The sequence below is a fragment of the Micropterus salmoides genome, unplaced genomic scaffold (genome assembly GCF_014851395.1).
Source record: "Micropterus salmoides isolate LMB-PRFRI ecotype aquatic unplaced genomic scaffold, ASM1485139v1 Ms_hic_scaffold_17, whole genome shotgun sequence".
Classification (NCBI taxonomy): domain Eukaryota; kingdom Metazoa; phylum Chordata; class Actinopteri; order Centrarchiformes; family Centrarchidae; genus Micropterus; species Micropterus salmoides.
This window is the reverse complement of record NW_024040817.1, coordinates 25,998,608-26,070,696: the sequence shown is the minus strand read 5'-3', so window position 1 is coordinate 26,070,696 and position 72,089 is coordinate 25,998,608. Positions and strand designations below refer to the sequence as shown.

The 72,089-nt window shown below is 41.7% G+C and overlaps 1 protein-coding gene across 1 annotated transcript; it reads left to right on the top strand.

The window, feature by feature from the left end:
• The first annotated feature begins 35,632 nt into the window (after positions 1 to 35,632).
• sox4a (SRY-box transcription factor 4a) lies at positions 35,633 to 39,175 on the top strand. Its single transcript, XM_038725027.1, has one exon. The coding sequence runs from the start codon at positions 36,086 to 36,088 to the stop codon at positions 37,199 to 37,201; it is 1,116 nt and encodes a 371-aa protein (XP_038580955.1). The 5' UTR covers positions 35,633 to 36,085; the 3' UTR covers positions 37,202 to 39,175.
• The last annotated feature ends 32,914 nt before the right edge of the window (positions 39,176 to 72,089 follow it).

The window sequence follows — 72,089 nt, the reverse complement described above, 5'->3', positions numbered from 1 at the left end:
GTGAACTTTACTTCCTGTTTTATTTTGGTAATCTTCTGTACCTGGTGTCTCTGTCTAGCTTTGTTTGATTACCTGATATATCTCAGCTGTGCTTCTCTTCCTGCTCGTTTACCAATGTATATATTGTCCTCAGTTGTCTTCAGTCTTTGTCATGTCCTTGCGTCTATGTTGAGTGTTCTGCCTTGTGTTCTGGATTATTCCCTGTGTTTTTGGATTGCCTTGTGTTTGATGGATTTACCTCAGTTTGGACTTACCCTTGTGCTTCCACGTAAGCTTGTTTCCGATGAACCGCATCCTCGCTTTTTGTCTGCATTTCGGTCCACACCTCAGTCTTCACTCAGCCAACCCATGACACAACAAAACATTACATTTTCCTCAAAAGTTTAGTTTAGAGTATTCTTGACCGCATTAGTGCTCGGTATTGTCTCGGACATTGAGGACTTGGGATTTTATTTCAAGACCAGTCACGACCATAACTTTGGGAATATCAATAAATTGCTTTTGCATCGTCTGATTTATTTATTACCATCTGAACTTTGATTGGATGTAAAACGTCTTGCTTCAAATGCAACCAATGACCCTAATTAAAAATGTGTTGTTACCATTAACGACGGTCACCCCTCCCCGTGATGGCGATGCTTACGCATCAGCTCTTAGTGTTTGTATGTGGGTGTTTTAATGGGAATGTGGATCTTTCAGATCAGTTTGAGAAGTACCTATGATGTCGTTCCACATTTTATTGTGTGTCATGTAATGTGGGGAACTTGTCTTGGTCTTGACTCGGTCTCGCCCTCCCTCGGTCTTGGTCTCGACTTGGTCTCAACCCCTAAAAGTCTTGGTCTTGTCTCAGTCTTGATAAACTCTGGTCTTGACTTGGTCTCGGTTTGGGCGGTCTTGACTACAACACTAGTTATCAGGCCCAGCAGCTTTACTCATATACACTCTCTGCAGGATAACAGCTGACTCTTTGTTGAGGAAATGAAAGCAAGCATAATTTGTGATTTGCTCATCTGGTATGCGCCCTCACACTCGATGGGGACACACTTGCTTTTGTAGCCACTGTTGTATTTGATCGCCTGCCACATATCTTTGGCGTTATTGGTGGTCTCTCTTCAGTCTCTGATGATTCGCCTCCTTGATGCCAGCTTTCAGTCTCGCTGTGGCAGTTTTTCCTTCATCCAGGCCTTCTGGTTGTCTGAACATGTGCCAGTCTGTGCACACAAAACAGTCCTGTAGAGCTGCTGTAGCCTCATCTGTCCACACTTTGACTGTTTTTACTGTTTGTTTGACCCTTTAAATCAGCTGGGTTTAAGTAGGCAGGAGAAGCAGGGAATTATGGTCTTATAGACAACGGGAAGGGAAAGGACTTTGTAGCTGCCAGAAATGTTTGTGTAAAAATGGTCCAGGTAAACATGGTCCGGGGTAATTCTTCCCCTGGTGGGGATGTGGACATGCTGGAATGTGATTAAAATAACCAGCTACAATAAAAACACCATGTGGTTGTTTTTGTCATGTGACTGCCGATGACCTCATATAGTTCCTGCAGTGCATTTTTTGAATTTGTATCTGGAGGAATGTAAAAAGACTGGTGAATCCAGGGCAGATGATAATGGTCGACATCTGGTAAACACTGTCCATCCACTGACTGTGTTTGAGTCCAGCTCCTCTGGTCTTTCCAGGTTCTTACGTTCATCTGTTTAATTTTTCTGCAACTGGACATTAGCCTGATTAGACTGGGTTACCATAGCTCTTATCCCTGCTTGCGTTCTTCTCTTCTTAGTTCGATTGCACCACTTGCAGAGACTTTTGGTCCGACTGGTCTGGTTGTTCTTTTTTGATGACTGTATGACTGTCTGCTGCATCTGCATGCACCACCTTTGCCATCAAGTTTGCCTTGACAACATGAACATTTCTTAGACACCATTGTCCTAAAAAAACACAATATGGGTACATGGGAACCTGTTTATCCTGCTACACTATATTAGCTGTATTGCACAATCCACTTTTTTTAAACTGTCCTCTGTCAGTGTATAACTGTTCCACAGCGGTGGCATTTTAAGGTATAAGATTGATGATATGTAAATGATCTTGAATAAACTGTGAAAACTGTAAACACTCACAGACTCCCAGCTGGCTAGCATGATAGCGGTTAGCGCTGTAGCTTTACTAGCTAGCCCTAGAACCACATATTTTGTGAAGAGGCGCTGATTTATTCGCTGTGAAACTTTCTAATGTGACTGGGCGTCAAAACAAAGCAAAGTGAGCAATACTGTCGAATTATTCAACTGCTGTTGAACAATCATTCTTAGCAGAGTACCTTAACTCTCCCCACAGTCATTAAACATTATTATTCAACTGTGCATCTATAAACATGTGCCATGTAAGCAATGTTAGTCATTATTTGAAGCCTGTTGACCATCAATGTGTTCAGTAGTTAAATATTTCCATTTTTCTAAGAAGAGATCATTAACAACCCACTGACCAGTTCTTTCCAAAGGCTCATTGACATCTCTGTAAGTGACTGCATTTTGCCCTCATTTGAAGCATGGAAAGGGTGAAAGTGGTCCACCACCATCATTCTCTGACTGATCTAAATCAAAAATTTATACCAAATGAAATTTGATCTCAGGTAGGTTAGTCTATTCTGTAAATACAAAGATTTGACATTTCCATAAAATCTATTAAGGCTTTATCTCCCTTGAGGTATAGCGTAGAAGCCATTTGTCCCTCACATAGGCCTATATCCTTATCACATCATTGTAAGTCCTGTAGGAATTGTGCAAGGCAACGTGCTTTGTGCATTTTTAAATGTAGCCTTGCAGTTTATGATCAGGAAGAATACTTTTTATGTTCTAGGAACTTACAAATATTGTAAAGTGTGACGGTGATGCAGAACCTGCTCCGGGAATGTGATAAAGAGGCTCAGGTTACGGCAATCACTACGTCCTTAGCCGGACTCATAACCTTTATTCCACCTGACAGACAGAGGACTGTATGCGCATACTTTCATCACACTCTCAGCCACATCCATAACTTTTTATTTCCACCAGTCTGCACTTGTCCCTATTGGCATAATTTATTGCTGTTTTATGCACCGTGTCCTGCAGGTCGTCCAAAGTTTAACACCTCTGTTAGATTTTAATGCCTCAGTGACGGGAGCTGGGTGAACCTTTACCCACTCTAACAGTTAGCCGGGCTCAGGAAACTCTAAATTTTTTCAGAACATCTCTGTTAAAATGATTTCCTTTTGAATTGTAATAGATTAAGGAACACATTCAGGTGAATATCACAGTGAAGAAAACTGTCTCTTTCCTGTATGTTGTGTTTAATCATCACTTCATCTGTGCAATCTAGAGACATTACTTTGTATATATTTTTTAATTTCCACCCTTTGGCACACAACTGAGATCATTAGAAACGATAACGTCAATAACTGGGGTTTCCCCCAAGTATTTTATGAGGTATTGAATTAGACAGACGGAGTGGAAACAGTAGAGCTCCCATAAAAAGGTTTTATACTTGCTTAAGGCAAACGCATGAATATATCATGCAATCAGTTGGATTAGAAATGCAAGGAGGCTTGATCCAGCACAAAGAAATATCTGTTGATTTGTCCCCCAGAAATGTGTTGTAGCGTGCATGAAATTCCCACTGTGGTTTTTCCCATGGTGCATAGCTTTGTTTTAGTCTAATATAGCAAGTGTTAGAAGACAACAGAAAATAATGAGACTTTTCCATTCTTAGAAAAAGATTTCATTGGTGGATGGTGTATTCTGACAAACAAGCAAAAGCATTAGATCATTAGTAGCATTAGAAATTGCCAGACATTTCACTGAAGTAAGTCAAGTACATGTGTGATTGTGAAATTGTTATCAGCTCATCAAAAATTAAGTAATATAGTCAATTTCAACTAAGCTGATGAAAGTCTCCTAATTTGTAATCCTTCTTAAAAGGTCTTTCTTCATGACTACTGGTGAAGAGAGATTATAATTTATCTTAAACTTGTATTACTTTTTAAATTTTTTTTTGCCCACTTGGAGCCAGGCCAACAAACTGTAACACCACACTGACATATTATGGTACATTTAGAGATAGCAGTACTTTTCCTCCTTAAAAGATTTACTGTGGAGTTGCTTTTGATAATAATGACACAATTTTTAAATTACATTTTTGTTGTATAAATCAGATATATCAGATAATATATGAGATGCTTGAGGAATGATGCATCAAAGACAAGATTTTGACTTAAACGGAAAGAAACTGGGTAATTTAATCACAAAAGAAAACAAGAGGCGTCAGAGTTGCTACTGTTTAGCCTAATGTGGGTGCTGCATGGGAACATATTTATACTTCCCTGTTTCTTCTTTCTTATGATCTTACCTTCATTTACACCTGAATACCTAGAAAAGGGTGTCACCACAATAACAGAGAGTGTATCTAATGTCGTGTTGTGTTATGTGCAAAAGCTCTAACTGGAGCTTTATTTACTAGTCGTAGCTGAGAGCTGCATGTGCCATCTTTGCTCTCCTCTGCATGCAGCAGCTGCCTGGCTGCACATGTCAGCCAGACTTGACATAACTTTTCTCTGTTCTACCTTTCATTCTTTCACTCTCTGCCTCTCCTTGCCACCCCAAGGCAGAGCAAGGCGATGAGGGTTCCCAGTAAAAGCAATGATCAAAAGTAGCAGATGCCTACAGGTTTCCCTGACATGAGAGAAGATTGTGTGGTGGGAAGAATGATGGTGGAGTGGAGTTTGGAGGATAGAAGGAGGATGCGAGAAAAAGAGGAGAGACACACCCATTAGTTGTCAAGCCAGAGTGGAGATGGGATACCTCAAGATTGGGAGAGATGTAAAAGAGGGTGGGATGACGATGGGTGAGGTTTGGTGGTGGTGGTGGTGTTGCATGAGAGGATGAAAGGTTTGAGGCATGAAAGGAAGGCAGACGTGGGGTGAAAAGAGGCGGAAAAGAGAAGTGAAGGGGAAAAGAGGACGAGAGAGAAAGTTGGGCTGAGCAAGCGCGACATAAGGGCGTAAAGAGAGAGCCGGGGGATCGTCTTGAGTTGAAAAGCCGTCATAGGTGAATAATTGAAGACAGGCTCGGCTGCCTACGCACACACACACACACTTACAGTAAAGTCAAAGGCAGAGATGTGCAAGGCTGAGCAAGACTGAAGCAGAAAATCTTTCCGTAATGAGGAAATTCTTGACTCAGTATAATAATATTTTCCCAATTCGGAGAAAAAGTCATTCCACAGCACTCATTCACACCCAGAGCCTCTATTTCACTTTCCTCAGAGTGGATCTGATGGCGCCGCATAGCAGCGCTGTGTTAACGTAATAACAAACCGATAACTCCTGGACTCTGTGATATGCGGTGTAGCATGACAGTGACAACAGTGCGTGAGTGCAGCTTTCTGTTTCAATATTGTGTACTAGGTTTTGTCTAGGCCGCTTGGAAATGATCTTACACTTTCTCAAAGTCAATGTTAAGTAAATGATTTACGTCCTTGCTATTGTTTAGTTTCTGCAAGTGTGGGTGTGACTACATTTTCTGCCAGTGTGCGTCAGTACATGCCTTGTGCTCCTATGTGACAGGATTTCTTGCTCACACAGCATGTATAACGTATATCCCAAATTATATGTTACATGTTTGTCTGCTTTTGTTTCCTCCATTGCAACCAAGGGTGAGCAGACATCCTAATGCACAGGCCCTGGTGCCAGAATGCTTTATCTGGCCACATATAATACCAATTTCACCCAGATTTATGACTTCTGGAGTCGGGTTATTTCACCAAATCCCCAGACAGGACACAATTCACGGCTATTGTGTGTGACACCTGCTCTGTTTTCAAATCTGAGAGCTGCTGCATTGCAGGCGTGCCAGGGGAGTTGTAAGGAGAAACTCTCTATCTTTTCAGCAGCCCACCTCTTATTTAGCTCCTTCTACATTCACCAGCTGAAAAAGAAAAAAAGCCCCGGGCAACTTTTATTACACCCTCCCTCAATTACACCATTGTCATAAAACAACACACATTTAATCACGGCCTCTGTGAACATGATGAAGTAGTTCATCACAAAGACACGCCAGGTCTTAACAATGGAAACATACATTTCAGAGCAGAGAAATATTAGATACATGTCAATAAAAAAGACAGAAGCCTCGCCAGTGCAAATGCAGCCCATGAATTCTTATCAAGGAAGGGGATGGCACATTTCATAACTTATCCAACTCCAGGGGAGACAAGTCCCACAGTCCCTAGGGAGAGAGCAGCAGTGTGGTGACAGGGGATGGCGGGTCAGGCGGATGCTCCCCCCGCAAGGGGATTCATGTGCTTTAAGGAAACAGTGACAATCCATGTTGGGAATAAAGAGTATTAGAACAATCCCTGCGGTGGGGAGAATCTCCAGACAAAGAGATGAGTCTATTGTATGTACAGAGGGATTCACACTCACTGGTTTCCCCACTGGGGAGATGGATGTGACACAGTTGTGGCTTGACATATAGACCAAAGATAACAACCAACATACATTACTTACTAGAGCTACATACATTACTTTTAGAGCTCTTTTTATTAACGGATTACTGCACTCTCCCTTGTTTAAATGGTGACTTTAATCCTACTTAATGAAGCAGTGTCAATAAAGAAACAGACACTCGACAAAAGATATGTATTCAAATCTTTGAATTCTGATTTGCTGTATTCATTTAGAATTTAATTTAGTCCGTAGACTGCATTCTTCTTCATGTGGTGGGATGGCAGTAGCTCAGTCTGTGGGGACTTGGCTTGGGAACCATTATTGTTTAGGTATGAGAACTTATTCAAACAGGTACAAACAGGTAAAACTGATGATATGTTGTCATAAGTCCCTTTTCCACTGGATGGTTCCAGCTCGCCTCGCCTCGCCTCGCCTTGCCTCGCTTCGCCTCGCTACGCCTCGCTTTGGTGCTCCATCCTCTGTTTTTCTTTGCAGATAGTACCCACTCAATGTAGCCAGTCGTCAAAGTGATGCCGTACAAAACTGCCACGATGTAGTCTTGTGTTAGTATAATGAAGAGACACACGATTCATAACAAAGCTTATAACAAATGTAAAAGTTCAGTGTGTAATATTTAGGAGACAGAAATGCAATATAATATACATGTCTTCAGTGGTGTATAAAGACCTTACATAATGAACCATTATGTTTTTATTACCTTACAATGAGCCATTTCTATCTGCATACCCCGCTGGTCGGCGCTACAGAGCATGTTTCGTCACTACGTTGAATATGTAAGAAGGAGGAAGCAAAAGTAGTAGTAGCAATTTTAGTAGTGTTTATTATAATTGGTTTATTAGAATTAAGAAAAGGAGAAATTTGGGTAAATGGAGGCCCATACGTATTATTTATCAAAAGAAGTAAGAAAAAGTTTACATGGTACATAAAGAAGTATACAGAACTATGATTTGTGCAAAATCACGTATTGCACATATTTTGCAAACATTCATTTGCTGTCCCTGTAGAGGGAACTAGATGTCTGCATGTTTTTATACTCTGATAATGCTAACCCAACACACCTTTCTATTCTTGTCCATGTTGATTCCACATTCCAACTTCCAAGAGAAGTTGGAGTTGAAAGAACAACTTTACAACTCAGGAAATGGGACCATCTGAGGAACACGTAAATGCACCGTGAACCACTGGTTGCAATTCACAACCCTCACCAGTAGATGCTACTAAAACGTACACACTGAACCTTTAATGACAAACCGGAGAAATCATCAACTTCCTAAAAGTACTCCAGCACAGAGAAAAGAACAAAATATCCCACAAACATAAAAATACAAAGTCCTTTTGTGTCTACATGGGATTCCCCCCTCCATCATTAGGTTTCTTCAGTCAGTGCCATCGACCAGACACTGACACAGATCTGGAGTTGGTCCCTGGGTGCTGCAAAGTGGCTGCCCACTGCTCCCTTGAGGGATGGGCTCTGATGTGAAAATAAAGCCTTTTCTTTTACCTTACATAAGCGCGACTGACATTAAAACATTCCCAGCCAACAGCTCTTACTGTCCTCCCTGTCAAAAGGTCGGCTTGCTGACGGTCATTGTCAGCCAAAGACACAACATTTTAGGATGAAATTGCTTCATAAATTGTTTTTAATGTTTTAATGACTGGGTCTGTTTGTTTTGGAGAGGAGACTGCTGCAGTGGTAATTCGGCTCCCAGTAGAAAACTCCTCCAACACCGAAGAAATCCTAAACTAAATACAAACTGAGCACTTAAACTCAGCTAACATTAGCAGCTGCACGTATTTCTGTGAGATCAGGTTGGTAAGCACACAGCAGAGCTAGCTGCATACCAGCTGCTAGCTAGGTTATTTCCGAAACAGATTTGTTGTCGATTCTCTCTGACCAATCAGTAGTCTGCAGTGTTTTCACGTCACCTTTTGGTGTCGCCTCAGGTCACTTGGAACTTCGACAGAGGGGATACCAAAAAAAGTACCAGGTACTACATAAGTACCCGGTACCATTTTCCCCAATGGAAAAGCAAAAAAGGCGAGTAGAGTCGAGACAAGTTGAACTGGTACCATAGGGTGAAAAAGGGAATAGTAAACAACAGAGCTATTTTTAACCATGTCAAAGATGCTGTTCCTATTTTTCTTATTTTTATATCAAGCACTCAATTTCCCAGAAATCCTCATGGTATGTGGTCATGTTTACATTCCTGGCCAGTCTGTGGGTTACTTCACAGATAAGACTACCTGCAGGGTGAGGGAACAAAAAAAAGACCTGTTTTCCAAGGTAACTTTGTATTTGCTCATGAAACATACATTTTCCAGTTTTGATTTGTCTCTTCCTTTGGGGCTATAATGATTTCCTATCTGTGGCAGTTACTGACTGTATCAACATGTCAGAAAACCCGGGAAGTCTTATGGGTGGATAGTCCCATGTTTCTCTCAAACACTTCACTTGTATGGAGAGCAGGGCTATGTTTTTCATTTTAGATCTCTAGTAAATAACAATAACCTGACTCAGATAAAAGATAGACAGTAAAACATATAATTGTGAAAAAAATTATGACATCACATTAAAGACGCAAACTCTGTTTTTAGCTTCAATGAATGATTTACAAGGTGATGTAGAACTCTAGACAGCACAAAACAAAAGGAGAAATACTTTGTTACAGGAAAAGGAGGAGGAAAAAAACAGAAACAAAGATTGGATGGCACCCCAAGACAGTGATTTTGATTGAGAGAAAGAGAAGGAGAAAAGGAGATTTTCAGTGGGGAATTGGAACGATAGAGAGAGAAAGAGTATGTCCAGGGGGCGAGGAAGAAGAACTGCAGTAGAAGTGCAGGTAGCGAGTAAGTGGGCGAGAGAGCTAGAGGAAGGCTGGGGGAGAGAGAGAGGGAGGGAGAGGGAGTTTGTATTGCATTCCTGTTGCATCAGTTCAGAGTAACAAGATTTGGAGATGCAGGCTCAGACATACTAATAGGTTTTGCAGTGACGTCCAATACCCCCCCCCCCCACACACACACACACACACACACACACACACACACACACACACAAACACAGATTTCCTCCTCACACACCCTACCTAATAGACAGTTCTGCTCAGCAACACGGTTTGCTCGCCACTTACATTTAACCCCTGTCGAAACCTTTGTAACTGTGTTTGTGTGAGAGAGACAGAAAATGAATAAATGAGTGACCAGCCTACACACACACACACACACACACACTGTCAAGAAGAAATACCAAATAATCCCCTACAAGACAGGCAGATAAAGACAATGACCTTGAGCTGCAGTGAATAGAGGAAATAAACACAAGCAAGGCCACCATATCTCTGCCCGACTAAATCTAATTTAGACTTCTTCTTTTTGTAGAGGCAGGACAGTTTTGTAGCGTTGTTAAAGCCTCCTAAGAATGTGGGCTCACCATTGTTCATGTGACAATCAGAGAGGATATTTCGTATTTTTCATGGCGATGATGAAAAACCTGTCTTGCACAAATGAAAATGTATTTTAATCTCGGCATTAAAAATAAGCAGGGCATTGGGGAGCATTTACTTGTTTTCAAGTGTTTTTTTTTTTGTTGTTTTAGTTTTATCGAACGGGCACTCTCCAGCACTTTAATCTCCCCTTCCCGACTGCTTTCACAACAAACAATTGAAGGGGATATACACAGAGACACTGATATCTGGACAGTTTTAAATTTCAGCTCCTCCAGAGGTTTGGAATGTTTGTTTTTAGGGGGAAAGCTGATCCCAGGCCTGTACTTGAGAGCAGCTTATACCGACAATCAAAAACAGCAAGTGTTGCCGTTATGTTGCAACATCCTGGGTATTTTTAGCCATAAAAACAGTTAATTTTTCTCATCTTCTGGCATAACATATTATGTAAATGCACAAACATAGCATCAGAAAACCAGAGACCATTACCACCTCTTCAAAGACATAATAAATTAAGGAGAGATGCACTGTTTCACACTCTCATATAAAATTGCCCTGCATATACCCTGTGCTTCAGAGTGAGTATGTTGGCTAATTTAAATGAATGAATGAACATCTCTGCTTACAGCAATAAATCAACATCAACATCACGTTAATCTGTTGTATTTTCTGGGTCTTTTTTCATTCTATACTCCACCAAACTGTTACATTTATGATATAGCTTGGTTCTAATTCCCCTGATGTGTGTTTCCCTCGAAGGACTCACCCCCTTTCTTTTATTCTCTCTCTTCTTTTTTAAGCTTGCGAGTTCTTTCAGGTCGAAATGGTACCTTATGTGTAAAGAAGAGAGACAGTGAATCAATAATCAAAGCTCACCGTCTTTATGCCCAAAGGCGAATGGTTTCTCCCTTCTCAGTCTGTGCCGAGGATCATTCATAGTGTATAAAAGGCATTGCTAATGCCTTGCTGTATGAGCAATAAGAGAAGCCTGTACAGACTGCTTTTTTTCTCAGTGAGCTTTTGAGCTGATCCTTGTTGTTTCAGTGTCTTTTGATGGGAAATCCAACACCACAAGAAAGGAGATCTCTTAGCTAGATGACAGAACGTTGTGGGTTTTGTTAATTTGCTTTATAGATAAAGGTGAGGGACTGCCCCAGGTGAAACAGGTAACACTTCAGATCTCTTTACAACGTAATCTGATGCATTATACTGCTTTGCAATGATAACAGTGTTGAGCGCTTGGAAGTGTTCACTATGGGTGGATGTCACTCAAACCCCGGCTGAACACACACAAAGCAAACGAGGCCTTGAATATATCACTAATTAAAGAGTGATTAGCACTAATGGTACATATTGATTGTTTGAGGCTGACGTAATGGCAGAAGGTAATCTGTTTAGGATCATGGCGCTGAGGGAGAGAAGGCCTGTAAATTGAACTCTGCTGGACCTAAAGTGGTTAAAGGCTCTCTTGGTTGTTTGTTTGGCATGGTTTTTAAGCAGGAATCAATTGACCTTACACTAAAGCCCTCCCTCGAACAGCAACTGTCCAATCATAGCTATGCAATCATAACTAGACAAGGCAGGCCTTATGGTTTCTTTTTTTGACTTTGCAAAACCAAAATCAGAAGAGCAAAAGTGTGAATAATAGATTAAACAGCGTGTTTGTCTGCTCTAATGTCTTATATGTACAGAAGTAACCTAAACCAGCATTATTTCCAAGGTCATACTACATTAGAATAGGACTAACAGACTAAGAGCTAAGAGACCGTAGGACTACCTAGCTCTACACTGTGTTCTACATAGATCGTCAACTGGTAAGGATGACAATGTTTTGGCTGGGACAAGCGGCTTTAGCCTCTGTCTTTTAACGTACAGCCATCAAATGGATATGTAAGTGCCCATTTACACTATTCTCATTTTAAAATGAGTCAGCTGGAAACATTAAAAAGTCAGCCAGAGACAGTGTTCTCAACCAAGACATAAAGCTGGTGTTAGATTAACTATAGCTAACTACAGGTGTTCAAATCTGCTAGTAACAGTTGGCAAAACGGATGGTCACTGGCAAAAAATGAAAAGCTTATTTGTCTAAAACTGTTTGTAATCAATGACCCATTGTTTTGAAAATTACTTTTGAGTGGTAAATCCTAGCAGTATCACTGCAAGGACAGAATGTTTGGCAGGGAGCCAGGCTTTGTGAACAGTCAATTGCCGTGCATACATACAATCTCATTTCGAAGAACAAAATCTGCTCTGAAATGTTGATGTTGGCAAACTTTCCTGTATATTCTTATTTGGCTCGGTTACCTTCTATTTCGTGATCTGAAAGCACATCAGCTCACAGACGGTTGAGTGAGCTGTGACCTTTCAGAAGTTCCAGGTCGGAGGTCAGTCATAATCTGCCTATCACCATTCCTGTCATAACCTGTCTGACATTTCACTGGCTCTGACTCCAAATGTCAAGCCATAATCTGTAAGGGTGAGCGTTGCCAGGCTAAGGCTCCGCTGCCTCTCACCCATACATTTATGGCTTACTCTAGTACTTTCTCTCTGTTTCAACTTTTTTTCCCGAGGATTTGGTTTCATAAACAAACTGGATGTGTTTATGATATCAAATTCTGTCTGAAATGAAATTGGAAACTGTCCACTGGGTTCAAGTGAGTTATCTTTTATTTTGCTCAGTATCTGAGTGAGTTACACATTTGTGCAGGGGGTCAACGGTGGCCTGCATCTTTGTTTGGATGAGATAGACTGAAAGTAAATGAGTATTGTTGCTGGTGTCTGCTTGTATTCTGAGCCACTGGAAAGATGGAAGGAAATCATTTGGTGCCTGGCTCCCCCTTCGTAACGGGGAAGTGGATTGTGAGAGAAAGGAGTGTCAAGCCTCATTTATGCCTTGATTCCTCAATCTCTTTATTTTTATCCCCTCCACATGGTCAGGGCGCCCTGCCAAATTCATGCACAGGTGTGTGTGTGTGGGTCTGTTTGATATCTGGATGCATTGCAAACTGGTAATGCATGCTCATTAAAATTTAATATATACAGTGTAGCATAAATGTATAAAGGTGCAGTAGTGGTCATTGCCTTTCCAATGAGATTCAGATTTAGAAGAAGTTATTTGGCCATTGTAGAGGTGATATTGAATGAGAATTTGGGTTAGAGCAGTTATTTATGGGATATTACTTTTTATTATTTTTGACCTTTTGTATCTGCTGCTCTCATTCACCCTTGCAGAAGTGCTAGTAAATATTTTCCCAATTGCCACATAGTGTAGAGTCATTTCACCCATTAACATGTTATTTTTCATCCAAACTTTCTACCAAAGAAATAGTCCCAATGAAAACTATTGCGAGCTAGGTATGTGGATTATCTGAATCATTGTTTCTGGAAAAATGTTTCACAAATGTTTTTATGCAGTACTTTGAGCACAGACTCCATTGTAATTGGGTGGTGACAATAGCCTAGGGTATGACTAAAATGAACTACCGTAGAGGCCCCGAATCTGTTTTTTGAAAAAGACCTTATGAAAATGCATTTCAATCAATAAATCAATCTTTTTTTTGTCCCCGTAGGGAAATTAGTTTAGCAGCACAATCAAGTAGGCATTGCATCATTTGGCACACAGATAACCAACAGACATATTGATAAACATACTAATACACACACAATACAAACGTCTTTTTTAAAAGTAAAAACAATTGTACAGAACTCACAGTCTCCTCTCGAAGTTCTCTTGAAATTATTTTCTCTGCCATTAAGTATAAGTATATAATTATATCCCAGGTCTGTATTTTCTTCATGTGTCAGAAGACATTCTAGTAGCTTAAACTGGTGCTATCTAAACACATTTAGGGCTGACTAAGTCTAAAAAAATGCAGTAAAACCTACTGGCCTAGCGACAGAAAAGCTAAAAAACAAACCACAATGCAACATAGGAGCCGCTGTTACATACTTCATTCAAAAAGAGAGTCTGAGAGAGAAGTTGAAACTCTGTCTACTTTCTCACCTTCACACACCTTGCCAATCAACGGCTGAAGTGTGCTTGCTTGTTGAATTGTCAACATCCTGCTTCCACATTGGAAAGCTGTGGGAGAGCGTGTTTTACAACCCAACAAGCATTTCCTTGACAAACTAACCCGATTAGAGACATATTTCTCAAAACCTGCAGATCTAGATACCACAAGGTGTATACTGTATATTTTTGTGATTTAGGTGAACCGAACCTAAAAATATAAAGTGAGTGAACTGTAACCTCCATTCAACTTTCATAATATAGATACAAATCAGCTATCCATTTAAAAAACAATTAATTTATGCCCCCGAAGACAGCCTGTCTTCACACAACGTGCATCAGATATTGATACCACTTTCCGTTACTGTTAAGGACTCTTACTTTGATGTATTGCGCGAATTTAGGTCATGAGATTTTATGACAGGTTGGTAAAATATATTCCTGCAAACAAAAAGCTAAGTAAACCCAGTTCTTTCTGGGTCTGTCATCCCATATATCCCCTGTTCCCATTCCTTCATCAGTCAACCAACACCCACTTCTTGTCACGTACATGTCATGGCAGTTTTTTGCGGAGTCTGACGTATTCAGGTACCTGAAGCGCTGTAAGAAATGTCAGATCTCTCCCACAGCCCCTTCGACAAGTGTGATGAAACGTTGAGGAACTTTGCCACTAGGCCAGAGTGTCACCCCATCTTCCAGGCCTAAGGCTAAGACATTATCTCCAGCTCCCCAGCAAGAGGCCCCGGCGTCTTGGCTTGGAGCTAGAGCCAATCCGCAGCATCTCTGTACGTATAGATGCCAAACCCATCACACCCCCTGCGACGACTCCTTCGCTTTATGTTCCACCTTGCTTTTTTCCTGTGTATATGATGAAGGTGTAGCGTGAGTGCTCAATCGTTGTGACATATATAGGTCCTGTGTGTTTAATGGTGTGTGTGTGTGTGTGTGTGTGAGAGGAAGTAAGAAATGGTATGGGGTTGGAGTGGGGTTAAATGCGTTTGTGTCAATCATGGAGACACCCATAGATTACCATCACTTCCCCTCAATTACACTTTATAAAAAGCGAGGAGGAGAATTGTGGAAGAAGAAAGGGAAAAGGGTAGAAAGAGGAGGATGGAAGGAAAGATGTCAATTATAAAAATGGAACTCTTCTCCCGAGCTTCAAAGGCTAATCGCATTTCTCCCATTTCACTTTTCAGATTTTGTTCAAGATTACTGTACACATATATCATATGTGTTCCGCAGCTGCTAACACTTTTGCTGTGTGTTTCACACAGTAGTAGCAGAGAAATCAGCCTGGATGGCCTATATTTATTACTCTGATCCATAATATGACATTATTGCATCATCTGTCCACCCAACATTTCTCAAGCCCTAAAGCACTCGTAACGGAAGTGACAGACGGCGACTGTGTGTGTATGTGTTTTTATGCGTTTGTTTGTGCGCATATGTGTGTGTAGGCCTTTGTGTACAAGCTTGAAGCGTAGCACAGGTTGTGTTTGAATTGATGTCCAATTGTTGCGAGTTTGCACGTCCATATGTTTCAACCCGCAGCTACATCCACCATCTGTCCCAGTATGATGCTAATTTAGCTCTCCTGTCATAATCAACTGTCTTTGTATTCCCCACTGTCTAGAATTGCCTGCATTGTTGCCGGGGATTGCTGTAGTGGCATTACACACTTGTTACCAGGCCACTTCCTGGCTCCCGGAAGCAGTGCTGGTGGTTATAAGTGAGAGTTCTGAGGGTGGCGTGTGTTTGTTATGGAGGGAAGATAAAGGCTATGAGTTCAGCGGCTCTATAGTATGTCTCAAGCGTTATTTGGGAAAGCATGTCATGATATTCTCTGGATAATCACTCAAAGTTTGGGTGTTTACCCATTACTCAGAGCGGGGGAAGGTTGGTAAACCTGAGGAGTAGTTTGCTCATGAAGGTCAACAGGGTGAAGGTGAGAAAATGTGTGTGTGGGGGTGCAAGTTTGTACTACATGTGGCAGACACATTCTTACTATACCTTAAGTCTGCAGGGTAATGTAAGACAAAATTTCTGAATCATGAATACACGTATACAAAAATGTATGAGCTGTATTCTGTTGCAAATGTATGAGTAAAACTAAAGTTGTTTTGTTTGAGACAGTACAGGTGTCTTGATATACTGAAAACAAAACAGACAAGGTGACGACAACACATTGAAGTTTAAAACAGTGTAAAGAAGATGTGTTTCCTTCTTTGAGTGTGTTACTTTCTATAGCAGCATTGAGCGCATTGTTTTGGCTACGGGCAAAAACAGAAGCTATGTTGAAATGTGTCATCCATTTTGATCAAATTTGTTTGTAGTCAATTTAACAAGTGGTATGGAATGTTTTCACTAGTGACAGTTTACTGGTATGGTAGCCGGAAGGAGATTTTTTTCATTTTTACTTGCACTTCAATAGGCTTGGGTACCTATGTGGAATGGGAGCTAAAGCAAGCTTATGTAAAAGTGGCCACTGTGTCAACAAGAGGCAATGACACAATTATGATAAATGCTAAAATATAATTAACAGTAGCAGAATAACAGAGGGGAGTCATAAAGTGAATGAACTGACTCAGCAATGTCAGTTGTACAGCAATATATGTCTAAAGTTTGCTGACAATAACCACCAAAAGCTACTGGTCTTACGAGACCAAGTTAAGCTGCATCAGCAAACCCCTGAGTGTAGTGAATTGGGGAAGGATGCGTTTGAATCAGCTTTTAATTTTAAAGACAAATATTTTGTTATGTCTCCTTGTATAGTCCAACTTTAAAGAATACTTACTCTAAATGCTGACTTGAATCAGTATAAATTCATATTAATATTGGCTGTATAAGTTTGCTTCATCATCACTATATGCGTCCACCGATACGACACTCTTGTGTTTGCAAAATCTGCAACACAAACTTGCCTCCAAAAGCCACAAAGACCCTCTAACCACTATGAAACAATTAAGTTTTGAGTTTTGGTGCCTCAGTAATGTTTTAGATTTGAGCTTGAAATAATGAAGCTTTCTGGAAAAAACAGAAATGGTCAGCTTGCAAAAAAACGAAAAACTAAACAATATTTTGCTTGATGAGTGGGGTTCAGCAACATTCCTCAGCCAGCAAAGCCATAATCTTTACTGTATTTCTTACTACAAGTCAACCATCTGTGTTAGACAACTATGAGGACTTTGTGACTTACCTTAGGGGACAGAAATTGGCGCGACGCATCAAAAAGGGCCGATAATTAACGCAGCGCACCGTGTTGTTATTGCAGTCCTGGCTTCCTCTCAGAGCTCTGCAAAGCTGTCATGCAACCAAACCTACATCTGACGGTTGCACGCGTATATGTGACGTTTGTGTTTGAACGTAAAGATGGAGATATTCCTGTGGGGAGATGGTTACCAGAGGGGAAGATTGAAAGAGAGACATTGTGTGTGGTATGCTGTGACAGAGAGGCCGACGCTTGTAGAGAAAGAAAGATAGAGACAGAAGAAAGAGGAATTGGCGATTGAGACAAAAGCAGATGAGGGGAGAGTTGAGTGTGTCCTGCCTGATAAACAGGAACATGGCTCATCATTACAGGGAGCACCAGGGGAGCACTGAAGCCCATCTGCCAGCTAATACATACTAATGCTCTCACTGCACTGTATAGCCACCATCAAAGCCACAGGACACGGAAGTGGCATGTGCACTAGGTAGCACAGTTTATTGAAACACAGGACTGGGGTAAATCAAAGCAGGGTTTCAAAGAAGGACTACAGTGTGAAACCTAATTCTACATGTTGATGTGCCAGTGAACAGCAAAACCAACCAGTCAAAATTAAAGTTGAGGCAGCGTCTGTAGGTGTCCATAGCTACTGCCTGCATCATTTTCTCCAATCAAGATGGAAATGTCCTGGTGATATGAATTTAAAATAGTTTTCAAATCGGTTTCAATTGTGTGAACATCATACGCACCTAATGGATTGGACTTGGACCACCTCCCTGTACAGTATGATGCCATCCATCAAATGCTTGCTGGGAGTTTGTTCTTTTTCTTCTTTTTTCCTCTTGCCATAATGTGTACACTTTGTTGGCACCCTGAATAACATTTTGGCTCTGCTGGCGGCTGCCCTATTTTCCTATCTCTTTTTCCTCATTAACCGAAAACACAAGTGTAAAAGATGGTCCGTCACACAGCGCAGTTTACTGTGTCAGGATGATTTCAAACAGGTTTAACTCCCCGAGCGGTTAGGTTTGACACCCACTCAGGCGTGCTATTGCCTTTGATTTTGTGTTGTGTTGTGTTTTATTTTTTTACACTTGTGTGTGCGTGTGAGTGGGGTGTCAGTGGTGTAAACAGTGAATGTCCCTGGTGTCTGGAGGTATTACACTGAAGGGCAGCCATGCATACAGGCCTAGAAGGGCCTTTCTGAATCAGTGGACAGGACTGGCGAGACCTTTTCAACACACATTAAAGCAGGGTCACCTCACTGAGATACAGGTTTGTGGGAGAGCGACACGGAGAGGGGAGGAGGAGGAGTAAGGAGACGCAGATGGGGGTAAGGGTTGCATGTGAGTGCCCTCTTCACTATACCTTGTGAAAATGTGCCCTTTCATCGCTGTATTCCCATGTGCATCTGTCCATATGTATTTGTGTTCCCTGGCTCTGGAGAAAACTCGTATACTGTACATGGTCACGATATGATGTCAGATATATTGGGTTGATTTGTTTGGAGAGGTTTCAAACTTACATTAGTTAAGTTAACGGAAATCAGAACTGACTACACACGGTAAAGGCAATGTACATACAAAATAGGCTATGCATTGATCAGAGTAGTTCTAAAGCTGTCCATGTTGTCATTCTTGATATCATAAGTTGCGTATCCAAACTCAGCGCAGGGCCCTACATTCCCTTATAGGCTTAAATAAAACACGTGCATGGGTGCGCTTCTCCTACCTCAGCAACAATCTGTACAAAAATGTCTCCACTTATCAAACTCGTGTGTGTGTGTGTGTGTGTGTGTGTGTGTGTGTCTGCACGGTGCACGTGTGTCTCAGTGCATCAGACCGGTGAAGAGAAGAATAACCCAATTATAGAGACAGTCTGCCTCACAGACATATAGTATGTGCATGGGTACAAAGAGGTGTGTGTGTGTGTGTGTGTGTGTGTGAGAGAGAGACAAACAAAGGCGAGCACAGTGAAGGAGAGTGATTTTTGATGAAAAGAACACAGCAGAAAAGGGGGAGAACAAGAGGAGAAATCGCAAGGCTCCAATGAATGAATGCAGAATGAACAGGATGCGCTGAACAAAAGTGAGCTGGTAAAAATGAAATAAAAATGATAATTCTAATGTGTGAGCGGAACTCAAATATTGAATATTGGGATTTATTTAAATGAGGAATCCTGCGGATGGTGCTGCACCATATACGCCTCAGTTCATGTACAAAGTACCTTTCCCTCTGCAGTTTTTTTTAGGAAAGGGGGAGGATAAGGAGGGGAATGTGGCCCTGAACCTGACAATTTGGAGGATGCGGTTGCATAGCAACAGACAGCAGCCGAGTACCTAAAAAGCAAAAAAAGCAAGGCTATTTGGCTTGTTAAATATTCTCTGCCTGCCAGGACAGCACTCACAGCCAAATGTGTTTCCGTACAACCAGAATTAGAAATGCAGCTTTAAACAGCACATAAGGTCGAAGCTGTACACAAACCAACAGTCATTCAGTTCATCTGTTTATTTTCTCCAAACTGGACTTTATTGATATTTTTATCTGCAGAATATCAAACATGGACATGAGCACATCCTTTATTTATAAAAAAAAGTGATTGCATCTATAGAAGATGGCCAGTTACTTATGATAAAATATTTAATATAGCAAAAAGAGGACTTTGTCGGCATCAAGTCACATATTTCATTGTCCACATGGAAGGAACATATTGCATTCACATATTATCTAATATGCCAATATACAATGGGGAATTAGCATTTAAAATGCCATTTGTGTGTTTGTGAGCTTATAACATGCGCCAGGGGTCGAAGTCATGGCATTTTGTCATATTACAGATAAACACAAAGCAATTTCCCCTTGAATTTATTAAGATTTCAAATGTAAATCCTCAGTCTGTGGACACTCGTGTATGTCTTGTGCATGCTTCTGTGTGTCCGGAAGGTTGGGAGATTTCAATAAAGCAATATGCAGCAGAAGTTGTTTGTTGTCTCTAAAGTCAGCTGTAGATTAAAATAAACAACAAAACAAAACATGACAAACAAGGTTCCCTTTATTGAACTTCTCCTTTATACGATGCCCATACATTATCTGCTGTTGAATAATACATCAAAAATGCATGATTTTTTTTGCTTAATCTAGTTTGCGTTGAATCCATACGAGCCCTGAAAATCAAAGCCCTAGTCTTCCACAAGCTTTTGCCAACTTTGCAGCCTCTCCACTATCTCCAGCCGTGGTTATTAAGGTTTCTTTTGCACATGAATAGGACGCCGTTGCTCGGGGATATATTGTAAGTGACTGCTGTTGATCTCGCCACCAGTGTTTCTCACAGAGCTGTGAATAATAGATAGGAAAGCTGACCAGAGATAATATGTCTCTCATTGAGGACGTAGCTCCTAGCGCAAGCAGCGTGGGCAAGAATGCTAACAAGGAGCAATTTTTTTTATTTTTGCGAAGCCACAGAATGTTCCTTTTTCTGTTGGCTCTCATGCATTTATTAATAACAGAGTTCCTTTCAAAACATCTCCTCTGGATAAGATGGATAACACATTCTTTTTATCGTACTCTCTCCTTCACACACACACATCCAGCTCATCACTGTCAGTACGATACACTGGATGTGTATCGTACTGACAGTGATGAGCTGTGAAATCGGATGGGAGGGCTGGAGTGCAGTTTTATCAACATATAAATTTGGGTCACAGAATAGATTATCACCCCTCACACGTCACTCTAACACTGATAGATACACACAATCATAAATTACACGTCTCTTGAAAATTAATGCACTGTTTAAATTGGTAAATGATCATTCTGTAGATTGATAGTGCTGTGTTTCTCTTTCTGCCAGATGAATATTCAAATTTCACTAATGTATGTTTTCACATCTTAAGGAATTCTGTAAAAGTTGTTGCCTGAATACAGTGTAGGCATTAATATAATTGCACTGGCATTGGCTGTGTATTAAAAGAAAGGACACTACACTTCTAGATTCTCCATTCATTTGAGATGAATTGAAAGAGCCCTGGTTTACCTTATAGAGCGGAGGGACTGGACTGCAGAGGCCATATCAAAAGGATCCCTATAGAAATATAAAGACAGACAGCTCTGTCGCTCAGCAGAAGCACTCCACTGTGAAGAATTCACAGTGTTTGAAGTCAATGACAGCTTTTAGGGATTTGGTGCAGACTCAAGCCTTCTCTTTTCCCAATCTCACACATAAAGATGAGTGTGTGTGTGTGTGTGTGTGTGTGTGTGTGTGTGTGTGAGTGCAGATGTGTCTGAAGGTGACAAAGACATGAAATACAATTTCAGCTACCCTTGCAAGCCAGTAGTGCTGGTGCTTCTAAAGGTTTAAATGAACGTAATGCCTAAATAACCCATTTGTAATTTGCAAGTAAATTGCAAATAACCCACTGAATGTTTTGCTGATCTGGCGACCCGGTTTTTAAGACAACAACACCACAGAAGCCCATTTTCTTCAAGTTAAGACAAGAAAAACTACTTAAGATTTGGGAAGGCCCATGGTCATAGTTAAGATTTGGGAAAGATGTATGAAGGATACCAACATACACCCTGACCTCATCCCTCTCCTGAATGTAAAAACAGCTCATTTTAAGCCGTAAAACAAAAAAGCCTTTTCAATTCATCATGTTTCCGAACAGAAACCAAATGCACTTGTTTGAAAAAAATTGTTCCAGGTACTAAATCAAAGAACTGGAGTTCCTTTTGCAGATTCCTGATTGCAGTTCCAAAGAAAAGTAAAGATTATGCAAACTAGTTCTTTCTTTAGCTGCGATGGACTGGCGACCTGTCCAGGGTGTACCCCGCCTTTCGCCCAATGTCAGCTGGGATTGGCTCCAGCCCCCCATGACCCTGTACACAGGATAAGCGGTTGACGATGGATGGATGGATGGATGGATGGATGGTTCTTTCTTTAGGTTGGCTTACATTGTGTACAGCGGTGTTAGTCTCTACATGCGTGTTGGCCTTTTTCTAGGGTCAGGAACTATGGCCAAAGAACAATTTTAACCCAGGTTCCTCTCTTTGACATTCAGGTAAGCAATGATATGTAACATAGTGTACATAACATGCAGTGTAAGGGGTCATAGAGGCTGCTAATGCTCTTAGTGATGCTCTTGTTTGCTTAAAGCAGCAGTGCCAAGAATTCCGTACCATAATTCATATGTCAATAAGGATGTTTAACAGCTGTGTTGAGGTTTTTTATAAATATGTTGGCTTTCTGAAAGAGATGTTTTTTCTGTTCGGGAGATCTACTGGCATCGCTTTTCTAGTTAATGCCGCTTGGCTGGGAGGCAAAGCAGAGACAGCTTTGTTTGTTGTATGTGAAGGTGACAGACAAGAGGTCCGCCCCTCTCGCCCCTGCAGATATCACCTCCTCTCCGTTTGGTTCACATCAGGGGGATTAGCGTCTTATTTCTCAGGTAAAACAAGCAACATCAATGGAGTCCTCTGAAAGATTTGCCTTCTGTTCTGCATAAACCACAGCCTCCTGAGCCGTTTATGCAGCCCAACATCAATCGATCGGCTGGGGAATAGGCAAAGCCTTTATAGATTCACCTTCCCCTCCTACGAAAAGAGGAGATGAAGCCTCATCTTGATGGGTTTAATTCTGGGGAGAAAAGATGGAGGAAAGGTGAAAGAGAGGAAGGACAAAGGAGGGAAAGTGAAGATGATGGCCTCCTCCCACTGGATTTGGCTCCAGCTGGTAGGAGGAAGAAAAAGAGGACAAATCTGTGAAGGAACTGAGAATCTGTTGCCTGTTGAGTGACTTTTTCTTTCTTTTTTCCTTCCTTACTTTGCTACTTTCCTATTTTGTCCCTCTCTTCTTTTCCTACTTCCTTCCTTCCTTCCTTTCATACTTGATAATTTACTTTGTTTTCCTCCCAGTCATCCATCTTCCCCTGTCTTTCTCCTTAGATTGCTCATTCTTCCTTTCCTTCCTCCCTTCTTTTCCCTCCTACCCACTCCCTTTCTTTTCATTTTCATTCTTTGCTACCCCTTCCTTCCTTTATTTGTTTGTTTCCATTCTGCCTCCTGTTTGTGCCTTTTGTCTTTCCTTTCTTCACTGTCCTTCCCTCCTTTTTTTCTTTCTTTCTTTTTATTTCCCCTCCTTATTCTCTCCTTCCTTTAATATAGCTGTTTTTTTGTTCTTTCTTTCTTTTTCCTCCGCCCTCCTTATTCCCTCCTTCATTCCTCTTTGCTTTCTGTAAACAAGATTTCACAATAAACATCAGCCCTGATCACTAACTAACTAACTAACCGCCATGGCCATTAGAAATGCAGATCTGAAAAAGCCTTATCAGTGTTTTCTCCTATTCCTGCTGATATCAGCTGCCCTCACCCCCCTCCACAACACACATAAACCTACACACACACACTACACACACAAACACTGTTATCTCTGCTATCTGGTGTTTAGCCAACTCAGAGTTAATCCAGTGTGAACCCACTCCCTGGCTTGTACTCAGCAGTTTGCAAACAGATTTGGAGAACAGTCACACACACACACACACACACACACAGGGAGTCAGAGAGTTTGGCCTTGGAGCAGGGAACATCACGCTCCAGTAATGTGATGCTGAGGCAACACTGTGGTACAGTAGTGTAGCATTAACATAAATGTGCATCTCAGCGTGAGGAGGAGGAGGAAACGTGGATATTTAGAGTGTCTGATTAATCCTGCAGTGCACTCACTGTGCCTATAGCACACACTGTAAGGCTGTGTCCTTACATTGCCAAAACAAGGCTGTGTTGCTAAAGGTGACATATGAACCACTGAGGGCTTATCAGACACCAAAAACAGCCACAGCAGTAAAACTGTGTAGCAGTATTATCAGGGAACTTCCTACTTCCAACATAAATGAAGAAGTGAAAAATAATTATTTTTCATTCTTTGCTTTGTTCTTGACCACTGCACGGTGTTAGACCTGATTTGTGTACTTGCATGTTTCTCATTGACTAGTGCAGTGAATTGCAACATCACGCTTTTCACTGTGCTGTGTCAAGAGTTAAGCCAGCTTTATAGAAACTCTGTGAAATTTTACTGCTGGAGAACCTGACTCTCAGCTGCAGATCAATCATTCTGAACCACCTTATGTATATGTGAATTTTAAGTTCAGTGTTGCTAAAAAACTAGCCAGGATAGATAATGTTTTTTTGTTTAGTTTCATTATTTTTAGTAAAGTAGAAATGCATTGGGTAAAAACACAATCTCATTACAGTATCGAACTTTGAAAAAGCACTGGTCACCGTTCATCAGTAAATGTTTGGAGCAGTGGTTCCCAAACTCTGGTTCGGGACCCATAAGGGTGTCCCAAAGTAAATATGTGGGGTCACAAGATGATTAAAGGGATGACAAATGATGTGGACATGAAAATTATCATTGGATTTAATGCCATAACCCTATGTCATACTGGATTAGAGGATTACCAATCAAATCACACGTTCATGGTAATAAGATCTGTCTAATTTGCATGTCAATACTTATTATATGTTAAATGAATATTGCTGACCAGCATTATCCAGAGTAGAAAGATTGATTTAGTGCTGGCCTTAGACAATAGATTTAACAGCATCTTCATCTGTAGTAAAGTCTGACTCACCAGGATACAAGGACTGCCCCAGGGCTCCATTCTCACCTGTTTTTGAACAGGCTGTTTTTCAAATGCAGCTTTTTTTGAAGCTACTGCTGTGATTTCAGCCACACAGGTGAAGAGTTAGCTTAGAGCTGATTGGTCAGATTCCAACAAAAACACATAAACACATCAATTCACTCTTTAAGTATTTTAAGAAATGGCCACATCCTAGAATTCCCTTCTTTTAAAATGTCTGAGTAACTTGGCTCATTTTTCCCTATCGACCTGTTTCTACTTGTCATAAAAGCAGTTTTGCTTCTTCCAGCAATTTCCTACAAACAAGAACCACTAGTTTGAGAGAAAAAAGAAAATGACCTTTGTGTCAGCCAATCAGATTCTACACTAGACTTGCTCAGTTGTCAAGATTGCTTTTTCTAAGAATAAAATAATATTTTAAGACTCAGGAAAGACTATGTGACTCATTAGGATGGATGTTTTTGCGTTCTCGAGCAGCACTGTTGCAATGACTTTCAATTCCTATACTTCCCTTGCATGCTCTCTTCAGTCTACCGACTCTCTGCTCCTCTCTCTCTCTCTCTCTGGCTTTCTCAGGAGACCTGGTTGGATAAGACCGCCTGGGCTATAAAAGCAACAAAGAGCCTGGGGAGAAGAGTCTGACACTCAGAAACATTCAGCAAGTTTAAAGTACGGAGGCAAGAACCAGAATGTGCTGTTCTGAAGCAATGAACACACACACACATTACATAGATATGTGAGTGAAAAACACAGACAACCCATTTTCTTTCTCTTGTCTGATCCTTTTTTCCCTGTCTTCTCCTCTTCCCTTCTTGAAAGTTTCCATTTCTGGAATCCCTCGAGGCCTCTTTTTTTGGTATTATTGTTCGGTCAGTCTGGGACAACGCGAACTGGTTGGCTCCTTCTCCTTCAAGCACACACACTCATTTATGTAAATTGTCATCAGAAACGTGATTATTCCACCTGTTCTCTTTGTGTGCCAGCAGTCTGCTATTACTGTACATATACTGCTCCACACCGTTGACTCAGTGTTGTATAACAAACAAACTCACTCCCCACTGCTTGGCTCATGTTGGCAATTGCTTGATTTCAGCACCTCACATACAGCACTGCAGTGGTCAAATTAATGAGCAAGAATCCACCCTTCCCTCAGCGCTTTAGAGGAGAGCTTTTCATAATAAGCCAAAAGCAGAGCAAGAAATATTCATTTTAACAAGCTGTTTGTGTTTGTATATAAAACTTTCTTTGTAAAAAACATATTGGTCTTAAAATTATTCAGGGATATTTTTCCTGTTATTGCTGTAAATGCTGAATAGGTAGTATATTACTTGACTGAACAAAATGAGTTGATTTAAAAGCATTAACAAGCATTTATTTTCATGTTTTAGGAAAACAGTGGTATCATTACTAGAATAAAAGGTAGAATGGATATTTGGAAAGTCATCCCAATACCTTCAAGGATATAATATGGTGTATACCATCCTTATTTTTGAAATGTTGGCCGTCATTCTTCCTATCTGTAATAACAACATTGTACTCACCAAGTTTTGAGCTCAGATCTTAGCAGCATCGCTAACATTTCCACTAGTAGCAGGGTAGCACGACCAAATGCTATATTGCTCACCACCACAAGGTCTGCACCTGCATCTTCCTGTTGATTTTAACAATCATAGTGTGAGAAAGAGGGTGGGACGATGGAATTTTGGGATGGCTCACTTTGAGATTTGCTCCATATAAAGTAGTTTAGATATTGTGGCTGAACTGCTGACTTGTTTACAACCTGTCTTATTGTCTTACTACAGTTGCTAAAGGTATTACTGCATTTCCCAGTAGCTTTTGGCTAGCCATTGTAATAACATAATTTTTAGCATGTAGCATGACTAAACACTACAGTGCTGCACTTTTTTTTCTCTTTAACAAAAAAAAATGCTCTATTATTGTATTATATTGTATGACCATAGACGTTCCTTAATGCGATAGCTTCAATGTGTTTAGCTACTTTTTCTGAATAGGTTGTAGTGTTGCCCACAAGCTACAAATGCTAACACTGTCTAACTGCTGTTTCTTCCTCTATCATGATGTCACCATGTTCCCAGATCATAGCAATTCAACTAGAGAGTAGCCTATAATGTCATCAAAACTACCAAAATAATGACCAGGTTGTAAGAAACCAGAATTATTCTTTATACTTTACAGGCATGGTACTGCATTAGAAGGCCGGTTTAAATATCACACACACACACACACACACACACACAGGAGAGGAGATAAGCCCAAAGGAATCAACAACAGGCAGCCTCTCTAAGGGTTCCCCTGTCGAGGCAGGAAGCCACTACATCGTCAGCTCAAGATGTGACAACACTCAGACGTTAATCAATGCAATACACCCTGGGCATTGCCAGGGAATGACCCGTGTGTGTGGCAGTGTGACATACACACAAACACACACACACACCTCCTCAAACAGCCGACCGATTACGCATCATAACACAGCTGATTTGCCCCATGGGTTGACACTCGCTGTCCAGACAAATCAGATAGTCCTTCCCAGCCAGCCCAGTGGAGTGTGTTTGTCTGTGCCGAGTGTTTACATGCTCTGGGTTCATCTAGATATTGCTGTTGTTCCATAGCGCTTTCTGCAATGTAATTTGTCACTACTTGTAAAGTGTTGAGCAAAGAAGAAAAGCTGAAGGCAACAGGATGGAAGAAAAAGTGTATCATGGATTTTGACCGGGTAGCGCAGCACTTTCTTCTGGGAAAAAGGTCATGCTGGGTAATACTGGAAAACTCTCTGAGGGCTTTAACGGAGAACCCGTGGCCCTAAACACATCTATGTTCATAAATAGTACTCTGCATCAGGCTATTTAAGGCTATTCTGATGATATCTACTGTGGCTTACAACCCAAATGTTTCATCCGCAAACAGCCTCAAAATTCCCAACAAACACTTTTCTAGAGCTCTGCCTGCTGAATCCCCCTGAAGCGTAGCTGGGCCCCATCCCAACAGATTCCTCATGACCTCTGGAGCACAGAATCACTAAACTGCCTCAGTCGAAAAAAACTGCTTGTTCGCCTGTAAACTCCCCATTAAAAAGAACCGTGGGCCAAACCGCTCTCCTCCACCGCTGTCAGATGGCAGTTGTTTGCAATGGCAGAGGCGCCGCATGAAAGGGTCTAGGGGTTTAAGGCAGCTACTAGTTTGGATGTCATACGAAAAGGACATTAAGACAAAAGACTGCGGGAAAACAGAAAAAATTGAAAGCCGATGTGAAACACACCCTGTAGTTATGATCAAATTGTGAGATTTACTACAGGGGACCATGCGCACAGGCAGGGATGTAAGATATATGCCAGATGTAGCCAGACAAATGCACATACACACTCGCTCTGTGTCTGCTTTGTGCTATTTTGGTAGATGGGGATGACTTGGCAAGTGTACATATATGCACTAATGTAAGCAGTGGGTCCATGTACATATGGGGAGGTATAGGGTCTGGCACATGTTTAGTGTGGTGACCCACTTTTCTTTACATCTGGACCTGATCACTTCCCTCTCCAGCAGTAATGGGAAAGAGATTTAGACTGTGACATCTCTATCTTTCTCTATCTTGACTGACTTTGAAACTTGGCTGCAGCAGCCCAAAGTTTCATCCATAATCAGGCAGCCGGGAGTGTGCCATGAGAAATGAGGAACCCACTCCACACCACCCTGCAGTGAAACATACGCTACAGTACAGACTGATGCTGTTTTTAAAGCTGCTCTTGGTTTTTGTGATTTACGTGCAAGGTTTACATTTCATATGGAATGAACCGAGAGGTCCTTCAATCCATCCCAAAAGAAAATGCACCATTGTTTGGTCTTGAGTGCATTGAGGTTACATGGTGCAATTTAGTAATCCAAACAAGTCATTCATTTTTAAAATACATTTTTTTCTTAAAGGCACACTCCCTGATTTTGTCATAGCTGCCAAAACCACCTTCAAATCCCAGAATTTTCTCAAACTGGTGTTTAGAATCAACAGTCTACCGGGGCACTATTTTGCAATTTAAGTGAGTAGGAACACCAGAATGTGGAAGAGCTATACTTCATCTCACCTTCTTAAAAATGGTTCGGGAGCTCAGGGAGTATTGACTTCTTGCAGGTTGTACGGTGACTCCAGAATGGATACAACCTTTCCAATGTCATGTAATGAAATAATCAGCTTAATGGCCACTTCATTGCTTGCTTTTGATATGTTCTTTACAAACAGATGGAGTTTACTCAGTTGTCATGGAATCATAGCTGTTTATAGATGAAGCTTGACAGTTCATTCTTCATTTGAGATTGTTTTGTCAACTGTTTCCAACATCCATTTCATGTTCTTTAGTTCTGTCCGTTCCCTCAAATGTCAGCACTACCAAGAATTGTTTGCTATTAGTCAAAGTTATTATTAGTCAAATATGTCCACCAAAGTTGAACTTTACGCGAAAGCCATGCGAAGATGTACTTTTCCTCTCTTAAAAATGTCTGTGTGGCTGAGACCCAACAAATAGCCTGCATTTGGTAAGTATGGGTGATTTATGTAAAAAATTACATTTTAAAGCTTTCTTGTGTGACGATTTCTTTCCACCCATGTTTTCTCTGATTGCGCCTGATCTCTTCAATCTTAGCGAACCACTTCTGTCCACAGCCATCACACAGGGGTCTTTCCTCGATGAACTGCAAAGACTGACAGGTCCCAATAAATCAGGTAGGCTTTAGAAAAGAAAACTAAACTAAGCCTTTAAATGCCTGGACCATCTTCAATTTTTCGAATCTCTTTGTGAGTCACTGACCTTTCCAGGATCCACTGAACCAGCTGGATTTTACTGTACCTTCTAATATACTCGCCTTTTTTTTCTAGCTCCCTTGGGCCAATAGATGTTCACCTCAGGATAAAGACATTGTTAGTGTGACTGAGGTATGTTGCTTTAGAGACTGACTTCCACTGCCACATGGGGTCCCAGGGGAGCCACGCTAACGTTAGCCTGATCTATCTGCCTCAATATTGGTATTGATCCGTGTTTAGTGTCGATGCCGGCACTGGGGATTAATGATAACACACCACCGGTCGGACACACACCGGTGGAGCATTGCTGGACACAATCGGTCTAAGCGTGGAAGGACATGCACGTCAAATTGCTACACACACGTGCACACACACACACACAACACACACACACACACATCCACACCTGCCTAAACACACACCACTACAAAATGTTCTCTTTCCACTTCTGCCGCACTGCAGAGGCTCTGCTGCTTTGCTCCAGCAAAAAACACACTCGCAATAAGCTGAGTCGTGTTGATATAGCCACAACAACTGAGCAAGACATGCCAAACCCTCCACACACACGCACACACACACACACACCTCCTCCTCCGCCTCCTCCTCTCTCTCTCTGCCGCCGAAAGCCAGAGCAGACTGATAAGCAGGCAGCCAGAGACGGACTAATCCTCCTACACTGAGAGACGTTTCGGATGGTATATGATGAAAATCAAGCTAAACAGACAGAGAAAGAGAGGGAGAGGATGAGGGAGGAAGAGGGAGTGTGCATAGAGAGAGATGAGGGGCAAAAGTGAGGCAAGGATAAAGATTAGCAAAATGATGAGGATAGAAATGGGTTTTTAAGCATTATTAGTGTGAAAGGAGGGCTGAGAGTTGGTTTTATTTTAATTCCCTCCCTCTTTCTCTCTCCTCCACCCCCCTCCTCCACGCATCGTGGCACCGTCTTGCACGTCGTTTTTGATAAATGTTGCTATTTTTCAAACCGAGCCTCTCCACCCGTTTGCCAGTCTCTCAATCATTCTTGCCCATCCTCTCTCGCTCTCCCTCTCTCTATCCACCCCCTCCCCACCCCCACCCCCTCTCTCTGCATCTCTCTCCCAGTCTTCCAGTACAGAGGCTGATGTAGGTCAGTGCGTCTGGTGCCTGTCTGGAGCTGCAGAGAGCCTCCATGCCTGGTCCTCGCCGACCCCTGCAGCGTCTGCGACCGTGCCCGAGCTGAGGACACTGCTCCCTGGGCTATGTGAGGACACGACCAGCCCGCCTGACCTGACCTGGAGGAGGATGTGCCTGCAACAGAGGAGGACGGGGGGGTGAGGTGATATGGGGTGTCTGTTTACCATCGAAAGCTTAGTCAGCAAATGTTGTTTGCATGTGGATCTAATGCGTAGATGTATATGTAGACAGAGAGAGGCAGAAGGAGAGGTAAAAAGGCAGGAGATCGAGGGGAGATAGGCGTCTCAGTCGTCTGTCTCTCCTCTGCGATTTACAGCACTACGGAGAGGTTTTTTGGGGGAAAATGTTCATGCAATGTTGCCTCTGCGTTCACCTTCCTATACTCACGCACTCTCCACACTGTCTGGCTCTTTCGCCACTGCACTACTTAATTTCTTTATGATGCTTTCTGTCTCTTTCCCAGACCCGATGCTTCAGCGTCTGCAGCCGTCAATGTTTCTGCAAAAAACCACAGCGACCCAGCAAACTCCAAACTCTGATGCGCCATTCCTTCCCCAAAAATATTTTCTTTCTTCTTTTGCAGTATATCCACTCCTGTGCTGCTCCATACGGATCCAGGTCTGAGAAATGTCCCCTCCTGAAAATGCAGAATATGAAAAGTGTCTGCCCTCCACGCGTTGTATGTCGATTGCCCTTTTGACAGAAGCCAACGAGCGCAAGGACGACAAATTTAGCAAAAGAACAAAAAGCTTTGTTGACGACTTCTCCATCTTCTGATTTTGCTCTTCTATGCTTCCCTTTCCCCCCACTTCTTCTCCTCTGCTCTCATTCTCCGCTCCTTCCCACTCCTCTGGCTTTTAGACAATGCCCCCCCAAAAAAAACGATCGTTGTATCAGTGTCTGAGTGTAGTAGAGTGCAGCTGTGAGAGTGGCTGAGTGTGTGCGAAGGAGTGTGTGCACGTTTGTGAGTGAGTTTGATGTGTGTGAGAGAGTGTGTGTCTGAGCTCTCGATATGACTCTGCAGAACGTCTGGGTCCTGCAGCAGTACACTGGTACTTAGCTGGCTCTGTCTCGCCGTGAGTTTGTGTGTGTTTATGCATTTGTGTGTCTGCACGGAAGTGCGTGTTCATGTGAGTTTGTCTGCATTGCCGTGACACAGCAATCATCTGACCTGCCTCGTCATCACTATCCGGGGCGAGGGATGCTGGGAGTTCCCGGGGCGTGGCGTTGCCGTCCTGACCACACCTCCATCTTGAGCTCATTATTTCATCCGTTTCCCTTCATTTGACTCTCATCGCTCCCCCCCCACCATGACCGAATCCACTGGATTGCAGCAGTGATGGAGGGGAAAGCGAGTCAGGAGGCGAGGACTCTCAAATCGCTCCATTCCCACAACAAATGTCTCAGCCTTTCTCCTGCTTTGCAGTAACTCTTTATTTTGCCTCTGTTTTGTTCATGTTGTACAATCAAGGACGCTCTCTCTCTTTGTCTTTGCATCTACATGACACTCACTCGTTCTTGCTCTGTACCACTTTGTCTGTTTCTGTGTCTCCAGGATTTTGAAATATGATGGGAGGAAGGAAGGACATAGGGATCAAGAAAGAACAGAAGGATCTTTCTGTTGAAAGTTTTTAGCAATCTAAAAAATTGCTAACTACTTTTTCTGTCCAAATAATAAGCTTGATTATTAAAACTATAGACGGAAGGAGAAAAAGAAGACTTGTGGTCATCAAGAGAGGGTATTCGGTGGGTATACAAAGTAACATGTATCCATACATTATAAAGTCATTCATTACAACAACACTACAAATTAAGGCCTTAAAAACTACTAAGAGGTGAGCCTGACAGCTTTAATGTCAGGGTTATTATATTGGATTGCATTATATTGTAAGGTGTTCCTGTTATTTTGCCCACTTACACATTTTCAAAGTATGATTAAAAGCAATTATCTCATCTCTCTCGTGTATCTGTTTTTAGCCCTGATTGTCAAAGTAGAGGAAGAAACACAGAAGGACACAAGGAAGTATTAGGTAATGTGTGTTCCATGGCAACTTAAAAATAACTGACTTTGTTAGTGTTGTTGTGTAAGGGCTGACAGCAGTAGGTGGGTGATATGGTGAGATGGCCACCTGCACTGTCTGCCACATCCACACAAAACACAGAGAGGACAAACTGCCTGTGGATGAGTCACACACGGGGAGAGAGAGAGAGAGTGTGTGTATGCAAATCAGTGCTTATTCTTCAGATTTTCTGTTTAACTGCAGGCTGAAGGGGACTTCCCACTGGTTTTCAAACTTTCAATCCCTGGAAACGCTCCAATTCAGTTAGGGCTGGACAGACATACGCACATGTACACACACACATACAAAGGCCTCATTGTGTTTGACCCCAGATGACGAGCAGGCAGGTCAAAATGGCATGTCACTCCTAGGCAGTTGAAAAAGGCAAGCACATGGTAATGAGTTCCTCTGTTTGACAGCACGCAGAGACACCCGCTCACACACATTTTCTCCTCAATGCAGCTCGCTCCCTGCGTCTTCCATTTCTATCTCTTTGCTTTCTGTTATTGGATTCTTAATTTCCCCCTTCACATTTACGACACATTGTGACGACTATGTTCCCGTTTGTTTTTCAGCCTGGTCTATGACAGCCTCGGTTATAATAAACCCAGCTCCCTGCAAAGAGGCAGACCTAAACACACATAGACACACACAGTCACTCTACGTTCATTTAGGCTGCAGTTAGCTCTAGGGTTGGCCTGACATATTGAGTTAATATTTATGTTTTATTAAAAATTGCATATTAAACACAGTGTCAGTAAGTGCTAAAATAATGGAGGTTTCTACCTTGCTGCAGGTCTAGCAAATATGTTTTAAATGTTCTTTTTTAAAGCCCCTAACATAATTTCACTAACACCTCTTTTAATGGAGTGTTCTAAGGTTAGAAAAATGCTATATCACAGATTTTCCACTGTGATAAAAAATACAATTCTGGCAAAAATGAAGGAAAGACCATCTTAAAATGTTTTTATACACAAAATAATCCAAATTTAACCCAGAAATATCACCATCAGCACATCATCCTCAAACCCCCACCTTCTCTGCACACACTTTTAAGAAGTCGCTGTAATAGCCCCAGCCTCCCACGGCACTCTCTCATAATGACACTATCCCTTTAGGCGTCAACAGAGCTGAGACAAAGTGCCGGTGTATTTGGGGTAAACACATGGCTCCAGCAGCTCTGAAGATGACAAAGTGATAGGCCAGCGTGATGGGGCCCGGTGTCCCAGCGCTGCCAGAGCCTTACATCTGCCAGTGACAGAGTGGAAAGCTACCTGACAGCTGCTTCTCACACATCAGATAAGATTACAGGTATACCTGCTACACCTGTTTAAACAAACCTACGTGCGTGCATGCTGCTGCTGTGTGTGTGTGTGTGTGTGTGTGTGTGTGTGTGTTTGTATGTCTATGTGTGCTGAGACCGGGAAGGAGATAGAGAAAGATAGCAAACTAATCCTGTGGCAGGTGCACACTTGTAATTGGGGCAGCTAAAGAAATAGACTGATGAAGAAGCTCATTATTATTTATGTGTTTGATTTATGTAAGCACCGATGGGGGCAAAGGGGTTGAGTTGTGAAATTTTAAAGAGTTTAGCCTGACACAAGTTTTATCATAAATTAAGAATGCACATCATAAGTGCGTAACTGATGCTATATTAGAGTACATGAAGATCTAATCAGACAAAATAAATTGATTTATTTGTTCATTTTTGCTTCCATCGGTGGCTGATTTCTCTGTGGCAACCATTAACTGAAGGACAGTGTTTGCCCGCCTTTTAATTATCACCAAAAGCACTCCTGTCAGTCAGTTCTGTTGCAGGATCAACGAGTCTTCACTGCCGGCTGATGACATCACCTGCATGATTTAATGATGGTAGCTCAAAGCAGTCGATTATGGGATGGAGATCAATCTGCTGTACATGTTAACATGCATGCACATACATACACACAATGTACAGCTCATCAGCTCCCTTTGGCTCTAGCCTGACATCTAGCGACACAGGCTGTAACATGATCCTACATGACATAGCTATGTTAACATAATGGGGCTGTGGAGGAGGAGGAAAGTGTACATTGCAGAGCGTGCAGAGCAGGAAGCTGCTGGATTGAGTGTGACTTTGTTATTTCCGTGTGGCCCTCACACTTAAATCTACACACTTTTTCATGATGTTCATAATTACTGGTTTTCAGGTTTTTCGTTTACCATAATGCACCAATGTAGAGTGAAAACACCAGCATCACCTCACTTGCATCTGTTGATACTGCCTGCTGTGTGATGTAATGATGTGAGCTGGTGTTGTAATGATTTGTAAATAACAGGTTGTGTGAGCTGTGTTTGGGTGGGTTTGCTCTCCGCTACATCCCTGCTCACCACACTGCAGTCTGACTAACACAACATGTTGTGGCTGCCTTTGTGTTTTCTCAGCATTTCCTTGCCCCCCTATTACACATTATCTAAATTTAGTCAATACTCATCCACAAGAACGTAACAAAGTTCTAAGTATATCCTTGCAAGCTTCACCTTGCAGCAGGGGAAAGGACACTGTGTTCCTTTTAACACACACACACACACACACACACACACACCTAGTTCGTCTTTCTTCCAGTGGAGTCTGACAGGAATGAGGTCAGACACACCGATCCTCATTGCACATTATTATTATTATTACCCGTTTTTTTTATTCAGCCAATGGCAAGCCAAGGGGAGTGGCTTCACTGAAAATCAGGATGGAGACAGAAGCTGATTGGCTTTTATATCTCGCGATGAGGGTATAAAACGGCGAGGTTCTCGTTGTTGTGTTTACAGTAATATTACAGAGCGCGAAGGAAACAGGGAGACTATGAGAAAGCGCAGCTGCTTAATTCAACCACATGGTTCCTCAACCGCACAGACAAGCTGCGCTGCAGACAGCCAGGTTCACATAAGGGACTTGCACTGCTGTTGCCCACAGCGGCACGTTTTGAGCCTTGCAGGGCGAGTTTTCAGCCGCACAGGCAGTTGAAAGTTGCTGTTAAATAGTTTCGGGATTTCTTGTTTGTTTCCGTGAAGCGCACTGGTAACAGTTGAGACAGCAGACGTTTGCAAAACGGGCTGACCTGAAAAGAAGAGCCTTGGATGAACTTTTTAGCCCTGGCTTTAAAGCGCCTGAAATAAGAACAAGTGAGGAATATTTTTTGTGAAAGCCTAGGCATTTTTCGCACTCTAACTTTATCAAAGCACTGCACTGGACAGTGTTTCCAGACACTTGGAAGAAAGGATGGTGCAGCACATGAGCCAGACAGAGAGCGCCCACGCTCATTCCCCCGGCGGGGACTCAACGGACACGGGAGAAATGGACTTGGAGATGGATGCGTCTCCAACCCCCGAGTCGCCCTCCTCCGGGGTGCGGAGCGACTTGGCGTGGTGCAAAACTCCGACGGGGCACATCAAGAGACCCATGAACGCGTTCATGGTCTGGTCCCAGATAGAGCGGAGGAAGATTATGGAGCAGTCGCCGGACATGCACAACGCGGAGATCTCCAAGCGACTTGGGAAGCGTTGGAAGCTGCTGAAAGATACAGACAAGATCCCGTTCATCCGCGAGGCGGAGCGGCTGAGACTCAAACATATGGCCGACTACCCAGACTACAAGTACCGGCCCAGGAAGAAGGTCAAGTCGGGGAGCGGAACGAGTAAGCAGGCGGACCGCGGGGAGAAAAGCGGGGAGCGCAGCGCAAAAGCCGGTGTGAAGCGAAGCCCAGCGTCTAAAGGAGTGAGCAGGACGCACAAACAAGCGGGCATGAAGACCGCTCCGGGGCAGGATTATGCGTCTCCCGGTGACCACCAGGCGCTCTTCAAATCCAGGTCAGTGTCTGGGGCTAGACAGATCCCGGAGAAGCGCACCGGAGAAGCGAGGCGCGGTCACATGTTCGGCGGGGCAGGCAGCCTGGAAAGCGGGCCTCCCTCAGTGGGAGTCCCAGCCAGTCCCACCCTGAGCAGCTCAACAGAGTCCAGCGACCCGCTCAGCCTGTACGATGAGCAGAGCCCGGCGGCCAGCGAGTCATCACACACCGCGCGCCTCAGGTACGCTCGCGCCTCCTCTCCAACACCGTCAGCCTCTCACTCTTCCTCATCTGTATCGTCCTCATCATCAGATGAAGAGTTTGAAGACGAGCGGCTCGACCTGAACCCGAGTCCCGGGTTTGAGAGCATGTCCCTGGGCGGCATGGGCTTCTCTGACGCAGAGCTGGACCGGGATTTGGACTGGAGCTTCGGGGAGTGCGGGGCGGGATCTCACTTCGACTTCCCCGACTACTGCACCCCGGAGGTCAGCGAGATGATCTCAGGAGACTGGCTGGAGTCCACCATCTCCAACCTGGTTTTCACCTACTGAAAAGGACCACGGTGGAGAGGAACCGTGAAGTCCCCCACGTTTTCAAATGTTCACCCCCCCTGACAGGCGTGTGCGTCCAAACCACAATATTTCCGCCATTCTTTCAATAAATAAGGGAGAGTGAAAACAGGAAAAGAAGCCTGTGTGCGCGTTAAAGCCCAGGTACGCGCCGCTCACAGACTTGGATAGCGCTTGGTGCGCTTGACGGGAACGCGCAGACGGGGGAAATGCTTAGTTTGCATTTGGACACAGAGGAGGAGTGAATGTAAGCAGAGAGCAGTGAAACACACGGACTTGAGCTCAAATGTTCAATCCAATCCGCAGAGGATGAGGACTGAGACTGAACTTTGAATATTCATGTTATTTTGGGTCGGGAAAAGGGACATTTACTAAAGAGCTCGTCATGTTGGGTTTTGTTTAAGATATAGCCAGTTCACATTGACCATCAAGTTGCTATTCAGGTGTAGTTTTTTTCCAAACTCAAAATAGTTTCAATATCAACAGGCATGCCCTCCGTGATAAGGAGGATTTTGTTGTTGTTAAATGCGTAAAAATGTTCATAGCTGCGTAATTACGCAAATGTGTGTGACCATAGGACACAATTCACGATCACCAGCTTCTCTTTCAACGGCAGGACTTTAAAACAAAGACTGACTCAAAACTTCAGAAACCCTTTTCTGAACCTTTTTAAACACTCAGTGCACAATTCAGGACCAATGTTCCCCGACGCGCATCCTTTCTGCCTAGTGCTTCAACTTTGTAGTTCCTCTGTGTCAGATGACGTTTTTTATATCGATGTATTTATACCGGCCAAACTTTTTTATACATAGAAGTATTGTCCTCGTACAGGTCTCGTTTGTGTTTGTGCACATACACCTGTCTGTATCCAGTGCGGAAGGGCTAGAAGTGTATCTTATTTAAAATGTCTGACGTCTCTCACTTTTAAGGAGATTTGAGTGTGTCATGATTTTCTACTTGTATTTTTGTACAAAATCTATAGAAAGGGGGTTTCCAGCAAGTGGGTAGCCCACAACATTGTTGTTTGGCTCTACATTGGTGTTTAGACGTGCAGAGGGGGAGGGGGGTTGTTTGGCACAATCTGACCTCACACAGTGTTTACAGTATTTACCCACATGCTTCTTAATGGCACAGTGACTCCAGTTTCACCAGCCAAGTAAACAAAGCTCCACTTAGGCTCCAAGTCTGAGTGGTGACTGTTTCCAGTACACATAGACCTAAAGTATATGAGTGAAAGATCCCAGAGAGTCACTGTTTGGATAGAGCTAATACCTCTGTGTGCTTTTTTCTTTATCAAGATAAGTTTTATTTGAACCACTGGATGGAATTTCACACTCATTCCACTTTGCCTAGATCTTGGAGGGAGGGAGATGTATGAAGTGCTTCATCTGTTATTGCGCAAATTGCATCAAAAAATAGTATTTAACCTTTCTGTACCTGTTGGCTAAGTATAGCAGGCTAATTGTTTTCCTATATTATGGCATGGCAAATAGCATTTGTATTTCAGATTCAGGTATATGTAGCTATAGCTGTTGTGTTTAAGATTTTTAAAAGAATAATAACATGAAGATATTTATGTAAACTGACTGTACTATAAGCAAAGATTGTGTGTTTTTATGTATGATGATGATGATGATGATCAACGACAGGCACTAGGACAGCCATCTTTGGACATCCATATGTTGAAGATGATTGTGGTCCAGGAGTTTCTTTTTTCCTTTTTTACCTTCAAGACATCTTTTCTATCGTCCTTTTTCTTTTTTCATTTGTGCAATATGCTGTGTATGATCATGTTTTGTCCAATCATGCCAATATCATTTGATGTTTATAGCTCAAAACCAGCCAATGTTTGGGTCAATCACTGCCTCTCAGACCTCTGTACAGATTGTCGTTTTTTTAAAATTTGTTTTTCTTTTCTTCCAAGAAGGAAATAAAATCAGCTGGAACTGAAAAGTACAAAGTGTCTTTCTCTTGTGGTTTTTCTCTCTCTGAACCTTTTTAAAGGAGCTAAAGTAGCCTACTATCAACGGGTTACCCTAACCTAAGTTTTATGTAGCACTGTGAACCAGGAGGAGACATCTGAAGCAGTCGTACATATTAAAGCCCCTTTTTTGTTCAAAGTGTGCTCAAGAAAATGTGAGCCCTCACATTCCATAGTGAAGCCTTATTCAAAAGATCCAATCGGGTGTCAGATGTTTGTGTGTTTGTGTGTGTGCATCTGCGTGTTTGCTGTAGGTAAGTGTGCAGCTGCAGACAGTGAATCAATAGCCAGCCGGTGAATTGATAGGAGTGGTCTCTTTCTCCCTCTCTTACTCCGTCTGATTTTACACGTGCAGAAAACGTGGCTGCCATGGAAACACTGTATCCAAGAGAGAGGGTGCAATCCGCTGTGCCACTGTGTGTGTGTGTGTGTGTGTGTGTGTGTGTGTGAGTGGGGGGGAGGGGGGAATAAGGGACACAGACTGATCCATCAGGGTGGGGTGGGGTGGGGTGAGGTGGGTAGGCGAGGGGGGTGTCAGACATTTCTGCAAGGCATGACTGGAATAAAGGAGGATGAGGAGGCGTGTGTGTCTGTCTGTCTGTGGGTGTGTGTGTGTGTGCCAATAGGAGGCAGGGGGAAGAGGGTGCAGAGGGGGGTGTTTGTCTGTCCTGGTGGATCGTGCAGGAGACTGCTCCCAAATCCAATTAATTCCTTCTGGATGCATTCATTTGTCTAGTACATCTGATGAGAAAGAGAGACCCCTAAGGTACAGTATTTAGTGTGTATCAATTTACGCCCTATTCCACACGAGACGTTGGTAATTATTTCCATCTCTCTCTCTCTGTCAGGAGAGCAGGGCCGTCTCCAGCTTTCCACTGACATGTCGGGCTGGGTAATGAGAAAGATAAGGCATGGTCATTACACACACCATCCCAAAGACAAGACGCCGGCCCCCAGATGTCTGCAATAAGCTTGACATCACACAGGAAATAGTGTGCGGGGTGTGTTTGAGGTGTGCCCTGTTTTAGAAAAAAAAAGAAGTCCGATCACCCTCAGAGTCTGATGGATACGAGGAGATAGAAAAGATGTCGATGCTCTCCTCACACACCCACATTCGCACACTGACCCAGATAAAGACACATGCATGAGTGTCAACAGATTTCAGACATTCATGAGAAGACTGGAGGTACTACACACTTGACCTTCATGGCTGATCACAGCATCTTCTTTGTTTCCTGTGTGAGGTTGAGAAAGATGAAGCCAGCGTGTCTGCTCAAAATACAGACCAAAACAAACAAGTGCAGTTCTAGTTAGTGTGCTGTAATTCAGAACTTTGTAGCAGAAGTGAAACTATTTGTCATGTTTGAGGTTTAATATGAAATGAATTTGTTTAACAAAAGAGTCTAAACTTTCTTCTTTGAAATGCTCTGTTCATTTTTCATAATCAAAGTAATTTGATATTTCTTATACTGTATTTTGTTCCACCAGTGATGAAAGTAACTAAATATATTTACTCAGTTACTGTGCTTGAATACAATTTTGAGGCACTTGCACAGGGTATTTCTAGTTTCTGGTGCTTTATACATATACACTGCAAACATATGATAAGCTTATATATTAAAATGCAGTTTTATAGATTAAACCCATGTGACCCCTTACATGTAAATGAGCTGTAAGTTCCATCATACAGACTTCAGTTTCCCCTCTAAACTTCTCAGATGGTTTTATTTTAAATAACCGTTTGAGTTCAAATTACCCAATTATTCCACAAAAAGTAAAGATTAGAGAAAAATCCCAAATACAAATTTGTGTTGGAGAATTTAGTTTTTCCCTTTTTTTCTGCCCCATGAATCACCTAAAATATTAAAGTCTTTTAGTCACAGTGCTCTTATCAAAAGAGTGCTTTACTTATACTTGAACTACATTTTTCTAATAATATGTTTTACTAGTGTTTTTAATGCTTGACCTTTATTTGTTATGGAGTATTTTCAGTGTGTTGCATTGGTACTTTTACTTTAGTAAATTATCTGAATTATAATTTTCTGAGTGTGTCTGTGTGTTTTAATATATGTCCCCTGTGTGAGAACAGGAAAAGGTTTAGTTTAGTCAAGTATCACATCAGATCCCCAAGAATATTACAGTGATAACATATAAGATGAACATACCATAAAGTGAGAAGAGATCACTGCTCCATGCTGTGCCGTCAAACTGTAAATCCCTATGGGACCATAATAGGAATAATATAGAATATTACATATTGATAGTAGACGAGACTGAAATACTATTAAGTCCTTATAAACCCACGTTTGATCATCACAGACGCTACAGGAATAACGCAGGAGTTTTATAGGGATTTTTTTTTGCACGCTGCCGGTGAAGTTGAAGGCGGGACAGAAAGTCATAAGGCATGCGGACAAAGAAATACACAAACACCGCTGTCATGGCATGCAGCTCAACTTTGTTTCATTGATTTTGTTGCGCTCCAGCGGTCTTTGCAGAGCTCGGAGGTTCGACTAAACCACATAGTTGGAATGTAATAATCCGATAGAGGTGTGGAGATAAAAAGTTTGAACAGTGAGCCTAAACTTTTATCCCGAGGCATGTGTCAGCGTTATTTGGAGACAAAGGAAAAGGATTTGAACCTGGGATGTTAATGTGTAAGGTTCGCAAAAAAGTGGAAATAGTTGGAAGCAAGAAGGACTTTGGCAGGTAGGCTGGAACCACCTCTCTACTATTAATAACGTGCTATAATACTTTCTTTTCTTTTCTTTTATCTTAAAGCAGTATGTCCATATGGCTTTTATTTTTCATGTCACCAAAGTTTCTTTTTTTAGAGATGGCTGTCATCTTAAATATAAAAAGAGTTCCTTTGGCTTCGAAGTTAGTAAAGAGTTATTTCAAAGGAGGGACTGCGTGTGTGTTTTTATTGTTGTATAAAAAGTGCTGTAAAGGTAGTTTGTAGGAGATCCGAGGATATCTGGTGCTAAATCTGGACTATAAAGGTAACTTCTGCCAGGCACGCTTCAGCTACTGCAGCCAGTACTAGATACCACTGCTTTAAGTTTTTTCCAGTTAATTATAGTGACATGCTGTTTGGAGTGCCTGCTTGCTGCCCAGTTTCAGCACAGCAGTGGCTGGACAGCGGCTGCCTGCAATGATGTGCGCGTGTGTGCGTCCGTGGTGTGTGCGTGTGTCTAAAAGAATTGTGCATGGAGCAATGGTTACAGTTTGTTTACCTAACCCATCTGATGGGTGGAGACTTGAGTGGACAGATGCACAGCGCACATTGCAGTACAATCCAATATAGTGGACAGTTACAGGACAGAGTTAAATTATGTCTGGCAGTGCAGGGGGGCATGTGTTTGCCCTAGGGGTCCTGGCTGGATAAACAGGGTAGTGGCCCCATTAAACTTCCAGATAAACTGTGGATTGACAAATCATGGCACTGCATCAGTTGTAAACATATGACTGTGGCTCTTTAATAGTGAGCTGCTTTTCATAATAAACAGTCTAAATATCAGTCATTGCAGCTCATGCACACATCACCACATCATAGAGTACATCTGTGTGTCTGTCAATAACAGAGCTAGTTAAAATAAATCCTGGCACCAGAGGCTTAGTGGTTGATGGGGATGTTGATTTAGGGACTGTACAAAAGTTACTCAGGTGGGGAGGGGGGGTGAACAATATGTTTCACTTTTAGAAAAAGCTAGGCCCTCTCCAGAGCTAATAATATTTTAATCGGCCCCTCCCATTGGAAGAAAACTACCCTCAATCAAATATCTTGAAATAATACAACCATGGGCCTATAGAATTCATTCAACTCATTTCACAATTAATAACCAATGGAAGCTAAATAATTTTAGGTGGTGTATGGCAATCTAAACCACAAGATCTTAAAGGTGGAGTTAGCGGTTCTGGAGAAATCCAACACCATGGCAAAAATCATGATATAGAGCAAACAACAACAAGGCAAGTAATGTAAAATAACGTTAGCTAAGTTGTGGGTTAGCATACTGTTGTTACAGTTACTGCTGCGAAGCTAACATTAAGCTAACACGCAGAGAGGATGAGACGATCCCAGAGCCAGCATAACAGCTCCAATCAGCGATATTCACAACTCTCCTGCTGCTATAGCTAACATCACAACAACAGCATGTCTTGGTGAACTACAAAGTCCGAATGTCTGCGGGCAAATAATGTTAGCGGACACACAAATGGAACGGCTGGAATAGTGTGTGCTCGGTCCAAGCCACTTTCTTTGTTTCGCATTTCCAGAGCCAGAGTACACACATTGGATTTTATTTTCAGTGCACACACAAAACGGACAGCTAGCTTGATTTGACAAAAAGACATGTTTTGGATTAGAAGAATTAAAGAATAATTTTCACACAGCCGCCAATTGTACAAAAACAAATTATATTGAAGAGATAATGTCACTTAGATCCACAAAGATCCAATGTTCTGTTTCTCTATTTGGCCATTTTTTATCTTGCAAGGTGAGAAAACAATAGAAAACTGCCTCCCCTTTGCTTCCAAAACAATTCAGACCTCCCTTAAGCAAAGAAATATAACCCTCATATTCTCACCACATCTTCCCCCATAATCATTTTTATAGTCCCTTACTGCTAAATTAGTTTGTTTGCGAGTACATTAAGTTCATAACTAACTATCTAAGCGACATGGGTGCAAGGAGAGTGAGTATAGACAGTGGCAAATAGCAGCAAGTCCTCACTATACGTGCTCATGAACGCCGTACACACAAGAGATGTTATCACTCCACCTACATCCAGACTTGGGCCTCAGCCTGCATTCAGACATTGTGGCACACTGTGTACAACAGAGAGAGAACTCATTGTTAAGCACTGTGCCGAAACAGTTTAGCATGATAGAGGAATTCTGAGTCATAGTGGTAGGTGTTGTACTGTATTACGCTTGAAAAGAAAGGGACATGTTCTGAGAACACTGATGCTTGGATCATAATTTCTAAAGGCTTACATGGCAGAGTGTACAGTCTGTTTCTGTACAGAGTAGAACACTGTGCAAACAATGTTGCGTAAGAAGTCATGTAAGTATTTATCTCCACAGACACAGACATTGTACTTTTTCTATTGTGATCTAGATCATATGGATCTGAGAAAACTGCATCCCGAGACAGGCGACCTACATGCAGCTTGAATTTAAATGCTCAAATTGGAATGTGTCATTGTTACTGTGACACAACCTAAATTACATCATCTCCTTGGACAGTTCTCATAAATTCAGCGCTCAGCTTGTCTGAGCTAGTGCCAACATGGAGGACAGCAAAATGCATAATGAAATAAAAAGGAAATTGTGCGACTTGTTAAGTAGATTCAATTCAGTTTAATTTAAAATTGCATCTGAAACTTTGTTCACACAGCCAAATACACATACCAGTGGGAAAGGATTCAGGTTATTTATAAAGACAAAGCCGTTCATTGCGAATGCGTTTACTCCCTGACAGTGGCACATCCAGCTTGGCTGTGCCTCCCACAGAACGCAATTGCCAGTGTGTGGGTGGGTGGGAAGACAGTGAGGGATCATGTCCTTGTCACATAGGTGGTGTGAACCTCCAAACCTGGTTAAGCAATTTAGCTGCAGGTGAAAAGAAGCAGCAGGTGACTGCTGGTTGGAGGACATGCTGACATGTTGCAGATCTTCCCACATATCTCCATGTAATCTGTGGGGTTTTTAAATGGTTTATTTAAAAGATGGAGGACTAAATCCACAAGCTAACACCAGGCTTTAGCCGTTGGAGATAGACATATCAAATGTTTATATTCCAAAGTTGAACTTATTTTAGTATGAAATTTTCTCCTATGTGTAGTGTTGTAGATTTACTTCATTGAGTTCAAAATCACCAAATTTGTAGATCCACAGCACCGTTAAATTGGGGACACCAAACTGAAGAAACATGAGGGGAAACAAAAATAAAAACAAATGTGTTTATAACAAATGGGATAAATGTAGATAGCAAACACACATGTGATGACTTTTCCATTGTTATTTTGCAGAGATGTGTTTTTTTTATTCTGCTGTCAAGTAGGTGCTACGAGTTATACCCTGAAAGAGGTAAATGCAGACATAGGCAGCAATTAAGCAGAATGCAGGAATGTGTGAAAGCAGACTACTAATAAATAGGATATGCTAAACAGCTCCTGTAGTAGGATTACAGCTCCATAGGGGCCTGAGGTGGTTGGAAGGCTGTCGATACCAGACGGAGGCAAACTGTTCAGGTGTTGTGGTTTGTTTTGCTCTCAGTGGATCAGTGCTGTCTCTCAGATGAAAGATTTTCATGAAACAGAGCAATAGGAGACGCGATGACAATCTCCCTTGTCCTTTCCTTCAGCTGGCTGCCCACTGAGCAGCAATACAGCTAGGCTTAGAGCCGAGGCAGACAGGAATGGAGGATGTGACGATGCTTTTGATTACTAACCCCAAGAACTGGTTGTGAAGCTATGAGCTACCTGCGGGGTCCTCTGGAAGAAAATCCTCTGGTGGGCTTTAGAAGATGTTCTCATGCTATTTGAGGGATGATAGTGGACTATCAAAACATTACAGACTGGGCTAAATTCACTGGTGAGCCGTTCATCTGCAAAGGATGATGAGCTGGTGGTTTCTTTTATAAATCAGTCCACCGTGTTTCCTGCAGGTTTCAGTGTTCAGCTCTAAGTTATTGTTCCTCCCCCATGGTGAGAGACTGTCCGGCTCCTTCTTATAAATGGACTTAAATGCATCACAGGCCTTACAGAGAATATATACTGTTTCATTCTTTCAATACGATAATTACATAAACATCTACACAATAGCATTTAGTTAAATGAGAAACCATTACCTGTGTACTTATCCTACGAAGTATGGTATTGTGTGCTTTCCACGCCTTGTGCTGCCTTAGGAGCACCACTTCAAGTAAGGTGCTACACGGACCAATAATTGTTCAGTGTTTGTGCTGCTTGACGGGAGCATTGCAGGAGGCACAGTCTGATGCTCAGGCAGCAGAGGAGGGGAAAGAGCAAAACATTTCTGTGATGCATTTTAGAGCAAAAGCAAGGGAGCAGCAAGTGCCGTCTTTGTATTAGGAATCATACCGCCCACTTAGACACGGACCGGACGAGATCAGGTACAGTACACTGGTTGTTACGGTTTATGTAGTAAATGTAATATGTAATGTACCATTGCTAATGATGGGATGGAAAAGAAGATTTTTGGAAATCAGCCCAGCAGTGCTATATGAACACCACTATTCTGACCTTGTGAATTTAAATTCAGGCCAGCGTGTATTGTTTAACTCACCCTGGATGAAAAAAACTGTAGTGAGGGCCAGAGAGTTTGTGAAGTTTTCATCCGTGCTTGAGCCAAGGGTGAAACGCTGCAAAAGGTCACTTTTGTTTAAAAATTCCCAGGGTCAGGGAGCAAAGAGATTTTTTATTTTTTTTAAAACTCAGTATCTAAATGTTGATCTATTCTGACTTTCGAGAGGAATAGGCTGTTTTGATTGTGGGCCACTACCTTAACAGCAGTTTAAAGTTCAAACATAGACTTTTGAAGCCCATTCCCAAATGAGGCCCCTGTGGCTATGGCCATGTTTCTGAGTGAATACTGAAATATGTCTGCTCAAAAGCGAAAAAAAAGAGTAATGCTACTCATTATGGTGACTCAAGGCAGTGGGTCTAATCTATTATCCTTTTTTTGTATTATTTTGTTTCCTCCAAATTGGCTTATTAAGGACACTCTTGTGTCCCACAGTGACCTCTGCACTCTAACTGCACAGTTTGTTACTCAAACAACATAGAAGTGTTTTGTCAAGATTGGCAAAATATATATAAAAAAATGAAAAATATGTTCAACAAATACCTTCTAGGTTGATGATGGATTAACTTAACTGTGCAAAGCTTCCTGTAAATATATAACAGTTTTTTCAGCAGCCTCCGTGTCTCTAATTCAAGTGCTAGGCATGGTATGTCAGATCATTTTTAAATGAATGCATTTATTTAGAACTGGCAAGTGAATTAGCAGATGTGTACAGCAGAGAGAAATTGTGTTATAATCTTTCCATTTTCTCATTTGTCGTGGCCATGCCTGTCAGCAGCAGTTAGATGCAGAGTAATGATTTCTAATTGTATGCTTCTCACTGCCGCCAATTTCAGACCGTGATAAACTGATGGTTAGCTCTGTCAAGAAACGTGAGTGATTCTTCCTGTTCTGTTGCTACTTTTGGCCCGCCCTCGCCAGTCCTGAAATGAAAAAAATGTCCAATCTGTTCCTGGATTGAACAAAGCATTAAAATTTGAGCACAAACCGAGGTAGAGACACTCTTCTGTGGACCCATATGTACAAATGTTGAGTGCTTGAGCGAATAAGCGGGCGTGTGAGCGCGTGTGCATTGCTGCACGTCTGGAGGAACTGCGAGATATGTTGTTGTGACATGCCTTGTCTTCCGTTCTGCAGAAAAACAAAGACAGTCTCTGCTGGATCCAGACAGCATAACTAATTAGTCACTAACACACATGTGTACACACACATGCACAGACACACACATACAGCAGGGATACATGCGGGAGCCAGCGAGTAGGATATGATGTCACCTCCATAACCATAATTACCCGTCATAAATCATGTGGTGTGACATGCTGTCACAGAGTGAATGGGTGTCCTATGTGCCAGCCAGGGATGGCTGCACTTTACTGCTGGGTGCCACCGTGCCACCGTGCCACCGTACTACGGACTCGCTCAGACTCAAGTGTGTGTTTTGACGTTCATTTTTCTTCACCCATCATAGCCTCCAGTGTTCTTTTATGGTCCCTTTGCTATCGTTTAGTAACAGTCAGCGTGGGTCTGACAACACTACAGTACACACTGTGGGGATTTTCTCATGGTAGCTGTCTCTTTCACAGCATGGGGTAAAGTTAAACCAGTGTGGGTCGTCTGGATTCAAGCAAACTGATATTTTTCTTTATTTAAATTTGAGCTTTAACACCCTAAAAAGATTTATGCAAAGAAGTTTTTTGTTGTCAGCTTTTTTTCATGGTAGTATATAATAGCAACAGTGTAGTGATTCTTTTTTGAAATTCAGTTGCAGTTACTTATGCCAGTAATACTCAGTTACTTTGACAGTTGTTCGCTGTCTTACCAGAGAGGAGAGTTGATATGAAGTTTTCTGCTGCGGAGCTAGAGGTACGGTTGGCGGTTAACAACAGCCAAAAAGGGGGGATTGCAACTTGTGGCCGCTTTGAGTGACAGGTGGGAGCCTAATGCTTTGTCACCGGCAGTCTGAACACACCATTAGGTAGAAACCCTTACTCTTCCCAGTCTACGGTTAAACCACAATGTAATGTTTTCTATTTCTAGACGTTAAATACAGTCAATGTGACGTGTGGGTATGTGGGCTTTGGAGTTTAGACAGAGCTGGACAGTCATGTAGGTAATTACTTTTGCAGTTGTAGTGAATAAATTAGGAATGAGTAAATGTAAATAATAATATACGGAATATGTAATGACAAATCGATGACAAGCAATGCATATATCACATAAGAATGAATTCAATTTAAGACAACCAATGAAGTATTGAATAATAATAATCCTTTATCAGCTAAATCAGTACAGTGGACATGCTCAGCAATATGTCAGTGTACTGAATAGTATGTGGCTGTGTAGTATGTGTGCACTTGTCCTTTGCGCCTTTGTAGGGAAGTGTCCTTGCTTTATGGAAGAACAACACGGGGAGTTTTCATTCCCTGTGGATAGGCACACATGTACCACACACACACATGCATGAGTAAAACTGCTGACGGTGCTGAATAGAGCAGCTTCCCTGTCACTAAAGCCCTTGAAGTGTGGAAGCAGCTCCAGCAGTCCTTCTGCTGTTCAAGTCAAACGCACACCTCCACTACCCCCCACCCCCCTCCTCTTCTTCTCCCTGTCTCCTGTTCCTCCCGACTCCCTTTTTTGTTCTCACACTAATTCAATGCATTAACTTGACTGTTGTGACTTCCAACAGAAACAATACTGCCAAAGTAGTTGTATAAAATGTAAATTTCCAACAGCCCGAACAGTTTATACATTCAAGCCGCGCTGAGATGATAAATTGCTCTACTTCTCCCAAACCACTGAGAATGTGTGCACCCCCTGCCTCCTTCCTCTCCACCTCTGCCTATTTGCCTCCTCCCTTTTCTGACATATAGACTCATGCACATCCTTCTTTCTCTCAAACACACTCCACTGCTCCCCTCACATATACTGTAGCTCACACGCTTGATCAAATATACACGGCGATTCAGAGAGCTATATTTGTCCGCTCTTCGCTGTGTTTTTTGCTTGTGTAATCTTTCCTTATATAAGTGGACTAGAGGCAGGTGGGTCATTACATCTGTTACAGCGCACTCAGGAGAAGCACTTGGGTTTTGTTTGTGTGTCACGGCTCGTCTAGACGCTGATCAAGGTCGAATATTGGCAAACTAGGAGACTTGACACAGAGGCTCTTCAAAGTTTTGTGTTTTTCTTGTGTTTTTCTTCTAGAAAAGTGCTTGGAAGCAAAAGCAAGGGCATTCAGGTTGCATATGAGCAGCGAGGTAGCTGATGAAGAAAAAGGCTATTGTGTGTGACCTATACAGTACAGAAAGATCATCGTGAGGCAGATAACTGCCAACAAAACACAGTTCAAGTTTTCACAAGCATCTCATGTCTTAGAAGTTTGTCATTAGGTCTTTGTTGCACTGCCTGAAATGTCTCGTGCCATTGGTCAATAGGTTACAGGCTTTGCTCTAAATATTTACATCGCTTTTACCGAAAGTTCTCTTGAATTCAAAGCTCTTGTGGAAGTATTTGTGTGGGTAACAAAATATACGATTCATTTCTAGTATGGTGGGTTTAATCTTGTGGTAAGAATTACCACAGGCCTCGCTAAGTGTGTGTCTATTTTGGAACCTATTAGCTGGGGTGTACGAGTCCAAACATGATAAAAGAATCAAACATAAAACTCTGTGACACACATTCCTTATATAATAGTTACTGGAAATGTTGATCACTAAACTACTTATTATACTTATTCAGTGAATTGTGTGGCATAGAGGACTTCTTGTAAATATGGTATTTTCCTCTTTCCTTTAAGCCCTCGTAATAGTAGCACAGGTTACTGTCATTATATTTCAGACATTATTATTAACAATGTTATAATAGTATTATAACCTATCACTCTATCAGAAAATGATCCATACATGCTTATACTTATTTTTATCATCATATAATATCTTATCATAGCTGGGTACGTTCTTCTACATGCAAATCGCAGGTGTGGCTTTAACCTGCACTATATTTCTAATTAGGAAGAATGGAGGATGAAAGAGAAGGCAAAAGTCTTTGCTTCTATGCATCGAACACCAGGCTTTAGGAAGGATATCTTTACCATGTAAGTAACATGCAAAGAGAGAGTGAGAGAGAGAAAAGAGAGAGAGAGAGAGAGAGAGAGAGAAAGAGAGGTAGATGAGTGTCTAGAGAGTGTACAGAGAGCACATCTGTAAAAGCCATTTCTCTATAAGGTATGGAGAGGAAGAAGGAAATAAAGATAAATGTCCTGTGACACTCTGAAAGTGGGCCAATGTTTAAACTGATCCACATGGCGTTTGAGAGGGGGGGGGCCTTATCATCTTCTTACAGTTTGAAATAAAGCAGTACAGCCATTAGCTGATGCATGTTGGTCTTCGAAATGTTAAGTTTCGCTCACTGTTTTGGCAGTAGTGTTTCTGATTAAAACACATGCCAATATAGTATATGAATAAATCCATACAAGAGAAAGACAGAAGACAGATCTGGTCTGGGCGCTGGCCTGCATGTTTTCATAGTTTCATAGTTTTTGCCAACTGTTTTGTTGCTGCTTTTGTCTAACTCTCAGTGGATTGTAGATGAATTCATTTTCATCCCAGAACCAGTAACGTCAGATAACATTACTGACAGTGACAGAATGTTTTGAATGCAAGATGCTTCTTATTAACAGTAGTGCAACAGGTGTTTTTGGGTGGTGAAGGATACTGTTTTACTAATCAGGGTAGAGAGGATAGGCTACAGATGAAATTAACACTGGTTCAAGACATAAAAGTACTGCTCTGAATAATAGTTTGTATTGGATGTGGTTACACAAAAAAAGATTAATTATCTTGTTAGAATTTCTCAAAAAATGACATTTCTTTTCCTCTATGAATAGGGAAATCATTTTGGTTTCATAGATAAACTGCTGGACACAGGATGTCTACTACTTTACTGACACAAACATTGTCAGTGTGGGCACTGGAGGCATCAAGTTTCCACATCACACTTGTGCAGTTTTCTTATGCTAGACCCCAACTGTCTTCCATACTGGTTGTGATATCACAAAGTCCTGCTCGGTCTTAAACAAAAATTTGAGGTAAAGAAACTTTTCCCATTCAGAAGATGAATGTGAAAACAGTGTCAAACTCTGCACAGTGGAGGTCAAACCTTCAAGTGAAGTAACAATAAGTCTTTGTGAGACACAGGTTAAAAAACGAATGGTCAAAATTGAAGCCGCAAAGGCCAAGACCCTGACTTGAGTCCCCAGGTTTGTAACACAGGCTAAAATATTAAGCCTCAAACCCAAACTGAGACAACCTTAATGACAGGATATGGGGTTATTTCCTTGATGATATCGTCAGGGTTATCTCAGAGTGTTTTGGGAATGAGATGTTCAGCAATCACTATTAGGTGTAATAATGGATCTCCACATACTTTTGGTCAGAGCCTCTTTAACATGGCTAAATACAAAATGCACCATTATCTGAAAGTGCTCCTATGTCCACTAAAAACCTGAGTTCAACCCTTTCAAACTGGGTCAATAGAATTAACCATATTCCTAAAGCATTCACATCACTCAAATGTAGAACTATCGATAGAAAACCGTCAGAAATGGTTTCTGCTGTCTTGCAAGTATAAATAACCACTTTCATTAAGTGAACATATTGTAATACAGCAGTAGGGACATGTGATATGTTGCTATTCCCTTGCCATTAGTATTGTACCGCTTTGGCCAATAGATCACACATGTAGGGGCCATGTCTGACCCCAGATTCTCCAGTTTCCATAGCTCTTAATCCCATGGGATGAATTTATAGTGGTTCACTCCCCTTCTATTCATTCTCCTCACCACTTAACTACCACCTTTTACAGTTCTTTTTCATCTTAAGTTTTGATGAAATCACATTAGAGATTTCTGCCGCATTGGAGAGGATTGTGTAACAGTTTGAGCTTTTCTTGGTAATGAAATGTGAAGTGGGTGGACTTGGGCTTTGCCATGCATGTGTGAGATTTAATGTAAACCAGCTATACTGTAGAGGGGAAATGTGATTTTTGGCAGGCTAAGATGTGGTTTGCAGTCACCCTCTTTTTCTCTCTCATGCGCCAGCTGGGGTTAGACTGATATTGGATTTTGAAGGCCAATACTGACATTTTTCAGTCTTTAGTGTTAGAGTTTCAACGTAAAAAAAAAAATCTCTGTAGATATATAACTCATGCAGTTCTTATAGGTGGATTAGCCACTTTTAGGGCAGGGTAAAAACTCCCTCATCACATTACAAGTTATTTCTGACATAATTTGATGTATTCTATCATGAAAACACTATTAAATAATGCCAAAATATAAACACCCTGCATGTATATATTTTGATGGTTGCATCATGATGATAATGATGCGGTTTTTTTTCAGTCAGAAGCCACAAAAAGCCCGAGCTTTGCCTACTTTACAGTTAGTCTGTTTCTATAGCTGTAATTTTTCTCTTTGAGGGCTTCTATCATCATTCTTTATGAAAAGCTGAAATGTGATAACTTGGCTGACGTTTAATTGAAAACAAAGATAAAAGACTGAAATTTGAGCATGAAAGGTCATCTTGGGAAAAGTAGTTAGACAAAATAATCTTAACTCAAGGTCCAATTAAAAAAGCTTGAAAGTGCTGATAAAAGCTAATAAAAGTTAAAAAAACTAATAAGTGGACCATGAGTTAAGATTATTTTAAAAAATAGACTGAATTGTGTTAGCATTCAACAGCTTCAGTTTCACTGAGGTTCTGACAGTGCTGCTGCACTTAAAAGTACCCTGCTGAGTTTTTGACTACCAGTAGCGCTGTGTAGCAATGTTTTTAAGAGTGGGTTCCTATTTTATTTGGGCTTGCATATGACCACCCGGCGAAGCAGTACATATTCCTGCCTTCGGTTTCACATTATCGCGATGATCAACAGATACAGTGGCCCAGCGTCAGACAATAATAATGCACGAACAAAGTTGAGCAAGAAGACTCCAAGCTAGCAAACATGTCAACAATGTATGAGTTACTTAATACTTAAAAAATCAACATAGCAAAAGATTGATGAGGATGGAATCTATATATCTATAAGGGCTAGTGGAACACAGGCTACCTTAAATAGAGGTTGGGATACTGACAAAACATCACGGATATATTAAAAGATACAGCATGGCGACTCAGCACTGTAACAAAAAGAAAAATTTCCACTGTCCCCAAAAGCGACAACCATTATAAAAGTATGATGAACACCTTTAAGGGCAAGCTTGATTACTACTCTGTACTGTGAATATTTTGCCATTAAGCCGAGATTTAGTACTGATAAAACTTACACAGAGCCCAGAAAAGTCATCTTCTAGTCAATGACATCATCGCAAAGTAAAGTCTATGGGACATGTCAGTGGGGCCAGGGAAAGACACTAATGAGCATGTGTCTTGAGTGGCACAATGTAGAAGCAAACCAGGAGGTATTTTGGAGAACCTTGCAGAACACCCACGACACAAACCACTAGCTAGCAGTAGCTAACCCACACATTCCTGTGTGAATCAGTTGATTTATAATCAGCTAAGGTTGTCAAACAGGATTAAAATAGATATTCAAGTATGTGCAGAATGAGGGGCTTTCCTTTCCCTTTCATTTTCTCCATTTCTTTCTCTGATATCTGAGCTGCCATAGGTTAGCTTAAACATACAGTATTTGGATTTTTAATTAACGGGGGATCTGTGTGTTCTGGAGAGAAATGGAGCCCCCACCCCTTTCTCTGCAACTGCATCTATATAGTGTAGTCCACAGGTGGAGACCACCCTCACAGAAGGCACACGCACACACACACATACTTTCATACAGACATGCATAGGCAGAAGCACACATAGACAGACATACCTGCGCACACACCCAAAAGCACCTGGATATACAATAGATATGCACATGCATAGACACACAAAAATATGCACACATACACACTTAAACACACAGATATACTGATGTACACACGTGTTTATGCACTAATGTGGACACATATACACACACACACACGCACATAGGGGTGAAAGGATTCCTTGTTCTTTTATCACAGTGAGGCCTCCCTGGATTGAGATGACATGGCAAGTTCTTAATGTCAGAGAGGTTTTCTTCTATTATTACACACACACATGCACGCAACCCTGAATGCCAGCAGCTGGATCACCGAGCCGACCACACACACTCACTCATACACACATGCCACAAACTGAGTCACTATCAAGACTACTGATCCCAATCACACACACACACCCTCAGCGGTGCCATATGGGGAGCAGCGTCTCTGGCTGTGTGTGGGATCAATGGGAACACCGGTGGCAACTGCAGTTAGCTCTGTAGACACCGCATTAACCTTGACAGAGAGACAGACACAGAGAGGGAGAGAGGGAGAGTGAGACACATTTCAGCCGCTATAAACAACTTCCCCAGTTTTTTTTAGTAGAGGCAAAGTTGTTGTACAATCTCTCTGATACATTTCTGATGTTTTTCATCTTCTTCTGTTTCATGCTGTAAGGCCTTTTTCACACACAGTGTGCAGTAATAACTGGGTCATTTCCACTGTGGGAAACAGAAACGAGCCCATACACAAGACAACCCATCCATTTTCCCTCCTCCTGTATTTGTTCCTGTCCTCCGTCGCTCCCACTGTCTGCTTCCTCTCTCCCTCCTTTTTCTGGGATCCTGGGGAAAGTCCCAGTCGCTCTCCCTCTCTCGCTCATTCTCTCTCTCCTTGCATTCCTGTACTGAGTGGAAGGCAAGAGCCCCCTAACACTGCAGGAATTCTCCTGTGTTTGTGTGTGTGTGTGTGTGTGTGTGTGTGTGTGTGTGTGTGTGTTAAACATTGTGCCAGTGTAAGAAAATGGCTGTCCGTTTCTAATTGTACCCTGGGTGTTGAAAGTGGTCTGTGAGAGCTGTGTGACTAAATATAACAATAGACAGTAAAAGGCAGGAAGCTGCAAATATGTTTGGGGTTTTGCATTGTGTGCGTGTGCGTGTGCATGTGTGCGTTCAATTGCTTCTACAGCTGCAAGCCCCTTACAGGCCCAGTGTAATCAGTATACTTCAGCTGCACATTTCTCCCACTCAGTGGACTAAAGCCATTTTGCCTTGCTACTTTCCTTCCTGATGTTTCAATTTAGAGTAAAGGCCATACACAAGGATCCTGTTAGCTGAAATGAAATTTTATATTATATTTATTGCATATCTATTCCAGATTACTTATATTATTTATGGAATAACTGATCTGGCCTCATTGTCAAGTCATTTCAGACACACATTCAAATAAGACACATTCTACACAGACAGTGTAGTAGTAGTAAATAGTGTATATAGTATGTATAGTGGGAGTAACAGTGGTAACTGTTTTAGTAGTAGTTGGAGTCAGTGATAGTAATAGTAGTAGTAATAGTAGTATGCTGATACTACTAGTATCAGTAGTACTACTAGTAGTAGTAATCATAATAGTAGCTGGTGATTGTAGTAGTAGTGATAGTAGCAGTAGTACTACTAGTAGTATTATTAGTAGTAAGAACAGTAACATTTTTTGCAGTAGTAGGAGTCAGTAGTGACAATAGTAGTAGTAACATAGCAGGTAGTGGTTGTTGTTATAATAGTAGCAGTAGTAGTAGTAGCAATTGTAACAGTACTCCAAAGAAGGTTAAAGTCAATACTGGTTGGTTGAAGAATACCAGAAGAAAACTTAATTGAAGATACTAGAAAACATTTTGTCCTTCATCCGAGAGACTTCTTCTGTTCTGACTGACTAGCAGGGAAACTCCCTCTGTGGGGTTGTTTGCCTTGTTGGCATCTTCAAGAGGTTTGTCCTCAGGTGTCCTCATGTTGCAGTTGCCCTTGACTTTAACCTTCTTTGGATAACTATGAACTGGATGACTGAGAACCTTCACAGACATCTTGTAACAGTACTACTTCTACTAGAAGTAATAGTAGTAGTTGTTGTGGTAGTAATGGTAGTAGTAGCAGAATAGCAGTAGTAATAGTACTAATGGCAGTAGTTGCAATAGCAGTACTGTAAAAGTATCAACGGTAGTAAAATAAGTAGTTGTTGTAGTAGCATTGATTATAGTAGTATTAGCAGTCGCTATAGTAGTAGCAGAAGTGGTAGCAGTAACTGAAGTAGTAATGATATATTAATAGTTTTACAAGTAGTAGTAGTAGTTATGGTGGTTGTGCTTAGTGTTGTATTAGTAGTATTATATTTGTTTTCAGTGAGTAGTATGTCGCCTCTGCAGGTTTTCCACCTCTTTTGGAATCAAATTCATGGAAAACATTGAATAATGTTGAATGATTTGCACAAGTACTGAGTATTGGCAGCTGCAGATTCCAAACTCTCAGTATGAGCCTTCAAAGAGCATGTATCCTGAGCTGTAGTCTCAGTGAATCAGTGTCCAAGCTACGCCTGAGTTCCTGTTTGCACACCACCACAGTATTAACTGTACTGTATTTCTTTTTTGTTTTCTTTAGAGGGTTAGACGGCAGCGCTCGAGAGATTGTTCCATTTCTCCTACTTTGCTCACTTCTGCCTATGCTTCAGTGATTGATATTAAATCTGTTCTGTTTGATCAATAATTAAAGGTGCAGTGCCTAGTGTTCCCAGACTAGACTGAGCATTATGAATTATAGATTGTTATTCCTGCTGGTCTGATCAAAGAAAAACAACAACAGCCCTTCGCCGGGTTGGAGCACTACCAGTACTGATGCTCTCTACTGACTGGATAACACATGGATTATTATTTCATCTCTCTAATACTGATCCCTGATCAGGGTTTTTTGCTGCTTAGTGTAATGGTCCAAGTTTCTATTCCGGAAAAGAGAGATGCTAAATAGAGGCAGAGAGGGGAGATGAGTTCAAATGAAGGTGTTTGGCCAGATGGATTCGAACACTGCCGTGTTGATGCCAACGCTGGCCAACATATGCAAAAGACAAGCTTGTTTTAATTACACTTCACCACATCAAATCAAATATTATCACGCTAGAATGTGGTACTTCTGTACACTGTCAGTGATCAAAGTCAGAACACACACAGGAAGACAAATGAACACATAAATCTGGTCAAACACACGTTTTTTTCTTTTTTTCTTTTTTTCTTTTTTTCTCCCCTTTGAATACACCTGTTATTGTTCAGACTGCCAGGAGACATCAGTTTAGCTTTTCATATATGAAAGTTTAATAGTTTGACATTTTGGGAAACATACTTTAAATAAACGCTTTCATGCTGAGAGTTAGTTGAGAACATTGATGCCACTCTAATATCTGTCCGTTAAAGCTACAACCAGCAGCTGGTTAGCTTAGCACAAAGACTGGAAACAGGAGACTCCTAATGGGATGCTACGAGCTAATCTGTTAGCATGTTTACCGCTGTCTGAGCACTGTTGGCGGTGTGAGCTGTTATGTTCTCAGTCTGACAATGTTGTTCTGTGAGTGTTGGTTAAGAAATGTAAAAAAAATTATATATTTTAGTAAGCTGTGTCTTCTTCATTATCTGATTTTTCTCCAGACATTTGCTCACACATAAAAGAATTTATATATATCCTGGTTTTGAATACAACGTTTGCATTAATATTCATAATGTCATATTTTGGAGGATGGTCAGCTTGCTGCAAATCCGTAATTTGTTTCTCTCATATTTATTGTTTACATTACTTATTATCGTATACATTTTTATATGTTTGCATTGTCTAACTAAAAAAATTGTGTTTTCCCATTGCTGTAGTGAGTTTTATCATTTTTTCAAGGACAGTTATTATTATTATTAAGAAACTGTTCTTAATTAACTTGCCTGGTAAAATAAAGGTATTAAAATATATATATATACACTTCTTCTATAGACAAGCTAGAGGCAAGGCTACCGGAAATCTGCCTACTGACGTATTTGGGTGTCTCTGTTGGCAGAGAAATGGTCTGGCTCATATTATCATGTAAAACCACCGGTTCTTGTACAGTTTAAACAAAAAAACAACATGTTAATTTGTGTTATCTGGACAATCAGCTTGCTGTTTTCTCTTTGCAACGCCATTTCCCTGAACAGCTAAGGTACTACATATGAAAACTTGCATGTGAGCAGAAGGGGAAAACAGGTCACGGCTGCCTCCACGTAACGCCATTGTGTGACACTTGAGTAGCATTGTGTGTGTGTGTGTGTGTGTGTGTGAAATGCATTTTGTGCCCAGACAGAAGCAGTCAAAACAGGAAAAACCCACCAACCAGCTGCCCTTGTCTGTTACCCCTGCTCACCTCTGGCTGAGGTTGAGCACATGAGTGTGTGTATGCATAACATATGTGTGTACAGTTTGTGTGTGCCATTAACACCTGGCAGTCGCTGTCTTGTCTAGTCACTAATAGAGTGGCTGAATGGGATGAAGCTGCCTATAGTGAGAGGAACAATGTGTTAGAGACTATTATAGACCATTACACTGTGGGAAACTGGACTCTTTTTTCTGGGACCATTCATTCATACAGGAAATGGAGAAATATACAGAAATCCACACACTTTAACACACACACATCCAGCCATTACACATGTTTCCTTTGTTCACACACTGTACCCGAAACAAGTTTATTTTATAATAGGCATGTAGAGCAATGGGATGTATCACTACCTAATATGGCTAATTTAATAAGTCAATTCTGAATTCAGGGCTTGTATATTTATATCCACACAGTGTTTTGGCACAATTTCAATTTAATGTGGCAGCTCTCCATATATGCTATTTTGTTTTCAACTTTTGCCAAAACCTCCAAACCACCTTCCTCCTTTCTAATTCTAATTTTCACTCCCTCTCTGCTCAGTTACACCCACACACCCTCACACACACACACACATTGGTGCACACAGACCCATGCTGAGCCTCGGCTGTGGTAATTAGATACAGTCTGTCTAACTGTCAGACATCAACTGGTACCAGACGCCAGACTCCAACCTCATTGGCTTACCCTCCAGACGCTGCTACGCATTCCGATTGGCTGTTGCCTCCTCCGCTGCTCTGACTCTGACCCAGTAAACTCGCGTATGAACCAAATCCACACATTTCCATTGGCTGTCTCCGAGACACATGACTGGTGCTCACAGATGCTCTCCGGCTCCGCTGTTCCCAGAGGAGGATACAGTTATCCTCCTTACAGAGAAAAACAACACCATTCATCACCTCCTTCTCTCTCACCATCTCTCCTCATCTATCTCTCTCCCTATGTTTAGGCTGTTATGCTGTGTTGTTATGTTTCTGTCTTTGTCCCTCTGAAGGTTTTGAAATCCCTCCAAGTCCTCTGGATGCCCGGGTCAAACTGAGTTACCTCCTCCTGACTATGCAACACCTAAAGTTGATGCTAACACATCCAGGCTTGGGGGAAATCCCAGAGGATGCAGTTCATCTAGATTGGCCCCTTTATACAGTCTTATTTTTTTTGACAGGGAGCCCTAATTATTTTTACTTCCATTTCCTCCCACATTTGACTCTCACACCCCCGTTAGCCGATGTCCGTTGAGCAGGATAGGCCCAAGCATTCACCCATAAATATTTATTCAGCTCACTCATCTAGCTCTTACTGCTCAGCACCCGTGTGATGAGACAGGATCAGTTTACAGGTTTACGGTGTCATATCCTCTCGCTGACAGTAGTGGACAAACACACTGCTGCTCCCAGAGCTTTCAAACCAGGAGGGATATTTGAATTCATCCTTAATTTTTCCTTCTTCTTTTCCGATTTTTTATGGTATTGTGCAACATGACCCTAATAAGTAAGTGATTTTAAATCCCAAAACTACAAAAGACGTCTACTACCTGAACAGCTGCCTTTAATAAGGCACTTACACAGTTGTTTAAGATCAAACTAATATACATTTTTGGTAAGAAATGAGGGCGGTACAGTGGTGCAGTGGTTAGCACTGTCGCCTCACAGCAAGAACCTGTGTGGGTTCTCTCCAGGTGCTCCGGCTTCCTCCCACTGTCCAAAGACATGCGGACTAGGTTAATTGATGACCCTAAATTGTCCTTAGGTGTGTGCGTGTCCATGGTGTACCCCGCCTTTCGCCCAATGTCAGCTGGGACTGGCTCCAGCCCCCCTGTATACAGGATAAGTGGTTGACGATGGATGGATGGTAAGAAATCTCTTTATAATTTGAGAAATTAAAGTTTTGTTTATTTTTCTGCCATGATAGTGCCCCCTACATCCGTGTTCTCCAGAAGAGTTCAATGTTTCAATCGCACTGACAACATTTGTACTGATAACGTGATCAATGTAGGTGGGCACTGAAAATATCCTTTAAATTCCAACTATTAGTTCACTAGCCGTGGGGCCTGGCTGTTATAACTATTGCTTACTTCCATTAGTTTTTAAAAAGTGCCAACTATACTTTTTTATAATACTTTTTTGAAAATCTGGTCATTTGCTTGTCACAACATCTGGACCAATGGTGGAGAAATAGCTAGTTAGTCCCCTTTCCTTTCTATAATGTAGAATGAACACAACACTGACTTTGCTGCAGCAGCCGTTCAGCATGTGTTGAAATTTCATGAACAAAACGAAACATCCACTGAGAATCAGTGCTAATGTTAGAGGCTAACTAGCTTCGACTTTCTGATTGAAAGGTTAGCTTCCATTCTTTATTATGGAATGTTATAACATAAAAGTCAAAAACTTAACAGTACATAACCAACACGTGCTAAAAGTGGAAGAAACTTCTTGTATCAGTGTTTGCACGTTATATAGGGCTATGACGTGCTCCTCTCATTAGCACACCATAAAGGTCGACGGTGCATCTACTAGCAATGCCAGCCCTGTTTTAAAAAAGTTGTATAATCTTTTTAAAAATGCAAAATGCACAATAGATGCAGTATCATTATGGTTTATATAACAAGAAGTGTGGAGACGTGTGAAAAAGTGCAGTAGTACATGTCAGAAAAGGCCATCTACCCTCATTAAATAAAGTTAAAAAAATAATTTGCATGTATTACCTCCCTGCAGACAAAGATGCCATTGTACACTGTGATGTATGAGGGTCAGTTGACTTCACGTCACCATCATGTCCATGCCAATGATCTGAGGATATTTGATCAGCAAGTCCCATTAACACGTACAAAGCACAAAGCGTCATGGTATGCAGTGCTTTCACACACTCACACACACATACACACGATCATAGATAGAAAGCCATTCAGCATTCTGTATCACCATGTTCACATGTTTGATCAGGCTTTATGTTTGCTCATATGAAGTGTCACTGTATACGGGTCTATGTACACACTCAATTATCTCCTCTCAATAGGCCCTGACTAGAGCTGTGGAGCAAGCAGACCAGTGGTGTGTGTAATCCAGATTAAGGCTGGTCACAGTCAGGCTAGTGCACACTTTTGGTAGTATGGCAAATGGTCAAATCAAAGTTTTTTTGAGTAAATTTATATAATGGAAAAAAACTCAGGCATGCATGTTTTTTGTTTTGTTTTTAGCAATGCCATGCGGCTCCCTGGTGCATTTAATTTCACTGCCACTGAGCAGCTCACATGCTAAAATTGGGGGTTAAATGCCTTGCTCAAGGACGCATTCACAAGTGTCTGGTGAGAGGATGTAACTGGGTTCCTTATTAACTTTCCCTTTTATTACAATTAAATTAAATTACAATTAAGTTTTGCTTAGAAATCAATGTATTCCAAGTGCTTGGGTGACTTTTCGCACATTAGGTCAAAATTGTAATTACCAAAAAGAATACATCAAAACTTTGTTTTTCAGTAATGACAGCACTCAACAGTACAGTTTTCCAAGGGGTGTGAATTTTTGGGACTGACTGACAATGTTGATGCTGTAATTTGATTGGGGCAGTATATGTGTGGGTGGACTCTAAAATATTTAGAGCACAGCAGTTAGCTGTTGTTTAGTCCCACCTTATGTGAGCACTCCTTACTCCATGACTCCATACTCTGTGTTTTGATTTGAGTCAGGGACTAATACACGATGTACTGTGGTTACAAGACTACCTGTTGCTGGGACTTTTGATTGTCTGGTCATTTGTCACACAAGACAGCTTACACCAGCTAAACCCCCTCCTTAATATAATGAGTCACAAAATTCAGTACTGAAAAAATAATTTGGCAAACAGTGCTAACGTTGGCAATCTATGCTAGCTAGCTTCTGCTTTCTGAGTGGAATATGAACTTAGTACACAACAGTATCTGACAAAAAGTGACAAGATTCAATTTCAGTTTGGACCCTGTTGGTGAAAACATCTCCAACATGTAAGCTTTTTCAGGAATGATGATGAAATGGTTTCACATAATGGCCACATATCTTGCATTCTAATTTGAAAAACACCAAAACTGGAGCCACAATGTCTAACACGACAACACTGATATGATTTAAAGCCTGTCGAAATTAGCAAGAACGGCCGGATTGTGGTGTTGAAATACCACAATACTACATACAGTCATGTTTCACATGACAGATTGATGAAGCAAATGAAAGGAGAATGACAGAACAGAAATGGAACTGTAGAAATGAATAGATGATTCACAATCTTACCCCCACCTAATTCAGTTGTCGGGAATCATACTATCATACTCTTGTTTATCAGTGTGGGTACTTTCCCAACTGAATCAGCTGGGAAAATATTAACCTTATCACTGGTGTAAACTTACGGAGAAGGAAGCTTGTAAAGGAGGAGTTGTTTTTATCTGAAGGATAAACACCGTCCAGAACCATGCCCTTGAAAGATAAATTAATTAATTAATAAGAAAATTTTGAGTTATTGATCTTCATCCAGTGATACACTCAAAGGAGCAGCAGAGAATTAACAGAAAGCATTTACAGGCATACACATGTACATGTAATGTTCAGAGGCTAGTTATTGAGAAAGTGTTGTTTGTGTTACTTGGGTTCATGAACAAGCGTGACTCATCTTGGCTGTCAGACGAGAAAGGGCAGCTACAGTGTGTGAGTCTGTCAACCATTTATCAGACTAAATTGGACATTCTTTATGAACTTTTCCTGTTTGTGATTAGGTACATATCTGTGTTGATGTGTATTCCTGTTGTAATGCTATTTCTCCCCAAATCCCAGTATAGGCTACAAAATCTTTCCAAAATGTACCTCACATCAACTGTGTTCACTTTCCCTTCTTTAATGAAATTCAAAATAAGCCCTTCTATCCTTACTTTGGTCTTATTCTACATAAGTTCTTTCCCTATACGTTGGCTTTTTCTCAAATGTGGGATATTACAAGGGCACTCATGTCCTAAACTTTGCCTATTGCGTTTTTTGTTTATTTCTAACTTTTCTGGGACTCTGAGCTTTTCCTCCAGTTGTGCACAGTGTGCATCTCACATGATAAGAGCATCAGCTAAATACAGAAATGTAAACAGAAATGAATAAATGAAAAACCGAAAATCCCTGAATGCTTTTCATTGGTCTGATACATAGCGTAAGCTGTTTTGAGATACTTTTTTCTTGAAGCACACGGCCACAACTCCTCACTGACACCTTGGGGGGTTAATCTCAAAAAAGAGGCATTTTAGACTCACACACACATACACACACACGTACAGATTGAGAGTTTAGTGCAGATTAGGCTATTAGAGATGAGCATCAGCAATATTTAAATGCTGATTCGGGATTTTTTTCCAGACTAAAGAAGGAAATGGGCTAATCTCTACTCGGACACCTACAAAATGTCTGTCAGCTGAGGATTTACACCTACAGGGCTGTCTGGGCATATGCTCTGTAAGGAGAGGAGCGTGTGCACTGAACAGACATGTGTGTGTGTGTGTGTGTGTGTGTGTGTGTGTGTGTGTGCTTGCTGGTCAACTTGAGTGTGTGACTACCAGTATCTTGCTGGAAGCATGACAGCATCTTTACCAGCAGCTGGGCTGGTGATTAAGTGACACATGTGTTCATTAACATCCTTCTATTGTCCATCCAGTAAAATGAACCACAAATAGAGTGCAGGAAGGCATGCGTAGTAGGGGGATTTATTGATAATGAATGATTAAGCCTGTGTGTCAACTTCTTTCCTTTCCTTACATACTTTACCACTCTGTCCTAATCTCTCCTTCCCTATCCTTCCCTGTGCTCCGTTCTTCTTCCTTCAACATTCTCTCCTTTTCCTCTCTTTCCTTTCCTTTCCTTTCCTTCTCTTTCCCTTCCTCTTTTCCCAAAGTCTTTCCTTTCCTTCCTTTTCCATTTGTTTTTTTGCTCTCCTTCCCTGTCCTTTCCTCTCTCCTTTCCTTTTTTGTCTTTCCTCCTCCTTCCCTGTCATCCCAATTCGTTTTTCATCATTCTCCATCCTCTTCCCTCCTTCCCTGCCTTTTCTTTCCTTACCTTTTTTCCCCTACATCTCCTCCGTTTTCCTTTCCTGCCTGTCCTCTCCTTCCCTTTCCTCTACTTTCCTCTATTCTTTCCCATCATTTCTGTTCCTTTGCTTTATGTCCCATTTATTTCCTCTCCTCTCCTCTCCTCTCCTCTCCTCGCCTCTCCTCACCTCACCTCTCCTTCCTATAATAGCTCATGGAGGCATGCCTGAGTCCCAGCCACCCTCATTAACCTTATCACTGAAGCTGACCCCCAGCTGGACTGCACTGCCCTCACGCTGCTGTGTGGCTTTGAGGAGTTGTGTCAATACATACACACTCGGCCATTAAACTGGGAAAGCGAGAGCTGGGAGGGCGGGAGGGAGGCAGTGTCGGCGGATGCACAGCAAATTTATATAACAACTGAGACAGCGAGGGAGGAGTGTGAGAGAGAGGGAGAGGAATGAATGATAAATCCAGGTTGTTCTGAACTTTCCATGTACTCCATTTCTTTTGATGTGCTTTGAGTGTGTGCATTATGAAAGCCTGTCGTGATTAGCCTGTGTATGTCTCCACGATATGAATAAGACCCCAGGGGTGCAAAGACGTCTAGACTTATTCAGAGAGGAAGCCTTATTATCTGCTGTACAGCAACTATGAAGAGACTGATTCTCACTTTGCAATCCAACTGCTGCAGTGGCCTTACGCAACAGTCCAATAGCAGGAGTCAAATCCCAATCAAGTCTTCACACAAGAGAGTGGAAGAGAGCAAGGTGAACAGAGAGTGAGAGATAATTTTTCTGTATATAGCCTACACATTATTGGTTTACCTTTTCCGTATGAATACAGTACATATGAATACACTGCATCTTCAGTCCCAATGCTATGCAGTTCATGTGAAGCACACAAATTACTGCTTACATTTTAAAATACTGTAATTCCTATAAACAGAGGAAAAGCCTGCAGAGATGACTGACAGTCTGTACAGTCCACTGTGCCGCATGTTTTATTATTTTAAGATAAACTTCATCTCCTTACCAAGTAAAGATTCCTTTACAAACAAAACAGCTACACTGCAGGTGCTGTTCTTGGATTTCAAACAATCACAAAGACAGATGGTGGAACAAGTAAAAAGCAGATTTTATGACTTATCTCCTACAGTAAAGTGACCTTTAGATTTTTGTTTTACATTAAAAAAAATGTAATCTTAGTTTTGTGCAAGAGTCTATAGACACACTTGCACACCAATGACCTGAGCTAAAAACTAACATCATCATGCTAATAGTGACGATGCTGGCATGCTGATGATTAGGGATAATGCTAACCATGCTTACCATCTTAGTTCAGCTGGTTAGCATTTGTAAATTAGGCTTAAACTGAGGCTGATGGGAATGTCATTAGTTTTAGGGGTATTTGGTCATAAACCTAAGTATTGAACAAATTGTAATTCTGACCTGGAAAAGTCAGAGGATCACCAGAGTAATTAGCATTCATCACCAAAGTCAGGATCATCCCCTGGGGACCATGGACATATATAGCAAATTGCATGGCAGTCCATCAAACAGGTGTTGAGACATTTTACTGAGAAAAAAACTGTCTACTACATGGTCGTGCCAGAGGAAACATCAGGGGGGATTGTACCGTGGTAGTATAACTTCAGTGAAAGGACCACATGGCTGAACTCACCGAATAACTCATCTAGTCCTCTTGTTAAATGTCAAACATGCCAACATCTAAGCCTGCTTTTTTTATACTCAAAATTAAGGCATGCTAGTTTTTACATTCAACAGTGATGACATGTCAGATAACACCTCTGCTACTAGACTTCATGTTGTTTTTTAGGGCAATGCTGGCAATAAGTGGCTATGTTAACGCATAGACAGAAATGCGTTTGCTTTTCTCCAGCGAGCCTATTTAAAGAAGTGTTGCTTTCATCGTAATCGTATCTGAGAGATCTCACTGTGCTTCACACATTGTCACTGGCGATGAGGAGAGCACCAATCTCACACTCATCACAATTCCTCATCTCCAACAAGGTGAGGACTTGTAGTCATTGAGCTAAAACACTCCGTGGGTAAGGAGTAAATTTTTCTGTGGATTTCTGAATGATCACTCACACAGCTTTTCTGGCCCACTCGTCTTTCATTACCTACCCCCTTTTTTCTTTGTACATTTTGTTTCTTTTCCTTATGCCCTCTCAGCCCACCACAATCTTTTAAGTCAGGCCTTGGTGATTGAACTGAGGAACAAATATCAGTGTAACATGTATGTAATGTAGATGAACATGTAAATGAAGCCATAATGTATTCATATTGGCTCTTTGTCTTCCTGTTTGAGCTCCTATAGGTGATTCTTGCCCCGGGCATAACAATCATTCAATGTGTTAATGGGTCGCACACTGAGCTCGTTAGCTATGCACAGCCCTCATTAACATACAAATTCAATTAACTTTCACTGCAAAAAAAAAAAAAGAAGAAGAAAGAAAACAAATCTTTAGTGTGATGTCTACTCTTCCTGCATTTTATCTTCATCTCAGTCACAGCGAGTGGAGGAGAATGCCAACAATGCTGTGACTTTCTCTGTTTTGGGCTTGTTGATGAATGCTTTATGGTGTTTTGCAAGGTGATGCAGTTCAGAGCACAGCCAGACATCCTTGCGCAGGGAGAATGAGAATGTTTTGCCCTCACACTTTATAAAGGAGACTGTCAGGTATTTGTCCTCTGCCATTAGCTGTCTGTGTAGGCTGGATGGCATCTGTTTTAGAGGGCCATTGTGGGAAGACAGCACGGGTTCCTAACTGTGGCAGAATTAAGCAGTCCTCACTATGTTGATTGAAAGCCAATTTTCAAAGTGGTGTGCAGTCAGAATGTTCAATAGCTGTGGCCCAGCAGGCAGACCCTTCATCGGCCATCATGTATTCTATGAGCAATGCTCTTATCATGGGAATTGGTAATTAGTGGCATGCATTGTGTCAGAGGACAGAGCACCAAATACCAACGGCATTAAAGGGCTGATGAGATAAGAGGAGTGTGTGCTTGTGTGTTTGTGCTCGGGGCTGTGTGTGTGTGTGTTCTCACTCCCAAGCTCTCATTCATGCTCCAGGGACAATGGTTAGGTGCCTCGGCCATGGCAATGCATGACTTCAATTTACATGTTTGCATATTTGACAATTAACTAAATTGATTTCCTGTGTGTGTTGAGCTGCAGCATCGGATGTCTGTTTTCCCAAGGATTTTCAACACTGCGTCCATCCCCATATCAAACAGACCCAATAATGGCAGTGTCTCATTTGCATACCATTAATTAGACATTCATATTAAATGGATAATTAGCATATATAGCGTTCTCTGTTTCGTCAGGGTGAAAGCTATAGCAGCAATAACATTTCCTTTCATATCACTTGTTTTTGCTGTCTATGCAAATGTGAGTAGTTTGTGATGGTTTTAATCAGTTAGTGTGTTTGAGCAAAAAGGACACTCGGGGAGAGATGTTCAACATACCTTTTACAGAAGAGGCTGAGAAGAAAAGCTGTCTTGCAGGCATGGTGAAAGAGAGAGTTAGAGAAACACACTAATGATTATGGGGTTTTTTTCCGCCACAGAAAAAAAGGGACTAATGATGCTTTTTTTTTTGTTTTGTAGTTGACATTTTCTTTGAAGACTGATAATGAAGCTCCTCAGAGAGGTGCAACCACAGCCAAACTTATCCCAGCAGCTCTCCTCTTTACTGTCATTGTTATTAGTCACCCAGGAATGTAGTGCAGCATAAACTCACCTGAGCTCAGATGAACCACTTCTTAGTGTGCAAACGTTTTGACAGTTGTTGATTTATGTTAAAAAAATAAAAAGACCCTAAATGCCTTGTCACACCTGAAAGTGACCAAGTGTGTCAACTTGGTGTAGTGATTACTGGCAGGGCTACTGTAGTGAAGCTAACTGCTAACATACTAGCAAGCCAGGAAATGGTAACTCTAGTATGTCACTCACGTTGCTTCCCTCATTTTCCAGCAGTCAAGCATAAGTTGACAAGTCTGCTAACTGCTTTCTGACAGTTAGCCAACAGTTAGCAAGATTATTTGCAGTCACTAACAGCAAAAATACAAATAGAAACCAACAGTTTATGCAAAAGATGTATTGGTACCACGACTCCTGACTCATGACTGTACATTCACTATTTCTCTTTTGTGGGGCAATTTACACACAGACAGAGGAGGATAAAATAAAAATTGAATGGTGACACATAGCTCATATAGCTTTCTCCAACTCTCAGTTCCCTCAAAGATTAGCGCTGTCAAGATGGCTTGCCATCGGTCAACAGCCCAAATCTGAGGGTCAAAATTTAACTCAGATTTACTTACTACCAAATCCACTAATTTCTGTGATTTCATTATAATTTATTTATTTGATAAATGCTGGGTCCTGGTGATGAATCTCAGTGATATACAGTATGTACTAATACATCACTACCATCTGCTTTGCAGCCAAGAGTTCTGCTGTAAGGGAAAGAAACCAGAAAGGCATAGCGATGGAAAAAACAAGTGCAGTATAAATAAAGAAAGACAGAGAAAAAGAGGTGGGAGGGATGGGAACGGAAAGAAGGATGAGGTAAGCCCAATGGGAGAGGCCTCAGCCGACTTGCTAAACCCCTCCAACCTCCTCCTCCTCCTCACTTTTCCTCCATCACTTCTCTTTCCAGGGTGAGACGACGAGAGGAGAGATTAAAAAAGAGGAGTATGAAGGGGGAAAGAGTGACATCATCTTTGATATGGGTAGGAAGAGAGGTCAGGGTTAAGCAGATGATAGTTTGTTTTTGCAGAGAAGGACAAGAGACGATGCCTTTGGACTTTATCGAAGGTGAAGACCTGAGAGGCAAAGATGTTCTGCTTTGTTTGCTTTGACCTGTGCTCGTGGGTCAGCCGTGGGCATGGACGTGGGAAGGAGGGTGCTGAGGGGGCTGCAGCATCCCCTTAAATCAGACATAACAAAAACCACCAGCTTAAACTTGTTTTCCCCCTTTTTACTGGGATATACAATCTGTATTAAAAAAGTAATACACCGGTGTTTGTGAAGAGAAAGAGGTTTCACTTTCATCCATTAATTATCAATATGTGTTAGTCTATTTCTATTTTTATTGTTTGGCAACACATTGAGGTTTTCAGGGCCATGATCACACTGTCAGACAGACCCCTGGAGAGAATTCAATCTGGGCTACAGAGTATGTGGCTAAATTCTGTTACTGCAGCTGTACAGTGACACTGTACAGTAGGTTACGTGATTTGGTTACAGCTCTTGATTGGTCATCTAACCAACTCCCCGGAGAGAGAGAGAGAAACAGACAGAGCTCATGTGGACGAGCGAGAAAGAAGGACCATGACAGAAGTGGAGACACTACTACTGTATGATGACAGGCCTTATCTTTCGCCCAGGTGTGTGCGCTTTACACGCACCCTCTTGCTTAACGTCAGTGTTCCTTGACTGTAAAACATTCTACAATTGGTATAATATGTATTAAATATAATTTTGTTGTCCAGGAGTGTGTATCTGGCCAGATGTGACAATGATTTGTTTTCTCTTGTGACCATAATTACAGGTTGTCAGCCATGCTGTTACTAAAGCTTTTTAATATTAAATGTAAATGAAATTAATGCAAAAGCCATGAATGTCGCGCAGCATTTAGGATGACGTCATTATATAGAAGGACTTTCTCTCACCAACTCTGATTGGCTTCCAGTGTCCCTGACGGTCTGTTAGGTGCTTCCCCAGGGATGAGGCAATTTTAGATGAACTTTAGCCTTCCTCTGCCCTCACATCACCCCCCTGATAGACTTATACACACTCAGGCCTGCTTGTGTCCCATGGCATATGTATTTTCTTGGGATGGAGTCGGCCTGTCTGTAAACTGCGTCTGACCCCGTGTGTCTGGAGGGCTCTCTTTCTCTCTGTCACAGACGCACAGACACAGACACACACACACACACACACACATCAGAATACTTCTCGAGCGGGGTACACACTGCTTACAGCATGATGTGACGACTTGCCTCTCAGTGAAAGGCCCCTTAGATTGGCGGGTGAGCTTCTCATCATCTCATGCGGCACTCCCAGAAGGAAATGCCGTGTGAAAAGGAACGAACTAGAAATTCGCACTGCATAAGCTTTTGATTCACTGCACAACTACCAGTGAATCGACTCTACCACGTACAACCATCTCGCTGGGCTTTGTTGTGAATCAGCAAGAAACATCATTTTTTCAGTTTACCAACAATAAAACAGTGTAACCAAGGTGATTAATGTGTATTTCCCAGCTACAACAAGATTCATTGTCAAATAACTCCAATGAAAGAATGTGTGAATGAGCGCGACAGCAACACAGTAGTTTGTGGTGTTTTGGCTCGAACTAATCACTGTTTGTTAATAGTCTCCTTAGAGAAAGGCACATTTCCCTCCCAGCCCCTAGTGTAATAAAAGGCTTTTAGCAACTCCTTCAAATGCATCAGGACTGTGCTTTTCCCTATTTCCTTTGTATCTCATTAATTTCCATATTTAATTAGCTGGGCTCATTAAATGCCATGCACACAGGAATGTATGCAGGAATAATTGCATGCAATGTTATAGACACAAATGATCCATAATTTTCTTGTGTGAGTTGTGACAGAACATGTAGGCCTTGCTGATTAGTCTCCTCTAATAGACATGGCACTTGATTTGTTTGTCTATCAGTGTGCATGTGAGTGTGTGTGTGTGTGTGTGTGTGTGTGTGTGTGTGTGTGTGTGTGTGTGTGTGTGTGTGTGTACCCTTGGGTGTTCAAGTGCGTGTGCATGTGTATATTGTATGTGTGCCCATGTGTGCCAATCTAGCCATCAACTCTAAACCATGTTAAAGAGTGAAATTACCCATCAGCTCTAGTAAAAGCATGGCTGACAACCTGTAATCACGGTCACGAGAGAAAACAAATCATTGTCACATATGGTCAGACACTCCCGGTCAGGACAAAGATATTGGGTGACCAGAGACAACAGAAAATACAAAATCTAAATACAAAAAACAACAACAACTTCTGTGTCTCCTCTCTTTGAGTCTGTTTGCCCAGGAGCAAGGCGAACACTTTTTACTAAGTGTGGGGGATGATTAACAAAAGAGCAACTTTGTCTTGTCTCACTGTTGAATCCTCACCGGTCTCCATGCTGCAGTCTGCTTTTTATACATCACAGCAAATTAATGAGGAATTCTTCCCAGGCACGCTATCTCCCACTCAAAT

Coding starts and splice junctions, on each gene's coding strand:
- sox4a (XM_038725027.1), top strand. CDS start 36,086: ATGGTGCAGCACATGAGCCAGACAGAGAGCGCCCACGCTCATTCCCCC.